The sequence below is a fragment of the Ovis canadensis genome, chromosome 2 (assembly GCF_042477335.2).
Source record: "Ovis canadensis isolate MfBH-ARS-UI-01 breed Bighorn chromosome 2, ARS-UI_OviCan_v2, whole genome shotgun sequence".
Taxonomy (NCBI): domain Eukaryota; kingdom Metazoa; phylum Chordata; class Mammalia; order Artiodactyla; family Bovidae; genus Ovis; species Ovis canadensis.
Genome location: NC_091246.1, coordinates 151,927,721 through 151,999,809, shown reverse-complemented (window position 1 = coordinate 151,999,809; position 72,089 = coordinate 151,927,721).

Sequence of the window (72,089 nt, the reverse complement as noted above, 5' to 3'; positions counted from 1 at the left end):
GACTCCTATTGATGTGGTCTCCGTACCACATGAACTCTGCGTGGCTATCTATCTTCCTCTGGGATTACTCTGTGATTCAGAACAAAAACAGAGAAAGCCAGTATGAGATTCAAAGGACAAAGATTTAGAGAAAAAATGGAGCAATAAGAGGAATAAAATTGATGAACATGAAGTTCAGATGATGACATCTCAATTATCTGAAAATGAACAATCAGCAAAATTTGGATAATTTGAGATATAAGGCAATTCCTTACTATTTACATGGTTATGTGTGTGGATGACTTTTTACATTTATGATATGTATAGTTGTGTAGGTATATGTAGTTGTGTAAACTAAATAATATACTGAGATAAGATGCACCTTATCTCTGAAATCTCTGGAACTAATGCAAAGGACTGTGATACATATTCTGAGAAAAGATTCATTTTAAACATTGACAGCTGAGTCAGTGATGCTTATGACCCCCTCACCTCATTTTCATTTTCCTCCCTACACTTTACTCAGTTTCAGTTCAGTTCAGTTGCTCAGTCGTGTCTGACTCTTTGCGACCCCGTGACTCGCAGCACGCCAGGCCTCCCTGTCCATCACCATCTCCCGGAGTTTACTCAGACTCATGTCCATCGAGTCGGTGATGCCATGCAACCATCTCAACCTCTGTCGTCCCCTTCTCCTCCTGCCCCCAATCCCTCCCAGCATCAGAGTCTTTTCCAATGAGTCAACTCTTCGCATGAGGTGGCCAAAGTACTGGAGCTTCAGCTTTAGCATCATTCCTTCCAAAGAAAATTCAGGGTTGATCTCCTTCAGAATGGACTGGTTGGATCTCCTTGCAGTCCAAGGGACTCTCAAGAGTCTTCTCCAACACCACAGTTCAAAAGCATCAATTCTTCAGCATTCAGCCTTCTTCACAGTCCAACTCTCACATCCATACACGACCACAGGAAAAACCATAGCCTTGACTAGACAGACCTTAGTCGGCAAAGGAATGTCTCGGCTTTTGAATATACTATCTATGTTGGTCATAACTTTTCTTCCAAGGAGTAAGCATCTTTTAATTTCATGGCTGCACACTTTACTGGTCCTTCATTAATTGCCCATCCAGAAGAATGGCAGGAAGGCCATGACTGCCAAACTGGGAGCCATTGATTGGGAAATCTTGTAGGTGGCTTTTGTTCAGAAGTTCTTTTGAGTTACAGCAGGAATAATGAAGTTGGAATAGTGAACATGCTATCTAATACTATAAGCTGGAGTTGATTGGTGTTTCAAATAATAATTTTTTGGAAAGACCTGGACTCGTCATAAAATTGTTATATGATGATGAATGTCATTACCTCATTGGGAATTGCAGCCTAATGTTGTTTATAAGTTACAAGAAAACAGATCAGAATCTCAATTGGATAGAGGGACATTGGGCTTCCCTGGTGGCTCAGACGGTAAAGCGTCTGCCTACTATGAGGGAGACCTGGGTTCGATCCCTGGGTTGGGAATTTCCCCTGGAGAAGGAAATCGCAACCCACTCTAGTACTCTTACCTGGAAAATCCCATGGACGGAGGAGCCTGGTAGGCTACAGTCCATGGGGTCGCAAAGAGTTGGACGTGACTTGAGCGACTTCACTTCACTTCACTTTAGTATTCTCACATATACTGAAAGATGTAGATATTTAGATAGGCCAAATTAGAAATTAATTTTAGCTATTAAAAATATTAGACAATTTATATGAAAAGCGCATTCTTTCTTTTTCCCTAGCATGAGGTGAAATTTGTATTTGGTAACTATGTAGGTTTTTTTTTAAAACATCTAAGTAACTTTTTTAAATCACCAATGTAAGATATCTTTAATTCTTCAAGTCCAAAGAAATTCTATATGTAAAGTTTACTTGCAGAAAATCCTTAAATTCTATTATTTAATTGTTGCTTCTTAGGTACACTGGAGAAATGGTATGAGAAAATGTAAAGCTTAAGAAAGTCAAAGTATCACGATTAACATTTAGGGAAATAAAACTTGTCCTATAGAGCTGATAATATTTAATGAAAAATTCCTGATTTCAGCAGCATCCCTCTGCCCACGCCCAGTCTCAAAGATAAGAATAAAATTAAATTGGAACATCACATAAACAAATCCCTCCCATATTCTAACAATCTGAAAAATAATAGAACCAGCATTGAAGAAAGAGTATTTGCATACCATCTAGTGGTAGCTTCAAAAAAAAGCAAGAGTTTTCCCCCCGATTTTTTATTTACGTAGGAATAGTGTATATGATTATACTTGTCTTGAATATAAATCTCAAAACCTGTCATTTCACTTGTTCAAAAATCAGGTGAAGAGTGCTTTTGTTCACTCCTGACACACCCACAAATAAACTGCCATCAACTAAAAGTTATGATTTCCTACTTGTCTAATGGGCTTCAGCAGTGGCTCAGAGGTAAAGAAGCCACATAAAATGTGGGAGCCGCAGGAGATGTGGGTTCAGTCTCCAGGTCGAGAAAATCCCCTGGAGGAGGTCATGGCAACCCACTCTAGTATTCTTGCCTGGAGAATCTCATGGACAGATGAGCCTGCCGGACTACAGTCCAAAGGGTCACACAGAGTTGGACACGACTGAAATAACTTAGCATGGCACAGCACTTGTCTAATATTTTAAAAGGTATCAAATACAGTGACTTTGCAGTTGCTGCACCCATTTTTGTCTGAGATTTATTTTTGTTCTTAAGCTCCACCATACCTTGAAGAGGGAATGACCTTACACTAAATTAAGTTTAAATGAAGCTCCATTTTTTAAAATAACATCAGACAACAAGATACAATAGTAAAAATTGTTAAGTTCTTTCTGAAAATTGGGATCATATTGAAAGCAAAAGCCTTCACATGAACACTTCCTCTGAAGCACATAATTGGAGACAAAGACTGAATGACCAGTTCTCCAACTTCTTGTGGGTAATTTCGTAGTACAGTCTAGTCATATGGCTGATCCCTATATTTTTGAAAAATAAGCTAACTGCTAATCACTTAAATAAAGAATGAGGGTTTGGGGGGAATATTTTTTCCCCTTAGGGTAATGTAAATCAGAAGTGTCCAGATGTTAGACTGTGGCTCATTCCCAAAGCCAGTGCTTGCTGTGGTATGCTTAGTCGCTGAGTCGTGTTTGACTCTCTGTGACCTGTAGCCTGCCAGGCTCCTCTGTCCATGGGATTCTCCAGACAAGAATACTGGAGTGGGTTGCCATTCCCTTCTCCAGGGGATCTTCCTGACCCAAGGATCAAACCCCATCTCCTGCATTACAGGTGGATTCTGTAGAGCCACCAGGGCAGGCCAATACATAATATCCTGGCAAAGAAGACAGGAGGCATGGCTTCTTGACACATGCAGAGTGTGCAGTAAGAGGAAGATGCCACTGGCAATGTGGCTGTCAGTGACCGGGCCATGTGTGTCCTGATGCCACAGAAAAGTCAAAGGGATGGGAAATTCCTAGCATGTTCTCGTGGAATGGATCACACTAAGAAAGGGAAGCTGAATTTCATGATGAAAGTAGAACAGAGCACATGAATGGAAGCCTCAGTTGGGGGCCTACATAACTGAAATGTGAATCTGCCTTAAGGCTGAGTCTGTGCTGGTAAAACATGTGGGCAGAGGTGTTTTCTGCCGCGCACCACCACCCCCCCCCCCCGCCCCACCTTTTTTTTTTTTTCCTGCACAGAGCTCTAATTAGGAGAGATGGAAATAATATAATCCTAAAATGTTCTTACAGCTCTGGGGTGTGGGTTGTGAGCAGTTGAAATTTGGGCTCCACTCATTCTAGTTTCCTTCAAAATTGGAACACATGGTATTCACTTCCTTCCCTAAATTGTTTTGGTTCAACTATTAATTTTTGGAGTCAGTAGTACCTAGAATTCTTTTTTTAACATAGAGCCAATCAAGGAAGTTAGGTTACACAAAATCAAAGGCCTATAGTTACCCTGCGTTCACCTAGGCTTTTCCCAGAAGGCAGAGCTTTAATGAGAGCTTCTATATGAGTGACTTATTTCAGAAGTGATCCCACAGAAAAAGAGCAAGAGATTGGAAAGAATAAAAACAAAAAGGGGGAGAACAGGATGGCGGAGGAGTAGGTGGACATGGAGACATCTCTCTCCATGGATGCATCAGGAATACACTTTCAGTCACAGAAGTACATGCAGACCACCAGCTGAGAGTGGACAGGAGTAACTGACCAGTGGAAAGAATATATAGAACCATGCAAAACTCGGTAGGGTGAAGGAACTAGGGGGAAAAACATTAGTGTTAGTAGGACTGGACCTGCCCTCAGTGGGTGGGGGAACTGAAGCAGGGGTCTGATCCCCACATCGGGGCAACTGTCTGAGTCAGAGAAGAAACATTTAAGGCTAAGAGTGAAACAGTTGATCTGTGGCAGCCTAAATGGAATGAGAATCAGACAATCCTTGCTGCAGCCATATATACCCCAGACAGGGACTTAGATCCCTTGGAAGGTGCAGCAGCTGGGAGCAGGAGTTCAGAGATTGTGGAGCAATCCCAGGGCAAGGGCTGCTGTTGACTGTGGAGAGACAGATCCAAGAGATGCGAGGGAGATTTTGGTGAGAAATGCCTGTAGAGGAAAGCTGGGCAGGCTTGGAAGCAAGGTGATACTGCTGAGTCATGTGTAGGGGGTGGAGCCATCATCGTAGCCTCTCTCCCCATACATGCTAGCATTGGCAGCTGAACAATAGAGAGGCTGGCCAATCAAATGCCTGATGCATTGAGTAAGACCCCACCCAGGGTGCCCCTTTAAGTGCCTGACATGCTGATCTAAAGAGCAGGACTCCAGCCAGAGGGCCCCTCTATGTGCCTGACATGTTGAACAGCAGAGTAGGATCCCAGGCAAGGGAGCCCTCTAAGTGCTTGGACAGGTGGAGCTGTGTAGAAAGACTGGCCAAAGAGGCCTTCTGATTGCCAGCTATAAGAGGCTGGAAAAAAAGACTCTGATAGGGCCATAATTCCTGTGGTGGAGGCAGTCTGGGTCCCTGCAAGCCAAGCAGCTGTGCCACCTTCATGCTTCTAACTGGGGCAGAGATGCCACAGGCAAAAAATGTCTTGTGTCTATGCATGCAGGGTCACTTCAGTAGTGTCCGACTCTTTGCAATCCTGTAGATTGTGGCCTGCCAGGCTTCTCTGTTTGGGGGTGGGCAGGGGGTTCTCCAGGCAAGAATATTGGAGTGTATTGGCCAACACTGGTCGCCATACCCTTCCAGAGCACTATGTTTCCTGCTTCCCTTGCTGCCAACTCCCCTGAGTACCTGGTGCTGCCAGAAAGCCTACAACCCACGCAGCTGCACCAGCTCCACACCTGGGCCTCACAGGGGCAAACCCATATCCTCCAGGGCAGCCTCAGGAGTAAACCCCAGTGGATGACACACAAGCAGAGGTGGAAATAGAACCACAATTGAAACCCAGGGGCAGTGTGACCAAGGAAGAAGACCCCAATCTTCCCACCAGCTGTACAAGCTGCACATCAAATCCACACGATCAACTGGGCAGACTCTGTGTCTATGGAATATATAAAAGGTCACTGAGAGCTCCCAAAAAAGAAGATGCACCAATTCTGAGAGCTGTGGACATTGGAGGCAAGAACACAGAGGAGTAGGACCAGATTAGAATCCGAGCTGCCCCCACAATGGGTCTAGAGATCAGCAGTGTTTGAGGGCATCCTAGGGAGGTGAGGTGGACTGTGACTCCAAGCGAGGGAAAGGACTCTGACAGCAGTGACTCAGGGAAAACATTTATTATTTTTATATTTTGTCTTGTTCTGTAGATTATTTTGGATTTCTTTCTTCTTGTTTTCCCCCCTCTGTTGTAATAGTCAGTTTTGTTGGCACTATGAAATCTAAATAAGCTTTTGAGCTTTTTTTTTTTCTTTTTTTCCCCCTCAGTCACATTTTTTTATTGTTGTTATAAACTCCTGCCTCTTCATTGGGCTTTTGCAGTTCTGAGGAGTTTTCCTTCTTTTTTTCCTTTTTTTCTTTCTTCCTTTTCTTTTTAACTTCTTTATAATTTTAACTTTTAATTTTTAAAAACCTATTATATTTTTCTACATTTATTCCTTTGTTTGCCTTTCCTACTGTTCTTTTCCCCTTGCAGTTAATCTTGTATATAAATCTTCTTCATCTACCTCTATTTAACTTTCCATATCTACTCTTTCTTTCTTTTTCTCTCAACATATTTGTTAGTTTTGTTTTCATTACTTTATTCCCCACTTGGCACCTTGCTTTAGTTTTGTTTTCCAGTTTGTGCTTTAGTTAGTTTTGTTCTTCATTTTTTTTTCTATTACAACATCATGATTTATTAAAACACAGCATTCTGTACAACAAAGGGCCTTAACAGTTGTCTATTCTCAGCCAAACTTCTCTACAAGTTAGTTTCCCTTAATAAAAAACATGTTATACTTTAAATTAGTAATTCAACTGATGAGGAAGCTACCATAATACCTATTTTAACATTGAACAAATCTAACCACCTATTGGACATTAATGTAAAATCCTGACATAGAATTTGATATAAAACTTCTCAAAATAAATTCATTATAACAGGTTCCCTGTGAAAATATGTAAGAATGAAAGCTAGCATAATAGCAGGTGCAGTCTTTAAATTTTATTAACCATAAAAGACACTTTTCTAAAGAGTCTAATAGAGACATTAACTGTGCAAAAGCTGATGAGATTTACAGTCTTAAATACAAGCACCAACACAGAAAGGATTTGTCAGTTCAGTTCAGTTCAGTCACTCAGTCATGTCTGACTCTTTGCGACCCCATGAATCACAGCACGCCAGGCCTCCCTGTCCATCACCAACTCCTGGAGTTCACCCAAACTCATGTCCATTGAGTCGGTGATGCCATCCAGCCATCTCATCCTCTGTTGTCCCCTTCTCCTCCTGTCCCCAATCTCTCCCAGCATCAGAGTCTTTCCCAGTGAGTCAACTCTTCGCATGAGGTAGCCAAAGTACTGGAGTTTCAGCTATAGCATCAGTCCTTCCAATGAACACCCAGGACTGAATTCCTCTAGGATGGACTGGTTGGATCTCCTTGCAGTCCAAGGGACTCTCAAGAGTCTTCTCCAACACCACAGCTCAAAAGCATCAATTCTTCGGCACTCAGCTTTCTTCACAGTCCAACTTTCATATCCATACATGACCACTGGAAAAACCATGGCCTTAACTAGATGGACGTTTGTTGGCAAAGTAATGTCTCTGCTTTTCAATATGTTATCTAGGTTGGTCATAACTTTTCTTCCAAGGAGTAAGCATCTTAATTTCATGGCTGCTATCACCACCTGCAGTGATTTTGGAGGGCCAAAAAATAAAGTCTGACACTGTTTCCACTGTTTCCCCATCTATTTCCCATGAAGTGATGGGACCAGATGCCATGATCTTAGTTTTCTGAATGGTGAGCTTTAAGCCAACTTTTTCACTCTCCTCTTTCACTTTTCAAGAGGCTTTTTAGTTCCTCTTCACTTCTGCCATAAGGGTGGTGTCATCTGCATATCTAAAAGTCTATTAATTCTACACTTAAGAGGATCATTTCTTTATGTAAACACAATCTCATTTAGGAATTACACGTGATATGTAGTTTAGGATCCGTCTACATTATGCTTGTAACTGCATGCTGCTGCTGCTGCTAAGTCGCTTAGGTCGTGTCCGACTCTGTGCGACCCTGTGGACTGCAGCCTACCAGGCTGCTCCGTCCATGGGATTTTCCAGGCAGGAGTACTGGAGTGGGTTGCCATTGCCTTCTTCTAGTTAGTTTTGTTCTTAACTGGTAAATATAATTTTTTATTTCCTTTGTGTCCTGGGTCAATCTACTGTACTTTATTTTTGTTGGACTGTTTTGACTTTGCTCATGGATGTACATATATAAGTGTATACTCCATTATTTTAATGATTATTTGCCTGATTTTGCAACCGACTTGGTCTGGGGTTCATCTTTGGTTTCTCACTTGTGGATATTTGCTTTACTCTCACTTAATGTCATAATAAACCACTTGTGGAATCTTCGTTCCTGACTAGAGATCAAGCCATGAGACTTTGGAGTGGGAGTACTGACTCCAAGACCCCAGACTACCAGAGAACTAACCATAAGGAGTATCAAATAGTGATAAATCACACAAAGAAAAACACATGAATACAAGACCCAGAATCACCCAACCACCAGAAACACCCTGTGCATGATGCCTCGTCTAAACAACAAGCAAAACAAAAATACAAACCCAGTTATCAGCAGACAGGATTAACACCTCACTCAGCCTTGCCCATCAGAGGAAAAAACAAACAAAAACTCAGCACAAATTTCATCCTATTCAAAGCTCACACAAATCACTGGACCAAACTTAGGAGGGCAGAAACCAAAAGAAAGAATTCAATCTTGAAGCCTGGGAGAAGGAGACCTCAAACACAATAAGTTAAAAAAAAAAAAAAAGAAAGAAAGAAAAGGCAGAGAAATACCACACAAATGAAAAAACAAACTAGAAACACAATAGTCCAATAAAATGAAGAGGAAATAGGCAAACTACCTGAAAACTAATTCAGAATAATGATTGTAAAGATGATCAAAAACCTTGAAAACAAAATGGAGAAAATGCAAGAATCAATTAACAAAGAACTAAAAGAATTAAAGAATAAACATACAGAGACAAACCACACAATTACTGAAATTAAAAATACTCAAGAAGGAATCAATAGCAGAATATCTGACGCAGAAGAATGAATCAATGAGCTGGATGATAAAATGGTGAATATAGCTTCTGAAGAGCAGAATAAAGTAAAAAGAATGAAAAGAACTGAGGATAGTCTCAGAGACCTCTGGGACAATATCAAACACACCAATATTTTAATTATAGGGGGTGCCAGAAGAAGAAGAGAAAAAGAAAGGGTATGAGAAAATTTTTAAAGAGATTATAGTTGAATATTTCCCCAACTTGTAAAAGAAAATAGTCAATCAAGTCCAAGAAGTAGAAAGAGTCTCATACAGAATAAACCCAAGAAGTTTAAACTTGGGTTTTAAATAAATTTGGGCTTTAATAAACTTGGGTTTTAAATAAACATGGCAAGACAGATAAAATCAAACTAACAAAGGGATCAATGCAAATAAATAGAGTAAAAGAACAGAATGGGAAAGACTAGAGATCTCTTCAAGAAAATTAGAGATACCAAGGGAACATTTCATGCAAAGATGGGCTCGATAAAGGACACAAATGGTATGGACCTAACAGAAGCAGAAGATATTAAGAAGAGATGGCAAGAATACACACAAGAACTGTACAAAAAAGATCTTCACGACAAAGATAATCACGATGGTGTGATCACTCACCTGGAGCCAGACATCCTGGAATGTGAAGTCAAGTGGGCCTTAGAAAGCACCGCTATGAACAAAGCTAGTGGAGGTGATGCAATTCCAGTTGAGCTGTTTAAAATCATGAAAGATGATGCTGTGAAAGTGCTGCACTCAATATGCCAGCAAATTTGGAAAACTCAGCAGTGGCCACAGGACTGGAAAAGGTCAGTTTGCATTCCAATTCCAAAGAAAGGCCATGCCAAAGAATGCTCAAACTACTGCACAATTGCACTCATCTCACACGCTAGTAAAGTAATGCTCAAAATTCTCCAAGCCAGGCTTCAGCAATACGTGAACCGTGAACTCCCTGCTGTTCAAGCTGCTTTTAGAAAAGGCAGAGGAACCAGAGATCAAATTGCCAACATCCACTGGGTCATGGAAAAAGCAAGAGAGTTCCAGAAAAACATCTCTTTCTGCTTTATTGACTGTGCCAAAGCCTTTGACTGTGTGGATCACAATAAACTGTGGAAAATTCTGAAAGAGATGGGAATACCAGACCACCTGGCCTGCCTCTTGAGAAACCTATATGCAGGTCAGGAAGCAGCAGTTAGAACTGGACATGAAACAACAGATTGGTTCCAAATAGGAAAAGGAGTACGTCAAGGCTCTATATTGTCACCCTGCTTATTTAACTTCTATGCAGAGTACATCATGAGAATCGCTGGGCTGGAAGAAGCACAAGCTGGAATCAAGATTGCCGGGAGAAATATCAATCACCTCAGATATGCAGATGACACCACCCTTATGGCAGAAAGTGAAGAGGTACTAAAAGCCTCTTGATGAAATTGAAAAAGAAGAGTGAAAATGTTGGCTAAAGCTCACCATTCAGAAAGCCAAGATCATGGCATCTTGTCCAATCACTTCATGGGAAATAGATGAAGAAACAGTGGAAAGAGTGTCTGACTTTATTTTGGGGGGCTCTAAAATCACTGAAGATGGTGATTGCAGCCATGAAATTAAAAGACGCTTACTCCTTGGAAGGAAAGTTATGACCAACCTAGATAGCATATTCAAAAGCAGAGGCATTACTTTGCCCAGAAATAAACCCATGCACCTATGGGTACCTACAATGGGGCAAAGACAGCCTCTTCAATAAATGGTACTGGAAAAACTGGACAGCTATGTGTAAAAGAATGAAATTAGAACACTTCTAATACCATGCACATAGATACACTCAAAATGATTTAAGATCTAAATATAAGACCAGAAACTATAAAACTCCTAGAGGAAAACATAGGCAGAACACTCAATGATATAAACCAAAGCAAGATCCCCTATGACCCTCCTCCTAGAGTAATGGAAATGAAAACAAAAATAAACAAGGGGGACTTGATTAAACTTAAAAGTTTTTGCACAGCAAAAGAAGCTATAAGCAAGGTGAAAAGACAACACTCAGAATGGGAGAAAATAATAGCGAGTGAAACAACTGACAAAGGATTAATTTCCAAAATATACAGGCAGCTCATACAACTCAATACCAGAAAAACAAACAACCCAATCAAAAAGTGGGGGAAAGACCTAAACAGACATTTCTCCAAGGAAGACATGCAGATGGCTAACACACACATGAAAAGATGCTCAACATAGCTGATTATTAGAGAAATGAAAATCAAAACCACAGTGAGATATTACCTCGCGCTGGTCAGAATGGCAATCATCAAAAAAGTCTACTAACTATAAATGCTGGAGAGGGTGTGGAGAAAAGGGAACACTCTTGCACTGTTGGTGGGAATATAAATTGATACAGCCAATATGGAAGACGATATGGAGATTTTTTAAAGAACTAGGAATAAAACCACCATATTACCCAACAATCCCACTCCTAGGCATATACCATGAGGAAATAAAAACTGAAAAAGAACATGTATCCCATTGTTCATTGCAGCGCTATTTGCAATAGCTAGAGCATGGAAGTAACCTAGAGGGCCACTGACAGATGAATGGATAAAGTTGTGGTATATATACACAATGGAATACAATTCAGCCATAAAAAGGAATGCATTTGAGTCAGTTCTGATGAGATGGATGAACTTGGAACTTATTATAGAGTGAAGTGAGTCAGAAAGAGAAAGATAAATATTGTATCCTGTATGTAGAATCTAGAAAAATGGTACAGAAGAATTTATTTTCAAGGCAGATATGGAGAAACAGACATAGAGAATAGACTTATGAACATGGGGAGAGGGCAGGAGAGGGTGAGATGTATGGAAAGAGTAACATGGAAACTTATATTCAGTTCTGTTCAGTTGAGTTCAGTTCAATTGCTCAGTCGAGTCCAACTCTTTGCAACCCCATGAATCGCAGCACGCCAGGCCTCCCTGTCCATCACCAAGTCCTGGAGTTCAGTCAAACTCACGTCCGTCAAGTCGGTGATGCCATCCAGCATCTCATCATCTATCGTCCCCTTCTCCTCCTGTCCCCAATCCCTCCCAGCATCAGAGTCCTTTCCAATGAGTCAGCTCTTTGCATGAGGTGGCCAAAGCATTGCAGTTTCAACTTCAGCATCATTCCTTCCAAGGAACACCCAGGACTGATCTGCTTTAGGATGGACTAGTTGGATCTCCCCGCAGTCCAAGGGACTCAAGAGGCTTTTCCAACACCACAGTTCAAAAGTATCAATTCTTCGGCGCTCAGCTTTCTTTACAGTCCAACTCTCACATCCATACATGACCACAGGAAAAACCATAGCCTTGACTAGATGAACCTTTGTTGGGAAAGTAATGTCTCTGCTTTTGAATATACTATCTAGGTTGGTCATAACTTTCCTTCCAAGGAGTAAGCATCTTTTAATTTCACGGCTGCAATCACCATTTGCAGTGATTTTGGGGCCCCCCAAAATAAAATCTGACACTCTTTCCACTGTTTCCTCATCTATTTGCCATGAAGTGATGGGACCAGATGCCATGGTCTTTGTTTTCTGAATGTTGAGCTATAAGCCAACCTTTTCACTCTCCTTTTTCACTTTCATCAAGAGGCTTTTTAGTACCTCTTCACTTTCTGCCATAAGGGTGGTGTCATCTGCATATCTGAGGTGATTGATATTTCTCCCGGCAATCTTGATTCCAGCTTGTGCTTCTTCCAGCCCAGCGATTCTCATTTAACTTATATACTCTGCATGGAAGTTAAATAAGCAGGGTGACAATATACAGCCTTGACGTACGCCTTTTCCTATTTGGAACCAGTCCGTTGTTCCATGTCCAGTTCTAACTGTTGCTTCCTGACCTGCATACAGATTTCTCAAGAGGCAGGTCAGGTGGTCTGGTATTCCCATCTGTTTCAGAATTTTCCACAGTTTATTGTGATCCACACAGTCAAAGGCTTTGGCATAGTCAATAAAGCAGAAATAGATATTTTTCTGGCACACTCTTGTTTTTTCCAGGATCCAGAGGATGTTGGCACAATTTGATCTCTGGTTCCTCTGCCTTTTCTAAAAGCAGCTTGAACATCAGGAAGTTCATTGTTCACATATTGCTGAAGCCTGGCTTGGAGAATTTTGAGCATTACTTTACAAGCATGTGAGATGAGTGCAATTGTGCGGTAGTTTGAGCATTCTTTGGCATGGCCTTTCTTTGGAATTGGAATGCAAACTGACCTTTTCCAGTCCTGTGGCCACTGCTGAGTTTTCCAAATTTGCTGGCATATTGAGTGCAGTACTTTCACAGCATCATCTTTCATGATTTTAAACAGCTCAACTGGAATTGCATCACCTCCACTAGCTTTGTTCATAGCGGTGCTTTCTAAGGCCCACTTGACTTCACATTCCAGGATGTCTGGCTCCAGGTGAGTGATCACACCATCGTGATTATCTTTGTCGTGAAGATCTTTTTTGTACAGTTCTTGTGTGTATTCTTGCCATCTCTTCTTAATATCTTCTGCTTCTGTTAGGTCCATACCATTTGTGTCCTTTATCGAGCCCATCTTTGCATGAAATGTTCCCTTGGTATCTCTAATTTTCTTGAAGAGATCTCTAGTCTTTCCCATTCTGTTGTTTTCCTCTATTTTTTTGCATTGATCGCTGAGGAAGGCTTTCTTATCTCTCCTTGCTATTCTTTGGAACTCTGCATTCAGCTGCTTATATCTTTCCTTTTCTCCTTTGCTTTTTGCTTCTCTTCTTTTCACAGCTCTTTGTAAGGCCTCCCCAGACAGCCATTTTGCTTTTTTGCATTTCTTTTCCATGCGGATGGTCTTGATCCCTGTCTCCTGTACAATGTCAGGAACCTCTGTCCATAGTTCATCAGGCACTCTATCTATCAGATCTAGTCCCTTAAATCTATTTCTCACTTCCACTGTATAATCATAAGGGATTTGATTTAGGTCATACCTGAATGGTCTAGTGGTTTTCCCTACTTTCTTCAATTTAAGTCTGAATTTGGCAATAAGGAGTTCATGATCTGAGCCACAGTCAGCTCTCGATATTGTTTTTGCTGATTGTATAGAGCTTCTCCATCTTTCGCTGCAAAGAATATAATCAATCTGATTTCAGTGTTGACCATCTGGTGATGTCCATGTGTAGAGTCTTCTTCTGTGTTGTTGGAAGAGGGTGTTTGCTATGACCAGTGTGTTCTCTTGGCAAAACTCTATTAGCCTTTGCCCCGCTTCATTCCGTATTCCAAGGCCAAATTTGCCTGTTGCTCCAGGTGTTTCTTGACTTCCTACTTTTGGATTCCAGTCCCCTATAATGAAAAGGACATCTTTTTTGGGTGTTAGGTCTAAATGGTCTTGTTGGTCTTCATAGTACCATTCAACTTCAGCTTCTTCAGGGTTACTGGTTGGGGCATAGACTTGGATTACTGTGATATTCAATGGTTTGCCTTGGAAACGAACAGAGATCATTCTATCGTTTTTGAGATTGCATCCAAGTACTGCAGTTCGGACTCTTCTGTTGACTAGGGATTCTCGCCCACAGTAGTTGATATAATGGTCATCTGAGTTAAATTCACCCATTCCAGTCCATTTTAGTTCGCTGATTCCTAGAATGTTGATGTTCACTCTTGCCATCTCCTGTTTGACCACTTCCAATTTGCCTTGATTCATGGACCTAACATTCCAGGTTCCTATGCAATATTACTCTTTACAGCATCGAACCTTGCATCTATCACCAGTCACATCCACAGCTGGGTATTGTTTTTCTTTGGCTCCATCCCTTCATTCTTTCTGGAGTTATTTCTCCACTGATCTCCAGTAGCATATTGGGCACCTACCAACCTGGGGAGTTCCTCTTTCAGTATCCTATCATTTTGCCTTTTCATACTGTTCATGGAATTCTCAAGGCAAGAATACTGAAGTGGTTTGCCATTCCCTTCTCCAGTGGACCACATTCTGTCAGACCTCTCCACCATGACCTGCCCATCTTGGGTGCCCCACAGGGCATGGCTTAGTTTCATTGAGTTAGACCAGGCTGTGGTCCATGTGATTATATTGACTAGTTTTCTGTAATTATGGTTTCAGTGTGTCTGCCCTGTGATGCCCTCTCGCAACACCTACCGTCTGACTTGGGTTTCTCTTACCTTGGATGTGGGGTATCTCTTCACGGCTGCTCCAGCAAAGCACAGCCACTGCTCCTTACCTTGGACGAGGGGTATCTCCTCACTGCCACCCCTCCTGACCTTGAACGTGGGGTAGCTCCCCTCAGCCCTCCTGCACCCACGCAGTCACCACTCCTTGGATGTCGGGTTGCTCATATTACAATATGTAAAATAGATAGCCAACCAGAATTTGCTGTATGGCTCAAGAAACAGGGGCTCTGTATCAACCTAGCAGGCTGGGATGAGGAGGGAGATGGGAGGGAGGTTCAAGGGGATATATGTATACCTATGGTTGATTCATGTTGGGGTTTGACAGAAAACAAGAAAATTCTGTAAAGTTTTTATCCTTCAATTAAAAAAAATAATAAAAAGAAACAAAAATGGAGAACATGGAGAGAAAGAGAGGAAAAAAAAAAAAAAACAGAAGAAGGGACAGTCATGACCAAGGAAATCAACCCTGACTATTCATTGGAAGGTCTGATGCTGATGGGAAGAGCCAACTCATTGGAAAAGATCGTGATGCTGGGAAAGATTGAAGGTAGAAGGAGAAGGGAGCAAGAGAGGATGAGATGATTGGATGGCATCACCGACTCAACGGACATGAGTTTGAGCAAATTCTGGGAGACAGTGAAGGACAAGGAAGCCAGGCATGTTACCGTCCATGGGGCTGCAGAGTCAGACATGACTCAGTGACTTAACAAAATAACAACAAAGTCATTATCAGCGTGTGAGCTTGAAATGGTCACCACTGTAAGCAACTGGCCTTCAATCCTACTGGGAGCCTCTGAAGATCTTTATGTAATCTGCTTCAGAATTGTCCACCTAAGGGACAAAAAAAGAGAGCACTTTTACCATCAGTGGACTCTGACTCTTTACAGCTTAAAAGAATAGAAGAGAAATTTAGAGCAGAGGAGACCAGAGGACTCACCTGTGCTGTGAAATGAGTGTGAGATAGATACATCTCTATGCATGAAAAGCACACACTAGAACAATTTTCCTAACTTTCCATGTTTTCTGAGACTGCCCTTAATTTTCACTCATACTTACCCATTTCTATTTCTTAGATGACTCTTCTCCATATTAGGTTATTTAGAAGATAGTGGAGGAATTAGATGACAATAGGGTTCTGCATTATTTTGTTTCCCTCCATGATCTCCTGACAAATGGTAGCTACTGAATAGTTTCACAAATGAAGAGATTAACACCTAATTCCACCATAACTTCTCTTCACAACATTGGTTACTTAACCAGAGATTTAACCTGAATCTGGTTCCCTATCAAATTATGGAAAAATAACATCTGTCCTATAGATATGAGGTTTTACTAAGGATAAAATCAGATAAAAATTTATGAAAGCACTCTTCAATTGAAAAGTACTTTTCAAATTTAAGTATGCTCTCATACCATTTCAGGCTTTTAGTATCTAATGTCCTCCTTGATGCACAATTATTTTCTGCAAATTTCAAGAAAGGGACCCTTTAAGGCTCTCTCCTAACAAATATCATTTAGCCAGGAAACTCAGGGCTTCCAGGACTTCATTACAGTCCTCTTTTTCTTCCACTGTGTTCAATAGCAATTCATTATACAATAAAAATTAAAAAGCAAACTGTGGCTTGTCCTGGTAAAGGTTGCTATTTTCTTCTAGAACAAAGCATTCAGGGGCCATTTGAGGGGTTTTCTTGGCACCCAGGCTGGATGTGTGACGGACTGAAAAAGCTGCTCAGCGCCCACAGTGCTGAACACTCCAAGTTCTAAATATGTAGCTGGAAAACTTCCCAGATTGTACATCTGCGTCTCTAATTTACACCTCAAAGATGAGGGTGAGCAAGAAAGAGGTGAGAAGCCTTAATGAACTCCATGGAGCCTGTGCATGTGCTGTGGGACACTGCTCAGCACACACCAAAACCTGGCAGCAAGGACTAGGTGGTAAACATTTGAGCACTGAGTTTCAGTCATGTCCATAACATTCTAATGGTGACCTCGCTTTCAAAGAATAAGCAAGATTCTTTTTCCCTCTTTTTTCTTATCTTCCCTCCATCCTTCCAAGATGCAACCTGGGTCTCAAATTAGACATTCACTAAATTCTCTCATTAAGTTGGTTGCCAAAACACTGGTCCCACCATGACTGGGGACTCTATTATCACATTCTGGATCTTTTCTTTTCCCCCCTAGAAGGCTAGGGGGGAGAAGACAATGGCACCCCATCCCAGTGCTCTTGCCTGGAAAATGGCATGGATGGAGGAGCCTGGTAGGCTGCAGTCCATAGGGTCGCTAAGAGTCTGACATGACAGAATGACTTCACTTTCACTTTTCACTTTCATGCATTGGAGAAGGAAATGGCAACCCACTCCAGTGTTCTTGCCTGGAGAATCCCAGGGACGGAGGAGCCTGGTGGGCTGCCATTTATGAGGTCGCACAGAATTGGACACGACTGAAGCAACTTAGCAGTAGCAGCAGCAGGAGCAGACTGCTCAGGTAGATACTACACCTTCACTGGGATCAAAAGTTCACTTTTTAATCAAACTACTAAGACATTGAAATCCACAGGATAGGCTGGCAAGAGCCTGTAAAATCTAAGTTGGTTGTAGTGAAAGAGGAACTAAGTTTGTAGAGAGTAAACTTCTTACTGTTCAATCTTAATTAATGGTGCTTCTCAGCAGGCCATCTTGCAGTCCACAGTGTTAAAATAATAATCTGCTGCTTATACTTTGGGAAAGGACTTTTGATTATGACTATAAACTCAAGATAGCCCTCAACAGGACATTCCCCAAATCACAGCATAGCAGGTTATGCCAATTTGTCCACATTAAAAAAAAAAATGCTTCTTTATTCTTTCAGGGCTTCTTAACTTGAGGTCTATGGACCCCATATAGACCATGGATAGAATTCAATGTATGAATGTGGATGGATAAAAGTTATACCTTTACTTTTGCTAGCTTCTAACTGAAATTTCTCATATCTCTCAAAAGTAAGTGTATTCTACACACTTTAGTGTTATTAGTGTTATTAGCAGAACCTGTGACTTTATCACCAACAGATACCACAGATATTTTCATAGCAGGTTACATTTTTTGCAGGTGTCTCAAATAACATTTAGTTTTTCAACTATTTAAATTAGGGTAATTATAATATTAAGACCAGCAATATATACTGTTATTTTATGCAAATGTATTTTAGAAATCTTTTTTCTCATACAGTTAATTTCCATTGCCTTTCTATTTTTTTTTCTCCTTTTGCATTTAAAAATATTAATCTGTAATAAAAATTCACTGAACTGCCAAGGTAGTCTGAATGAAAAATATGCTAACTCCTGTTAGACTTTAACTCCTGTCACACTTTTTGACCAGTTCATTCGGTATGTGCCAGGCAGATGGAGAACAGTGTGGAGATTCCTTAAAAAATTGCAAATAGAACTGCCTTATGGTCATCACACTGCTGGGCATACACACCGAGGAAACCAGAATTGAAAGAGACACGTGTACCCCAATGTTCATCACAGCACTGTTTGTAATAGCCAGGACATGGAAGCAACCTAGATGTCCATCAGCAGATGAATGGATAAGAAAGCTGTGGTACTTATACACAATGGAGTATTACTCAGCCACTAAAAAGAATACATTTGAATCTGTTCTAATGAGGTGGATGAAACTGGAGCCGATTATACAGAGTGAAGCAAGCCAGAAAGAAAAACACCAATACAGTATACTGACACATATATATGGAGTTTAGAAAGATGGTAATGATAACCCTTTATGTGAGACAACAAAAGAGACACAGATGTATAGAAGTCTTTTGGACTCTGTAGGAGAGGGAGAGGGTGGGATGATTTGAGAGAATGGCATTGAAACATGTATAATATCATATATGAAAAGAATCGCCAGTCCAGGTTCGATGGATGATACTGGATGCTTATGACTAGTGCACTGGGATGACCCAGAGGGATGGTACGGGGAGGGAGAGGGGAGAGGGGTTCAGGATGGAGAACATGTGTATACCTGTGGTGGATTCATGTTGATGTATGGCAAAACCAATACAATATTGTAAAGTAATTAACCTCCAATTAAAATAAATAAATTTATATTTTAAAAAAAGTGTAGTTGGGTATTCTTATAAGATGTTACAAAAAATGAATGAACTTTTTGGCCAACCCAATAATAAGCATTCAATTAATGTTTTTTGAATAAGTGAAATAATGAGTGAATTGTTTCTCCTTCAAACAATAAATAACTGGATACATTTATAATTTCAAATCTGAGAACATAAAATATATACATAAAATTATTAATCAATAGGTAATTGATGACAACAGGTAATCGTGTTCAGTACTCTGCTATGTGATCCCAAGTCCTTTTACATGCTAGGGAATTCATGATTATACAAGTTGAAGAAAAACAAAGTTATCTCTCTTTCCCTTTCTCTCTTTATCTGTTTCTGTCACACACACACACACACACACACACACACACAATGACATGATGGATAAGATGCTAAAATACAAAGTGTTTGGAGATGCCTCCTTGAGGGAGGAAATGACTGCTGACTTTTATGAATAAGCTTGAACGTTTGAATTCAGCAATATCAAATTCCATTCTCTTGATTGTGCTCCTACCCCAACTCCCCAAATGCACTGTCTCTTCCATCACCCATTTCACAAGCATTACTACTTCCCATCTGACCATTCCTTGCTCAGGAAATTATCTCTTCTACCATGAGGGATGCAGACTGTGAAGAGGAAAAAGGAGGTAATTCATAGAGACGGTGCTATGCAGAAGGAAAAAGAAGGAAAGGGAGCTATAGAGGAAAGGCTCGGGGGAAAGAATATATTAATATTTAGTTGGTAGTCACCTGAGAAGCAAATGCTACTGATACCTACTCTATCATCTTAACTGAATATCCCTTTGGAATATTTAGTAGAAAAGTCCTTTGGTAGAAAAGTTCTAGTCCTGACTTAGTCACTAACTATGTTTATGATTTTATAATCCATGATCACTGGTTTTAGGAAAACTCATTTACTCTCTTGGGATTCAAAATTTCTCCGCTTACAAGAGAGTTCCAGATTATCTATACAATTCTTTCTGTAACTAAACTCTAAGTTTATGTCTCTTTTCATTTTATTGTATAGTCTATGCAATGATTCTTCAGTTTTCTTTTGCTCTTTTAATATAGAGACAAACATAATATTTTCATCTGAATGTAAACAAATGAGCATTTAAAAATTACATGTACATATAATATTTGGGGCTTCCCTGGTGGCTCAGATTGTAAAGAATCTGCCTGCCATGCAGGAGACCTAGGCTCGATCCCTTGATGGGGAAAATCCCCTGGAGAAGAGAATGGCTACGCACTCCAGTATTCTTTCCTAGAGAATTCCATGGACAGAGGAGCCTGGTGAGTTACAGTCCATGGAGTCACAAAGAGTTGGACATGACTGAGTGACTAACACACATATGCAATATTATATGTTACTTAGACTGTGAATTATTTTGATATCATTATTATTTTCTAAAACAAATTCATTTGAGTAATTTCAAACCAAAGTAAAGAGGTGACATTAGGTAATATGGGAAAAAGAAAGAAACTCTGCTGAACAGTCCTGGCAACAGTAGAAAGCGCACCACTATCTCTGTTCTATAAAGACATAAAGAGAAAATACATAGATAGAGTATAAAAATTTACCAATTCCTGACATTTTAAGAATGGATTATAGTAGTTTATATCACTATTTTCCTATTTTTTAATACCATAATTCCTTGATTCCATATATATGAATATATATTTCCTAGTATCACTTTAGAAGAGAAAGATACACTGCTAACTTTGATACATCTATGTTAAGATCCCTTGGGGAAGGAAACGGCAACCCACTCCAGTATTCTTACGTGGAAAATTCCATAGACAGAGGAGCCTGGTGGGTTATAGTCTGTGGGGTCACAAAGAGTCAGACACAACTGAGCAACTGAGCACACACCCACACACATAGGTCAACTGTACATAAAAGGAATCTGAACACACTGTCATCTAGGTTATTAGCACTGATAAAATCACATACAGCTTATATTTATACTTATACACTTAAAAGCCATTTAAAATGTTCTTTAAGAGTTTTCACTCAATATATGAAGTTTTGAAACAGAAAGGACATAAGAATATACTTATATAATATAAACACCTATTACTAGAGAAAAGCTACATTTCTATGTTTTCTTATGAAGAAACAACCAAGAAACTTTCGGAATTTCAAGACACAAGATACTCACAAATAAATACAGATGTGTTATTCTGTCACTGAGCCCTATTGTTTAGGTCAAAGATCATCGTTTTGTCATTGGTACCTATTATCAAAATAATTGTTTGCCACATTCTAAATAGGGCACTTGTGTGGTCAGGAAGCAACAGTTAAAACTGGACATGGAACAACAGACTGGTTCCAAATAGGAAAAGGAGTATGTCAAGGCTCTATATTGTCACCCTGATTATTTAACTTATATGCAGTGTACATCATGAGAAACACTGGGCTGGAAGAAGCACAAGCTGGAATCAAGATTGCCAGGGGAAATATCAATAGCCTCAGATATGCAGATGACACCACCCTTATGGCAGAAAGTGAAGAGGAACTAAAAAGCCTCTTGATGAAAGAAAAAGTGGAGAGTGGAAAAGTTGGCTTAAAGCTCAACATTCAGAAAACAAAGATCATGGCATCTGGTCCCATCACTTCATGGGAAATAGATGGGAAAACAGTGGAAACAGTGTCAGACTTTATTTTGGGGGCTCCAAATCACTGCAGATGGTGATTGCAGCCATGAAATTAAAAGACACTTATTCCTTGGAAGGAAAGTTATGACCAACCTAGATAGCATATTGAAAAGCAGAGACATTACTTTGCCAACAAAGGTCCATCTAGTCAAGGCTATGGTTTTTCCAGTAGTCATTGGAATCAAGCTGAAACTCCAATACTTTGGCCAGCCCATGTGAAGAGTTGACTCATTTGAAAAGACCCTGATGCTGGGTGGGATTGGGGGTAGGAGGAGAAGGGGACAACAGAGGATGAGATGGCTGGATGGCATCACCGACTCGATGGACGTGAGTTTGAGTGAACTCTGGGAGTTGGTGATGGACAGGGAGGCCTGGCGTGCTGCGATTCATGGGGTCACAAAGAGTTGGACATGACTGAGCAACTGAACTGAACTGAATTGAAGCAGCGCAATTAAAGACCATATACATTGCCAGATATCTATAACAAGACCATAGACTTCTCAAAACCAAAATAACTTATGGTGCATTTTGCACCATGAAATATCAATCAAGTGACATATTTTCATTCCTTCAACTTTTGACTTTCAGTGATGCTACACGACTTTCAGTGATTCAATAAAGAAATTTGATGAAGAAAACTAACCTCAAATTTAACCAAAAAAGAAACAGATGGATATTGTGTCAAACATACCTCAGGATCTTACTGCCAATCTTACAGCTGTTAAATATACTAATTTCAAAACACCAGTATGAAAATGAAGTGCTTTACTCTGATGCTATTTACACTGTTCCTACCTACTGGGGGCCAGCGTGAGGAACTCCGCCCATGGCAAAGGTCATGAGGAAGGAGGCTTGGCATATGCAAAGGCGTGATCAAGCCTCAGGAAACCCTCTGTTCCCGAGCATCTAACTCCAAAACCAGAGTTTTATGTTCTCACCTACACCTCTGAGTTTACAGGGGGCTCTCCCCCATAACCGTTTCTCTCGGAGAAGGAGTAAACGTGCAGCTCCAAGGCAATAAAAATTCCTGGAAGTGACAAGAATGTTTCAGCTTATGGACTCCTCTGAAGGTTATCTAGCCCGCCTGTATAGGTTCATCCGGCCACATGTGATTGTTTACAGCCTCCCAACCTGAGAGGCATGAGATGTTTTAGACTTACTAAAGGTAAATTCTTTGGGGGAGTTGGAAATTATTAGTATAGTGAGTTGGTTAGGAATTATATTGGTGAAGCGTTTTTCATTTGTTGTGTCAATAATTGCTGCTAATTCCCTGCTCTGGGTGGGACAAGGATGTCTCAGGTCAAACCTCTCTGCTGACAGATTAGTTTGTGTGACAGGATTATCCATACTCCTGCCACTACCCACATGACTGTTTTCTACCTCTTAACCATAAATAGCACAGAGAGTTTTGGAGTATTTTGAGAGTCTTAATTAGCATAGGGCTTTTTCTTCTTGTTGAGTCAATGATTGCCACCAGGCCTCCATATCCTTAGGCACCTGGGAATATATTAATCAATGTATTTGGATTATAGAAAAGGAAATATAGTAGTTTTTAAGGTTAGCAATACTAGACTTTTTGAGTTAATGGATTTTCTCTTTTGTAATAGATCACTGTACTTTGTTATAAATCACTGTGTCCTTGCTATGTAAAAATGTAACTTTATCACTATCTTAAGACTAAATAGATCTTAAGGGGAGCATTGGTGAAAGGATTTTCATTTGCTGGGCTGATGTTTGCTGCTAAGTCTCCATGTTCCCTGCCCTTATAATGAATATAACTAGCATATAGGAGAAATAAGCATTAACCTTTAAGATTAATCATGTTAACCTTGGGTTAAATTCCTTTCTTGATTGTAACTCACTACACCCTCATCCTATAGGAATGTAACTTTATTTGGAGGGTGGTGCCTGGTTTAAGAAAAAACACCCTTGGAAAAAATAAGTTTTTTGGTTATCAGAAACAAAGGATCATAAAATGTCAGCAGGTCTCATGGCCAGAAGATGATGTAATATCCCTAAGACCTTTTTTAATACATTTATGAGAAGCACTTGATTTTGATAAAGGTCAGGACTGCTGACCCCCGCGTGACTCTGTATTCATCCCTATATGTAACAAAAGATATATAAGCAAACCCAAAAATAAAGAAATCGGATCAGTTTCTGGAAAGACTGATTCCCTCATGTCGTTCTTTTCTGCTCCCCGTTTTTCTGGCCAAATTCCCATCTGGAGTGTGGGTGCCCTTCAAGCCTACTTATTTGCCCCGGTTTTCAAGCCCACGCGAGAAGGAGCCCAAGGGGGGCACCTTTCAATATTCAAGTGGCACCGGTGGCCCAATATAGATGGTGCAAATTCCTTGTCTTGGAATTTTATTGGTATCCCACATAAACCAAGTTATTCAGCCCCTTTTTCTCTCCTACTATTTTCTGGCCAAATTCCCATCTGGTGCATGGGTACCCACCAAGCCTATTAATTTTGCCTGGGCTTCTAAGATCAGACAGGGGGGGCCTCAGTGCCTCCTCTCCTTCAGAAGAATGGGAAGACGCCTGTGACCTACGTAGGTGGTGTTTGGTATTCCATGTGAACCAAGTTATTCAGCCTCTTTTCTCTGCTAATTTTTTAATCCCTCTCTGTCTGTAATTAAATAAGTTATTTCCAAAGATGCCGACACCATCCCCACCTTCAAATTCCCTGAATCCACTGGGGCTGGACCCCAGCACCTACCATCTTGTATAATTGTCAAAGACAACAAATTACACAAGAATGCATCTATTTCTCAAATATATGATAACACTTTCATGAACAGTGAATATAAGATTTTTGTGCTGATACAAAACCGATAAATTGTACTTGAATATTCATACAAGAGATGTTTAATTAACCCATCCATAGATTTTTAATGAGTTCCATGAACAATGAATTCACTCAGTCAATTAAAAATATGTTTAGCCGAATGTGCTCTAACATAGTTTTTTTCCTGATAGTTCAGCTAGCCACCTACAAGTCCGTGTTGTTAACCATTTAGAGACGACCTAAGGCAGTGATTCTCCAAGTGTGGACCACAGCATCAGTATCACCTGAGAACTTGTGAGATAAGAAACTCTGGGAGTGTACCCTAGTAATCTCTGTTTTAACAGCCCTCCAAGTGTATCTGATGCATACTAAAATTTATAACCAGTGTTCTAAGGAAAGAATATGAAATCTGTACGAGGTTTTTTCTTCTGCTGTCTTACAATAAGATTAAAAGGATATCTGCTCCAAAGCTTGCAGAATGAGAGTATGGTAGAAATAAAATACCCTGAATAACTGAAAAACATCAGTCATTGAAATGGTGCATCAGCACAGAAAATTATAAAAAGGATATTACTTTGTAGGGAAAAGTTTTTAACTCTGATCCCCTAGTAATTCAGAAAAACTTTACTTCTGAATGTGAAGAAGCAAGCTGTAGATGAAAACTTAAATATTTCTATTGAAAAAGAGAGTAGAATTTAAGTCTGTATGCTGTGTGCTCAGTCATGTCAGATGCTTTGCAATGCTTTGCAACTCCTTGGACTGTAGCACTTCAGGCTTCTCTTTCCATGAAAATTTCCAGGCAAAAATACTGGAGTGGGTTGCCATTTCCTATTCCAGGGGAAGTCTAGTAATAATTAAATATTATAATTGGTTAATAATTGTGTGTACATTTAATATAGTATTTTCTCTAGGAAATATAGTACTAAATTATACATATGACATAATAAACATAATATTAGAACTGATTATTAGGAATTAAAAGGCATTAAGCCTATATTAAATATATGTAGGTGAGCCCTTTACTGTAAGAATTCTCAGAGTCTTTGATACTATAAACTTATTGTAAAGTTCCAAGAGATTTATAGACTCATTTGATTTTTAACTCTTGACCCCTGAGAATTATTTACATAAAATTTGGTAGAACCCTAGTTTCAGTGAATTTATTTGGTAAACTTGTTTTGATAAATAAGTAAGATATATTGTGTGTTATTATTAAGAGAGCTAGGGAGATCAGAGACAGGGGTAAAGCACCTTCTTAATCATCTCAGCTTTTTAGTCTGATTTCAAATAGAACAAGGATAACCTCATCCAAACTTTTTTTTTTTCCTTTTCCAATGGTATTTTTATAAGAGATAGCATTTTGAGCTGGGTGGAAAAGAGACTAATTCAATTTGACTTGTTAAATTTGTACTTAAACTGTGGAAACCTATCGGGAACTTCTCTGTACAACTGGTAATCTGAACAGGATGTCCTAAGCAATCTAGGGGGTTCCAAGTAGTCCAGGCAACTGACTTCACTGGCAGATGGAATATTCCACTGCCTAATCTCCATAAGTGTACAGCATGCCTATAGTCCTGTTATGCTAAATTGCTTCAGTCATGTTTGACTCTCTGCAACCCCTGGGAACTGTAGTGTGCTAGGCTCCTCTGTCCATGGGATTCTTCAGGCAAGAACGAATACTGGACTGGCTTGCCATTTTCTTCTCTGGGAGGATCTTCCTGACCAAAGGATTGAACCCTCACCTCTTATGTCTTCTGCATTGGCAGGGGACTTCTTTACCACTAGCGCCCCCTGAGAAGCACTTAGGAATCATTTATTTCCTGTAGCCTCAAGACAACATAAAGCAGGCCATGGGGGTTGGGCCTCACATCTTTATCATTTCTCTGGTGGCTCAGATGGCAAAAAAAAAATCAACCTGCAATGCAGCAGACCCGGGTTTGACCCCTGGGTCAGGATGATCCTTTGGAGAAGGAAATGGCAACCCATTCCAGTATTCTTGCCTGGAGAATTCCCTGGACCCCTGAGCCTGGCAGGCTATAGTCTATGGGGTTGCAAAGAATTGGACACAACTGAGCCACTATTGCTTTCTTTCACTTTCTGGTTCTACTGAACCATAATCATGTCTTAGTTAATAACATGTTTGTCCATTAGCTAACAATATAAACCAATTTTATTTAAATATGCAAAATATAACAGGAAAATCATAAAACATTTTCAGAATACTTATCAGTTGACAAATAAAACAGAAAAATGAAAAATAATGCATTTAACAAAATCAATACAATATTGTAAAGTAATTAGCCTCCAATTAAAATAAATAAATTTATATTAAAAATGCATTTAAAGCCTTTAATAACTATCACTGTCACCACCACATAAAGCAAATCTGGAAAGCCTATCTTTGATGATGTTTTAGGTGACATAGACTGAACTGTGCTTAATGCTAAATTAAATTTCTGTAGCCTTTGATAGCATTTCTGTAGCAAAAATTTATGAATCTTTTATTTTCATAGCATTACAATGACATCCAGTGGCTGTCTCTTTAACTAATATATATTTAGATATTTTATACTTTTTGAGAGAGGGTAGTTTAACCTTGTTCTGAAACTTGTTCTCTGGGTATTTCTAGGCTCTTATATAATAAATCTACACTTTCAACATTCACCCCAGAGGAAAGATAAAGTTTCCATAGGAACACTTGCATAGTGAGCAAATTATTAATATTCCCAGATTCTTTCTGCCTTAATAGTGAATGCACTCTAAGGGATGAATATGACAATGCAGTTTAATTTCCTCATTTTTAGGTTTCCTTGAGACCTAAAAGCTTGAGGCTGCTCTTCCCTGTGGGGATCTAGAAAGAATTTCAGAAGGGCTTTATCCTATGCTGTTTTAATTTCATTTATACTGGCCAGTTTATTATTTACTTGTGACTAGGTCTCAGTTTAGGTCCTACTTATTTTCCTTAGTCACTTACTGCTGCCACAAAAATAGTCTTAGGAAGCCTTGGGACAGCCTTTACTTATCTGCCTTCAAAGAATGTATTTTTAAATTTTTTCTGTTTAGAGACTAAAGGGGTTACCTTAGCAACTGCTGCAATGTACATATTCCACTGGGATTTTGTTAGTCTGACTTTTTATAGCAATGTAATATTAACAGAGCACAAGAATGTGGGCACACTTCTTTATAAAGCAAACTTTCAATCTAGGTCACAGATTTGGTTCTCAGAGAAATCTGAGAACTTCATGTAACTGAAACTATGACTTCACAGTCTTTTAATAATCATGAATCATTTCAAAATAATTCCACTTAAATCTTAGCTCTTTTTAAAATAAAGAAGTTGTGGTGCAGGAAGAGAATGAGATGATGGAAAGGATAAATTGAGCTTTTGTTAAAATGTAAAGTATAGAATAATAAATTAGGGGAAATTTTCTAAAACAATGGATAAGTTTCAAGCTTATCATTATGCGACTCTTTGGGAGTAGAAAAAATAATGTTTAAATAAATAAATATTCTCCAAGTTTTAAGAAAAAATCATGCAGTATTAAAGTACAAATTTGACGAATGCATTTCAATTGTTTGTTATTTGAACAGCTGATGATATATACAGTAAGAACTTACTTTTTTACTATTGTTGGAAAATGTCCTATTCTCCATAAATTAATTTAATAGTTAAAATTTGGTTTGCTTTCTGCCAGAATGATGTGCATGTGTATGTGTACCCAGTGAGGACATTACAAATATGTTACACATATTCTTACTTTGGTCTAAAGCTGTTAGTGTTTGCTGTCCCTGCTAGAACTTACAGAGTCAATAAAAATATGCTCATGAGGAAAATTATTCCCAAAGCCCGTCCCTGGTTGTTAGCTGATTTATTTATTTTTTTTAAAGTACAATTAACTTTCAGCTGACTCTTTTTGTAAGAATGATAAAAGTTCTCATAAAGGAAGTTTTTAGAAATAGGCATGATAACTGAGCATATATTTATTATACATATATATTAATGCATTATAAATGTGCATATAAATTCTAATCAGTCATATTTTTCATCCCTCATCCCATTCTACTTCCACCTCAATCTGAATAAACACTGATGACATTATGGGACATATTTGTAATGTATTCTCTTATGAAGTGATTTTACAAAAATACAAATCAAAGGCAAGAACTTTAAGTTAATTTCTTAATGATTCCTAGGCACAGCTTTCACCATCAACAATGTTCCAGACTGGAATCCAATAAACCCCTGATGAGCTGCTAGGTTGTTGGGATGACTATTTGCTCTCTATACTTAAGCATATATAATAGCTTGATTTTAAAAATATTTATTACTGTTTTTCAAAATTATTCTATTTCTTGTTACTTTTGTTATTGATTACAACTTTTCTCAGGCTCTCACCTTTGTTCTCTAATGAATTATGTTATCCTGCAATAGATTGAGAAATTAAGATAAATTTACTTAGATTTTACATAAATTTAATAAATACTTGTTAAGTAGAATTTTTTTGTAGTGCAGTGTACTGATGCGTTAACAGAATACCAAGATGTCTGATATATATCCTCTTTCTTTAGATATTTTAAGACTATATTTAAGTCTATATTTATATATTTAATGCTATCCACAGATGCATAGCACCCCCCCATTATCAACATTCTTCACTAGAGAGGTACATGTGTCACAATTGATAAACCTGTATTAGAACACCACAATCGTTAAAAAGCCACAGTTGGCATTACTCTTCACTCTTGATATTGGACCTCTATGGGTTAGACATTCATCTGTGTATAATGACATGTCTCCGCCATTACTGCATCACCCAGTGTATTTTCGCTGCCATAGAAGCGTCTGTCCTGCACTTGTTCATTCTTCCTCCACTCCTCCAACCCGTGTCAATGACTGATTTTTTTTTACTGTCTCCACAGTTTTGGCTTTTTCCAGAATGTCATATACTTGAAATCAAATCTCTTAAAACCTCTTCAGATTGGTCTCTTTCACTTAGTGATATGCATTTAAGTTCCCTCCATGTCTTTTCATAACTTGATAGCTCGGTTCTTTTTAGCACTGAATAATAATTTCACCGTCTGTATGTACCATAGGTTATTTATCCATTCACCTACAGAAAAATATCATGATTGCTTCTGGAATTTGGCAATTTTGAATAAAGCTGCTATAAACATTGGCATGTAGGCTTTTGTATGGACAGATGTCTTCAACTCCTTTGGATAAATACCAAAGAAGGTGATTGCTAGATCATATATAAAAGCATGTTTAGTTTTGTAAAAAACCACCAAACTGTCTTCCATAGTTGTTGTACTCTCCTGACTCCCAGCTGCAATGAATGAGAAAGACAAATAGTGCTAAGTCATGTTCGACTCTTGTGATTCCATGAATTAACTGTAGCCTGCCAGGCTCCTTTGTCCATGGGATTTTCCAGCCAAGAATACTGGAGTGGGTTGCCATTTCCTTCTCCAGGGGAATCTCCCGACCCAGAAAGTTCCTTTTATCTCATGTCCTCACAGCATTTGGTGCATGAGTGTGCTGGATTTCGACCACAGTGGTATCGTGTTTTAATTTGCACTTTACTGATGCCGTATGATGTGATGTTTAGATTTTTACTGTCTATATTTCTCAACATATTGAATTCAGTATTCCCCTCTCTCTTGTTCTCTCATCTCTCTGTATTGCTGCATTTCCTTCCTCAGAGTCAGAGTTGAAGACATTTGTCCATTCAAAAGCTTATACACCAATGTTTATAGCAGCTTTATTCATAATTGCCAAATTCCAGGAGCAATCATGATATCTTTCTGTAGGTGAATGGATAAATAAACTATGGTACATCCAGACAATGGAATAACTCCATTGTTTCAGCCATCTCTTCTATATATAAGAACACAAAATTGTGAGTATTTGTAACAAACTCCAAAATATAAATTTTTCAGTCAACCAGAGGATACTAACTTAAGGGCTTCCCAGGATAGTGTCTTTTTCATAAACACCAATTTTGTTAGTTATTAACTAATGGGGTGAAAAATCTCAGAATAATTTTGACACCCGTTTTCTACCTCAAATTTCAAATCTAATCAAATCTTGTGGAATCACACTTCTAATGTCTTTTATACCTGTGTGTCACATGTATTCCTTTATTTTTATTTCCAGCTGGAGAACAGATAGAGATGAGGAGACTGAACAAGGTTGATGGGGTTCAGAGCTCCAGCCATTGGTCCACAAGGCCTCACTTTGAAAAAATGCAAGCCCCTCAGAGCTCTTTTTCCTTTGTTCACATGTATTTTCCAGAAAGTGGGATGTTGTCACATTGTGACTCCAGGATAAGCTCCTTATTATTGGAGTTTTGTAAGAAAACTGAGGCTCACCAGTCATATCTATATATATATTTACAGGTATTATATAAATTAATAGGCCAATTAAGGGAATATTGCACAGAATTAGCGAGAAGTAAGTTGTCTATGCAGGCTTCCCAAGTGGCATTAGTGGTAAAGAACCTCCTGCCAATGCAAGTTGATGCAACAGACACAGGATTGGTCCCTTTGTTGGGAAGATCCCCCGGAGGAGGGCACAGCAACCTACTCCAATATTCTCGCCTGGAGAGTCCCATGGACAGAGGAGCCTGGTGGGCTACACAGTCCTCAGGGTCACGTGGAGTCAGACATGAGTGAAGCAACCTCGTGTGCACGCATGCATGAGTTGTCTATGCAGGCTTCTCCTGCTATCCGAAAGTACAGCGTTCTTAATGATGTAAAGCAAAGAAATTATCAACTTAGGACACATCTTGCTGAGATGCACAAAATAAACGGAGATAAAGCCCAGAGGCTGATATCAAGAGTTCAAAGCTATGAAGTCTGATGCTGAGATGTTAAATGTCATTTCAGAGGAAAGAGCTTGGTGGTATAACTGTTGCTGCTTGACTCTGTGCTGCCTCTATAATGGCTTGCTGCAAAACACAGCAAATAGCTGAATGCTGTTTCCACTTTTTGTCTTTTTTGTAAAAATTAAAATCCTCTTCAGGTTTCTTTTGATTTGCAAAAATAGATACTACTGCAGGTAAAATGTATTTCTGTTTTAAATTCTTCCCTGAGATTTGTGTCCTGAACTGATAAAAAGAAAGACTGATATTCATACAATAGTGTACTTTCCTCAAGCTAATCTCCATCTGTTTATCCATTTTCATCTTTCTTGGAACTTCTGCGCAACCACCTATAACTAAACAGTTGCCAGTTCACATTCCCTGTCCTTTCTCGCCTTCATGGTTTTGCTGATGCTGTTCTGTTCTCTGAAATTCATACTGGGTCAATTTACAACTGAATCTACAATTCATTTTTTCTAATTTCAGCCTTTTCTGATGTTCCCAGCTAAAATTCCTTCTGCCATCATCTATAAATGGCTTAACTTTACTCCAAGGATGAATTACTTTTTCACTAATAAATAGTTTTTTCTTAAACAATATTGCCACAGGTTTTTATAGGTATTCTTTGTTAAAGAAATAACTTTCTAGCCCTAGTTTGCTATGAGTTGGAAACAATGGAAACAGTGAGAGACTTCATCTTCTTGGTTTCCAAAATCACTGCAGATGGTGGCTGAAGCCATGAAATTAAAAGATGCTTACTCCTTGGAAGAAAAGCCATGACCAACCTAGACAGCGTATTAAAAAGCAGAGACACTACTTTGCCGACAAAGGCTCATCTAGTCAAAGCTATGGTTTTTCCAGTAGTCATGTATGGCTGTGAGAGATGGACCATAAAGAAGCTTGAGTGTCAAAGAATTGATGCTTCTGAACTGTGATATTGGAGAAGACTCTTGAGAGTCTCTTGGATTGCAAGGAGATCCAACCAGTCCATCCTAAAGAAAATCAATCCTGACTATTCACTGGAAGGACTGATACTGAAGCTGAAGCTTCAATACTTTGGCTACCTGATGCGAAGAACCAACTCATTGGAAAAGACCCTGATGATGGGAAAGATTGAAGGTGGGAGGAGAAGGGGACGACAGAGGATGACATGGTTGGATGGCATCACCGACTTGATAGACATGAGTTCAAGCAAGCTCTGGGAGTTGGTGATGGACAAGGAAGGCTGGTGTGCCTTTGTCCATGGGGTCACAAAGAGTTGGACACAACCAAGCGACTGAACTGAACTGATATACACATATGCAGAGCTTTGGTTTGCTTGGTTTTGCAAAAGTGGATCATTTTATCTTCACTTTCTTTCATACTTAAAAAATATTCTATCTTCCCTTCACAGTAACAAAAAGAGATTTGATCCCATTAAAAAAAAATTCATTCTTAACGTTATATAATATAAATGATATAAATTTCAACACATGCAAATCAATCCTGCTATGCATTCTTAAGACAATTTTATATTTCAGTTCCAGGCTTCTACTGATATTTTTTGCTTAGAATGTTTATCAAATATGGAAGGAGTCCTTTAAGTTCTCATTTCAAAATCACTGTCCTTTTAAGTAGGTAGATAAAGAGAGAGATTTAATGTCGACAAAATTGTCCTCTCCTATTGGTCACCGCTTACTTTGAAATCTGTTTTAATTGTCATTTAATTATAATAATCTCCTGAGTACTTTTTCAGATAAGGTAGATCAGATAGTGTAAGATGACTGAATCAGTTTCCATCCCCATCATTTTACCTTTTCTAGAATATCATTAACCTGAGAAAACTCAGAAGGGTATGGAAATCAGAGGCCTGTGATCAAGCTATCTTTTTGCCAAAACTCGAATTGGTGCTTTCCCTTAACTTATGGAACATCATTTCCATCATTAAAGTACAATTGTTCTTAATGAAACTTTTTTTAGCAGTGTACGGAGACAATGCATTTATGTGTTTATATATTGTACACATCTTTTACAGTGTACCAGCACAATCTCTTTCTGTTTAGGTTCATGATTTTTTTTTTTTTTTTGTCTTCTGTATTGTCAAATGGATGTTCCTGGCTAGCTTCATTTTTCCAATGTTAAGAAAAAGGAAGCATCATTATTATTTTTTATTGTTATTAATTAAAATGCTGTGGCTCTTCACAACTTGTTTATATGGAAACAGTATAGATCTTGCCTCTTCAGTATCTTCAGTTCAGTTCAGTTCATTTGCTCAGTTGTTTCCAACTCTTTGCAACCCCATGAACTGCAGCATGTGAGGCTTCCCTGTTCATCACCAGCTCCCAGAGCTTGCTCAAACACGTCCATCGAGTTGGTGACGCCATCCAACCATCTCATCCTCTGTTGTCCCCTTCTCCTCCTGCTTTTAATCTTTCCCAGCATCAGGGTCCTTTCAAATGAGTCAGTTCTTCACATCAGGTAGCCAAAGTATTGGAACTTCAATACTCTGTACCATTAATTTACTTAATACCATGGGCTTCCCTGGTGGCTCAGAGGTTAAAGCGTCTGCCTGCAATGTGGCAGACCCGGCTTCGATCCCTGAGTTGGGAAGATCCCCTGGGGAAGGAAATGGCAACCCACTCCAGTATTCTTGCCTGGAGAATCCCATGGAGGGAGGAGCCTGGTGAGCTAGAGTCCATGGGGTCACAAAGAGTTGGACACGACTGAGCTGCTTCACTTTCTTATTGATTTAATATTGTTTACATTGTTACTTAAGACTTCCCTGTAGCTCAAACGGTAAAGAATCTGCCTGCCATGCAGGAAACCAGGGTTCGATTCCTGGGTTGAGAAGTTCCTCTGGAGAAGGGAATGGCAATCCACTCCATCATTCTTGCCTGGAAAATTCCATGGACAGAAAAGCCTGGTGGGCTATAGTCCGCGGGGCCGCAGAGAGTCGGTCACGACTGAGCGACTAATACACACACACACATACATTGTTACTTAGGACGCTGCATCATCCGTTATACGGACCCTGAATGCTGTGCTTAGTTGCACAATCCTGTCTGGCTCTTTGGACTGTCTGATCCATGGACTATAGCCCACTTAGCTCCTCTGTCCAAATGGATTCTCCAGGCAAAAATACTGGAGCAGGTTGCCATGCCCTCCTCCAGAGGATCTTCTGAACCCAGGGATCAAACCCAGGTCTCCCACATTGCCAGCAGATTCTTTATGATCTGAGCTACCAGGGAAGCTTGTTGACCTTGTATACTAGCTTTTAGTATTTAGTTGTTAACTGAGCATCATTGATAATTTTCTAGGGTATGCAGGACAATGGGAAAAATAATTTTTGTTCATGTTAAATTTCCCATTTGGGATTTCATAACATAAATTACACATCTTCCACCTATGTTCTCTCTGTATAGGTTATAATCACTGCATTCCTAAAATGTGATTTTATTCAGTGCTTTCCCCATATGGCCATAAGCAGATGACAGGCGAAGGCCTATAGGCGGACCAAAAAGAGCATTCTACTTGCTCAAGGAATAGCCATCCTTTTCTGGTATAGCTTAGGGCCAAACCAGGACAGCACGATGTCACCAACTGTTGAATGCAAGACATGAAACAATTGCTTTGAAAGCCCCTAGAAAAGATAGGTGCGGTGTCCTCCAGGGGGCTACCCATCATGTAAGCCAGAGCCATTCTAACAGATGGAGAGACTGTCAACAGACTTTAAATATAAGGATATGGATCAGCTGCGGGGAAGGCGATGGCACCCCACTCCAGCACTCTTGCCTGGAAAATCCCATGGACAGAGGAGCCTGGTAGGCTGTGGTCCATGGGGTCGCTAAGAGTCGGACATGACTGAGCAACTTCACTTTCACTTTTCACTTTCATGCATTGGAGAAGGAAATGGCAACCCACTCCAGTGTTCTTGCCTGGAGAATCCCAGGGACAGGGAAGCTTGGTGAGCTGCCGTCTATGGGGTCGCACAGAGTCGGACACCACTGAAGCGACTTGGCAGCAGCAGCATAGATCAGCTGAGAGTGAAAGGATAGAAAAAGACTGGCCAGGAAATAATAAAAGGAAGTGGTATCGCTATATTTAATATCAATGAAGAACATAAGGCAAGGAGAGTTGCCAGAAACAAAGAACATTTCATAATGATGTAAAAGTTAACTCAGTGAGGAAATGTAACAATAATACATATGTATTCAGCTAACAAAATATCTTCAAAGAATATTTGCAAAATGTGCAGATATAGATTTACCACTGAATATATCCACTATGTTTTAAAAATAATGTGTTAACTTTGAAATTTTAAATATTTTGAGAATCAGTGTTTGCTACTCACCTTCCTCCCAATCTGATTTTCCAAACCCTTAAGTGAGAACTTCTGGCATAAAAGAATACATCCACTTTCAGTCACTTTGAGGCTGTGGGCTGTAATTCATATAATTGCCACCAGATGGCAGTGGTTACCCGTTTTACAGTGCACATTGCCCAATTAAATTCTTTTCAGATGGCAATATCAAAATAAAGGTATGGAGAAAGTTATTTGCTTCCTCTTTAAAACCATAACCTAGTTATAGTGTTATAAAATAATTATTTTATCTAAGAAATATTTTAAGACAACAAATGTTGATTTTGAGGAATCAAGAAGAAATGCAGTTCTTGCCTTCAAGGAGATTATGAACTTGTGGGACATACTATGTATTCACAAGAGAATGACAATACTATCTATTCAGGAATACAAAACAGAGGCACTGGATTTCATGTGCTCACATCACATGGACATGTAACCTGACTAAGATGAAGGAAGGCTTTCTTGAAGACATGGTTCTACGTAACATAAAATTATCACCATCTGATAAGATGGAAGAAAACTAAATAATGATCAAAGTTAGCTGGCAAATAAGTGAAAATAAAGCATTCTAAAAAAAGAAATAGCATGTGCAAAACTCAATGTTTCTGAGATACCTTTTTTTTTTTTTTTGTACTTTGGTTGAATTCAGAGGCCTAAAAAGCCAAATAATTTGATTTATATAGAAATATAACCTGAAGGAATATTTTAAAGAAACATAACACCCACCTCCCAGGCCCATATTGTTTTGCAGGTGACTTTTACCAAACATTGAAGGAGTAAATAATTCTTCCTTCAAATGAGAGAGGGGTGGGGGAGGAAAGACAATAGAATAGCTAGCTCATTTTAGTTAACTTACTTATTTGGGGCTCCAAACTCACTGCAGATGGTGACTGCAACCATGAAAGTAAAAGATGCTTGCTCCTTGGAAGAAAAGCTATGACCAACCTAGACAGCATATTAAAAAGCAGAGACATTACTTTGTCAACAAAGGTCCATTTGAAGTTATGGTTTATCCAGTAGTCATGTACGGATGTGAGAGTTGGACTATAAAGAAAGCTGAGGGCTGAAGAATTGATGCTTTGAACTATGGTGTTGAAGAAGACTTTTGAGAGTCCCTTGGACTGCAAGGAGATCCAACCAGTCAATCGTGAAGGAAATCAGTCCTGAATATTCATTGGAAGGACTGATGCTGAAGCTGAAACTCCAATACTTTGGACACCTGATGTGAAGAGCTGACTCTTGGAAAAGACCCTGATGTTAGGAAAGATTGAAGGGGAGAGGAGAAAGGGACAACAGAGTATGAGATGGTTGGATGGCATCACCTACTTGATGGACATGAGCCTGAGTAAGCTCCAGGAATTGGTGATAGACAGGGAAGCCTGGTGTGCTGCAGTCCATATGGTCTCAAAGAGTCGGACATGACTGAGTGACTGAACTGAACTAATTTTATGAGACTGGAAAAATCCTATTACATAATTAAGTATAAGAAAAGAAAAGAGTTTATAGATTTAGGACTCCTGATTTCCAGTCAGGCAAGTAAAGAGTTTATAAGTCACCACTTCATCCTAACAGGTAAAAAATTGAACTAGTAAAAACATCAACACCTGTTAGATTCATCAGAGAGGTGAGGCCACAGGACAAACCACTACCCCCCAAATTAGAGAGACAGAGAATCACAATTTCCTGGAGTAGAAATCCACTATCAGAAACTTCCCAGGGAAGCCTGAACAAATTGCTAAAAGTTCAGTGTAGACAAGCCTAAGAGACAAAAACTCCAGGGGACCCAGTCAGAGGGACTCAGCAACATTTTTATGAGTTTTAACTCATGAAGCTGTAACTGGTTCACTGTGAGAACATATGAGATCAGAGAAAACCCCCTTTTGGGGTTTCCAGCAAGAGGAGGGGAGAAATAACCACTTGGGAAATATAGGAGAGGGATCTATCCTTAACCAGGCTTACTCTCAGAAGAAACCTTTACCTATTTAGGTTTTACAAGAGACTAAACTACCTGGAGGAAAGAAAATAGAACTCCAGTACCCTCTGGTCATTCTGTGCTAAGACGAAACAAATAAACTGAGAAGCACTTGTGAAGTTCACAGCCCAGGAGCACAGGCTTACTAAAAGACTGTGATCTAAGCACAGGGCCAGAGAATGCCTCCCCTCCTCCCACAGCTTACACCAGTAAAAGCCTATTTGCCATAGTTCTACTTACCTGATTCAATATGTCTGCCTTTCAACAAAAAATTATAAAGACATACCAAAAGGCAAAACACAGTTCAAAGAGGAAGAAGCATCAGAACCAGACATGCAGGGATGTTGGAATTACCAGAATTTAAAACAAGTATGATTAATGTGCTAAGACCTCTAATGGAATAAGCAGTCAACAGGCAAAAACAGATGAGTAATGGAAGCAGGGAGATGGAAATTTTTAGAAAGGGAAAGAAAGGTTAGAGATCAAAAACACTGTAACAGAAAGGAATGAAGAAGGCCTTTGATGGACTCATTAGTAGACTGGACACGGCTGAGGAAAGAATCCCTGAGCTTGAGAATATGTCAAAGAATCCCCAAACTGAAAAGCAAAGAGAAGAAAAGAAAAGTTGGAACAGAATATCCAAAAAATGTGGGACAACTACAAAAGATGTAATATACATGAAATGGGAATACCAGAAGGAGAAGAAATTTCAAGGGAGAGGAAAAAAATATTTGAAACAAATATATTTCTCTCCCAACTCCTCAGTCTAGGACTCAAATCCTAGTCTTTATTCTCTACTATTCTAATCAACAGCATATCTTTAATTGATAAATCCTGCAACTATTTTAAATGTTTTCCCAAAAGTATTTCAAAGGTAGAGTCACCTTCATGTAACATTTATTCAAAAGTATCTCATGTGGTGTGGAAAAAAAAAAAAAACCTTTCTAAAATGCAAAATGAAATTTGTGGCCATCTTATCCAGGGAATAGATATTAAGTGACTATTGATTATTTGTTTCATTAGTTGTCTTTATGAAAAGAATAAAATTATTTAACTTGGGCTTCTCTTACACATTGGCCAGAATATGTGATTTTTAAACTTTCTGTGTTTGTAAAAATGTTAAACATAACACAGCATAACAAATAGAATTGAGAAGGGGTCAGGGAGGGAAAAAAAAGTTAATTAATTTGAACAGAAAATAAAGTTATTCAGAGCAGTATAAATTTGACAGAAAGCAGATGAGGAGACTCTGACCATAGTATTCAGGAACACATTCTTCCTATACCTTCTTCCTAGAGCCAGACATCCTGGAATGTGAAGTCAAGTGGGCCTTAAGAAGCATTACTGTGAACAAAGCTAGTGGAGGTGATGGAATTCCAATTGAGCTGTTTCAAAGCCTGAAAGATGATGCTGTGAAAGTGCTGCACTCAATACGCCAGCAAATTTGGAAAACTCAGCAGTGGCCGCAGGACTGGAAAAGGTCAGTTTTCATCCCAATCCCAAAGGAAGGCAATGCCAAAGAATGCTCAAACTACCTCACAGTTGCACTCAGCTCACACACTAGTAAAGTAATGCTCAAAACTCTCCAAGCCAGGCTTCAGCAGTACACGAACCGTGAAATTTCTGATGTTCAAGATGGATTTAGAAAAGGCAAAGGAACCAGAGATAAAATTGCCAACATCCACTGGATCATCAAAAAAGCAAAAGTTCCAGAAAAAACATCTGCTTTATTGACTATGCCAAAGCGTTTGACTGTGTGGCTCACAAAAAACTGTGGAAAAAACTTCAAGAGATGGGAATACCAGTCTACCTTACCTGTCTCCTGAGAAATCTGTACACAGATCAAGAAGCAACAGTTAGAACTGGACATGGAACAACAGACTGGTTCCAAACAGGAAAAGGAGTATGTCAAGACTGTATATTGTCACTCTGCTTATTTAACTTATACGGAGGTACATCATGTGAAATGCCAGGCTGAATGAAGTACAAGCTGGCATCAAGATTGCTGGGAGAAATATCAATAACCTCAGATGCAGATGACACCACCCTTATGGCAGAAAGTGAAGAGGAACTAAAAAGCCTCTTGATGAAAGTGAAAAAGGAGAGTGAAAAGTTGGCTTAAAACTCAATATTCAGAAAACTAAGATCATGGCATCCAGTCTCATCACTTCATGGCAAATAGACAGTGAAACAATAGAAACAGTGACAGATTTTTTGGGGCACTCCAAAATCACTGCAGGTGGTGACTGCAGTCATGAAACTAAAGACACTTTCTCCTTGCAAGAAAAGTTATGACCAACCTAGACAGCATATTAAAAAGCAGAGAGATTACTTTGCCAACAAAGGTCTGTCTAGTCAAAGCTATGGTTTTTCCAGTAGTCATGTATGGATGTGAGAGTTGGACTATGAAGAACGCTGAGCTCTAAAGAATTGATGCTTTTGAACTGCGGTGTTGGAGAAGACTTTTGAGAGTCCCTTGGACTTCAAGGTTATCAAACCAGTCCATCCTAAAGGAGATCAGTTTTGAATATTCATTTAAAGGACTGATTGATGTTCAAGCTGAAACTCCAATACTTCAGCCACCTGATGTGAAGAACTGACTCATTAGAAAAGACCTTGATGCTCGGAAAGATTGAAGGCTGGAGGTAAAGGGGATGACAGAGGATGAGATGGTTGGATGGCATCACCGACTCAATGGACGTGAGTTTGAGCAAGCTCCAGGAGCTGGTGATGGACAGGGAAGCCTGGTATGCTGCAGTCCATGGGGTTGCCAAGAGTCGGAGTCGACTGAGCGGCTGAACTGAACTGATAACCACATCACCTTTGCAAAGATTCTCCCTCACAGCTAGTCTTGTACAAGTCACTCCATGAACACCCAGTCCCCACACCATATCTGATGGGTTAAGGGTATATTTGGAAATTCTAGTGTATTTTATCCATGTTTCTTCGCCTGCCATATAGAATTATCTATCCATGACTACCCCTTCCAAATTTCTGTTGCTTTGCTACTACCAGACTAGCTTTTCCTCTGTTAATACATTTTGCCTCAGTGTACTGACTAAAAATGCATGATACTGCTTGCAAAGCAGGAGACCCATGTTCAATCTGTGGGTCGGGAAGATCCTCTGGAGAAGGAAATGGCAACCCACTCAAGTATTCCTGCCTGGGAATTCCCATGGATGTAGGAGAATGGAAGGCTATAGTCCATGGGGTCAGAAGAGCTGGACACAATTTACTGACTAAACCACCACCACCACCAGAATATAGGTACTGTGAGGACTGCAATTGTATCCTGATACATAGTACATATCTAATATACAATCATTTGTTTGCTTGTTGGAGAGAGAGAAAGAAGGAAACTGTCAAAATGTTATGTATAATGGCCACATCAGTTTACATACCCATCAGCTATTGTGCTGCTCAAAACTTGGAAAATAAATTCTAATTTTTTTGACAGTATGAAAGTAATCTCTTTTTCTCTAATTGCTAATGAGCAAGTGCATCACTTCAAACACCTGCTAACTACCCAGGTATAATTTCTGCAGTTACTATTTCTACTTCTCCCCCATTTTTTTCTAATGAGTTTCCTATAATTTTCTAGTTGACTTGAGAATATGTTTATACCAACTATTAATACTCCTCTGATTTGAATCATTGCAAATATCTTCTCTCAATCTATGTGTGTTTATAGTGAAAAGAGATCATTGTTTTCAATGTCATCAAATCCACAAATTTTTCCATTATATTTTCTGTTTTCAGGTACTGTATAAGACATCTTAATCCACATAGCGTTAGAAAGCTGTTCCAAATATGATTTTAACAGCTTTAAAGTTTACTTTTAAATTTAGGTCTTTAATCCATTTGGAAATTTTAAATGATGTAAATTAGACATCCCAAACTAATTTTCTCCATAAAGTAAGAAAGTTTTCCATCATTACCTGTAAGAAAATATAGCCTTTCTTCACTGATCTGTTATGGCATATCTCTCATATGCTGATTTTCAATATCTGTAAAGGTCTACTCATGGAATTTCTTTCCACTGGTCTGTTTACCAGGTCTTTCCCAAGCACATCATTGCACATGCTTATGTAAGCTTTAGATACATCCAATATGAAGTACAACTCCTTTCAATTTGCTTTTGCTTTTCAAAAGTGATTGTTAGCTATTCTTGGTCATTTGCATTTCTATATAAACATATACTTTAGAATAAGTTTATGGAGCTCTTTCAATATCCACCAAAAGTTGTGTTTTTTACACAGATTGACTAAAAGCATTAATTCTGTTAAAAATATAGTGTATTTCTCTTTTTATTCAAGGTTACTTTTATATTTCTTTGGTAGTCAGAAAAATGTTGCCTCCTCAACCATATCCATATCCTAATCTCTTGAACATGCACATCTGTTGCATTATATGGCAAAGGGAATTTGAATGAGATTGAAGTTCCAGACTTGAGATGGAGAGATTATCCTGAATTACCTGGGTGGTATTGTTGCTTCAGTCACATTCGACACTTTTCAGCCCCGTACACTATAGTATGCCAGGCTCCCCTGTCCATAGGATTCTCCAGGCAAGAATCCTGGAGTGGGTTGCCATTTCCCTCTCCAGGCCGTCTTCCTGACCCAGGGGTTGAATCCGCATCTCCTGCACTGGCAGGCAGAGTCTTTGCTGCTGAGCCACCAGCTGAGCATGAACTAATCACATGAGTTTTCTTTTTCATGTGTTGTTCTTTTCTTATCACGTTGTTCCTTTTAAAAATTATTAACTAAAGTTCACAGTTTATTTTTTATCTAATATCTCATTTTTTGCCACATTATATTTATTTGCCATGTCTTCTTAGGTTCCTCTTGGCTGTGACAGTTTCTCTGAATTTCGTTATTTTTATGACCCAAAAGTTTTGAGGAGTATTGGTCAGGTACACTGTAGGCTGCTCAGTGTTGGAATTTGTCTGATGTTTTTCTCATGGTTAGCTTGAGATTACAGTTTTTGCAACACCATTGATTGTAGCCTTACAGGCTCCTCTGTACATGGGATTTCAGGCAAGAGCACTGAAGTGGATTGCCACTTCCTTCTCCAGGGGATCTACCTGACCCAGGGATCCAACCTACATCTCCTGCAGCTCCTGCCTTGCACGTGGCTTCTTTACCCCTGAGCCACAGAGAAGTTCCATTATAGATAGGAATGGAGCCTGTAAGATTAAAGGCACAATGAACTGCCCATCAGTATTGTACCTAGTTGATAACATTGTTTCTCAGAGTGGTACAGGTTTATAATTCTGCTGCTGCTGCTAAGTCGCTTCAGTCGTGTCCGACTCTGTGCGACCCCATAGAAGGCAGCCCACCGGGCTCCACCGTCCCTGGGATTCTCCAGGCAAGAACACTGGAGTGGGTTGCCATTTCCTTCAATGCGTGAAAGTGAAAAGTGAAAGTGAAGTCGCTCAGTTGTATCCGACTCTTAACAACTCCATGGACGGCAGCCTACCAGGCTCCTCCGTCCATGGGATTTGCCAGGCAAGAGTACTGGGGTGGGGTGCCACTGCCTTCTCCATTATAATTCTACTGATATACAAAGGTAATAAGATTGAAAAACAAAAAAGAAAAAGAAAATGAAGTGGCTCAGTCGCGTCCGACTCTTTGCGACCCCCATAAGAGTGCTGGAGTGGATTGCCATTTTCTTCTCCAGGGGATCTTCCCAACCCAGGAATTGAACCCAGGTCTCCCGCTTTACCGTCTGAGCCACCAGGGAACCATGGAGGGAGGATCCTGGTAGGCTACGGTCCATGGGGTCGCAAAGAGTTGGACACAACTGAGTGACTTCACTTCACTGATGTTTAGATCTAAAAATTCTTTTTTCATTACTTTGAATTTATTTTCTTCCTCCTTTTCAATTTTTCTGATTTAAATGCTAAGCTCATGTCTATTTTTTCTTGTTTTGAGTATATATATTAACGTGTATGTATATATTTAGAACTAGAACTTCCATTTTAAAAAATACTACTTTAACAATGACATAGGAATACTGCATTGAAATGTAAGTAATTATTTCCTTTATGACTTCTTTCCTATCCCAAGAATAGACTTAATTTTTTAAAATTACTAAATACATTTTTTGTATTGATTTTGAGTTTTACTATTTAATTCTTATTATTTTATTTTAGGGCAGTTTTAGAGTTGCAACAAAATTGAAACAATGGTTCAAAGATTTTCCATTCACCCCTGCCCTGCATATGCACACTGTTCTCCATTATCAGCATCACTCACCAGAACAGTGCATTCTGGATGAACCGACGCTGACACACCATAATCATACAAAGTTCATAGTCTGCTTTCAGGCTCACTCTCGGGTATTGTACAGTCTATGATTTTGGACAAAATGTCCTGACATATATTCATCATTATAGTACTACACAGAGTATTTTCATTGTCAGAAACGTTCTCTGTGCTCTCACTATTCTCCCCTCTCCCTGGCAAGACTGGCCTTTTTATTATCTTTATAATTTTTGCCATTTCTTATAGTTGGAATTATACAGTGCATTGCCTTTTCAGATTGGCTTCTTTCACCCAGTAATATACAGTTAGCATCCTCCATGTCTTTTCATGGCTTGGTAGCTCATTTCTTTTTAACACTGAATAACATTCCATTGTCTGGATGTACCAAAACTTACATTAATTCGTGTTAATCCATTCACCTACTAAACGATATCTAGGCTGCTTTTTAGCTGAGTTCAGTCCCTTAGTTGTGTCTGACTCTTTACTATCCCACAGACGGCAGCATGCCAGGCTTCCCTGTCTATCACCAACTCCCAGTGCGTGCTCAAACTCATATCCCTCAAGTCAGGGATGCCACTGGAGAAGGCAATGGCACCCTACTCCAGTATTTTTGCCTGGAAAATTCTATGGATGGAGGAGCCTGGTAGGCTGCAGTCCATGGGGTTACTAAGAGTCGGACACCGCTGAGAGATTGCACTTTCACTTTTCACTTTCATACATTGGAGAAGGAAATGGCAACCCACTCCAGTGTTCATGCCTGGAGAATCCCACAGATGGGGGAGCCTGGTGGGCTGCCATCTATGGGGCTGCACAGAGTTGGACACGACTGAAGCGACTTAGAAGCAGCAGCAGCAGTGATGCCATCAAACCATCTCATCCTCTGTTGTCCCCTTCTCCTCCTTCCTTCATTCTTTCACAGCATCAGGGTCTTTTCCAAAGAGTCAGTTCACATCAGGTGGCCAAAGTATTGGAGTTTCAGCTTCAGCATCAGTCCTTCCAATGAATATTCAGGACTGATTTCCTTTAGGATGACTGGTTTGATCTCCTTGCAGTCCAAGGGACTCTCAAGAGTCTTCTTCAACACCACAGTTCAAAAGCTTCAGTTCTTTGGTGCTCAGCTTTCTCTATAGTCCAAATCACATCCATACATCACTACTGGAAAAACCATAGCTTCGACTAGATGGACCTTTGTTGACAAAATGTCTCTGCTTTTTAATATGCTGTCTAAGAGGAGAAGGGGATGGCAGAGGATGAGGTGGCTGGATGGCATCACCAACTCGATGGACAAGAGTTTGGGTAAACTTCAGGAGTTGGTGATGGACAGGGAGGCTTGGAGTGCTGCGATTCATGGGGTCATAAAGAATCGGACATGACTGAGTGACTGAGCTGAACTGAACTGAGGTTGATCATAACTATTTTCCAAGGAGCAAGTGTTCTCTAATTTTGTGGCTGCAGTCACCATCTGCTGTGATTTTGAAGCCCAAGAAAATAAATCTCTCACTGTTTCCATTGTTTCCACATTTACTTGCCATAGGGTAATGACACTGGATTCCATGATCTTAGTTTTCGGTATGTTGAGTTTTAAGTCAACTTTTTCACTCTCCTCTTTTACTTTCATCAGGAGACTCTTTAGTTCCTCTTCACTTTCTGCCATTAGGGTGGTATCATCTCCATCAGTTCAGTTCAGTTCAGTTCATTCGCTCAGTCACGTCCAACTCTTTACGACACCATGAATAGCAGCACGACAGGCCTCCCTGTCTATCATTAACACCCAGAGTTCACTCAAACTCACATCCATCAAGTTGGTGATGCCATCCAGCCATCTCATTTTCTGTCGTCCCCTTCTCCTCCTGCCCTCAATCCCTCCCAGCATCAGAGTCTTTTCCAATGAGTCAACTCTTCACATGAGGTGGCCAGATTATTGTAGTTTCAGCCACAGCATCAGTCCTTTCAGTGAACACCCAGGACTGATTTCCTTTAGAATGGACTGGTTGGATCTCCTTGCAGTCCAAGGGACTCTCAACAGTCTTCTCCAACACTGCAGTTCAAAAGCATCAATTCTTTAGTGCCTTGCTTTCTTCACAGTCCAACTCGCACATCCATACAGGACTACTGGAAAAACCATAGCCTTGACTAGACGGACCTTTGTTGGCAAAGTAATGTCTCTGCTTTTCAATATGCTATCTAGGTTGGTCATAACTTTCCCACCAAGGAGTAAGCGTCTTTTAATTTCATGGCTGCAATCACCATCTGCAGTGATTTTGGGGCCCAAAAAATAAAGTCTGACACTGTTTCCACTGTTTCCCCATCTATTTCCCATGAAGTGACGGGACTGGATGCCATGATCTTTGTTTTCTGAACGTTGAGTTTTAAGCCAACATTTTCACTCTCCTCTTTCACTTTCATCAAGAGGCTTTTTAGTTCCTCTTCAGTTTCAGCCATAAGGGTGGTATCATCTGCATATCTGAGGTGATTGATATTTCTCCCGGCAATCTTGATTCCAGCTTGTGCTTATTCCAGCCCAGCGTTTCTCATGATGTACTCTGCATATAAGTTAAACAGCAAGGTGACAATATACAGCCTTTTCCTATTTGGAACCAGTCTGTTATTCCATGTCCAGTTCTAACTGTTGCTTCCTGATCTGCATATAGGTTTCTCAAGAGGCAGGTCAGGTGGTCTGGTATTCCCATCTCTTTCAGAATTTTCCACAGTTTTTTGTGATCCACACAGTCAAAGGCTTTGGCATAGTCAATATAGCAGAAATAGATGTTTTTCTGGAACTCCTTTTTCCATGATCCAGTGGATGTTGGCAATTTGATCTCTGGTTCCTCTGCCTTTTCTAAAACCAGCTTGAACATCTGAAGTTCGCGGTTCACGTATTGCTGAAGCCTGGCTTAGAGAATTTTGAGCATTACTTTAGTAGCGTACGAGATGAGTACAATTGTGTGGTAGTTTGAGCATTCTTTGGCATTGCCTTTCTTTGAGATTGAAATGAAAACTGACCTTTTCCAGTCCTGTGCCACTGCTGAGTTTCCCAAATTTGCTGGCATATTGAGGGCAGCACTTTCACAGCATCATCTTTCAGGATTTGAAATAGCTCAGCTGGAATTCCATCACCTCCACTAGCTTTGTTCATACTGATGCTTTCTAAGGCCTACTTGACTTCACATTCCAGGATGTCTGGCTCTAGATTAGTGATCACACCATCGTGATTATCTGGGTCGTGAAGATCTTTTTTGTATTGTTCTTCTGTGTATTCTTGCTACCTCTTCTTAATATCTTCTGCTTCTGTTAGGTCCATGCCATTTGTGTCCTTTATCGAGCCCATCTTTACATGAAATGTTCTCTTGGTATCTCTAATTTTCTTGAAGAGATCTCTAGTCTTTCCCATTCTGTTGTTTTCCTCTATTTCTTTGCATCGATCACTGAGGAAGGCTTTCTTATCTCTCCTTGCTATTCTTTGGAACTCTGCATTCAGATGCTCATATCTTTCCTTTTCTCCTTTGCTTTCTGCTTCTCTTCTTTTCACAGCTATTTGTTAAGCCTCCCCAGACAGCCATTTTGCTTCTTTTGCATTTCTTTTCCATGGGCATATTCTTGATCCCTGTCTCCTGTACAATGTCACAGACCTCATTCCATAGTTTATCAGGCACTCTATCTATCAGATCTAGTCCCTTAAATCTATTTCTGACTTCTACTGTATAATCATAAGGGATTTGATTTAGGTCATACCTGAATGGTCTAGTGGTTTTCCCTACTTTCTTCAATTTAAGTCTGAATTTGGCAATAAGGAGTTCATGATCTGAGCCACAGTCAGCTCCCAGCCTTGCTTTTGCTGACTGTATAGAGCTTCTCCACCGTTGGCTGCAAAGAATATAATCAATCTGATTTCAGTGTTGACCATCTGGTGATGTCCATGTGTAGAGTCTTCTCTTATGTTGTTGGAAGTGGGTGTTTGCTATGACAGGTGCGTTCTCTTGGCAAAACTCTATTAGTCTTTGCCCTGCTTCATTCTGTATTCCAAGGCCAAATTTGCCTGTTACCCCAGGTGTTTATTGACTTCCTACTTTTGCATTCCAGTTCCCTAAAATGAAAAGGATATCTTTTTGGGGTGTTAGTTCTAAAAGGTCTTGTAGTTGTTCACAGAACCATTCAACTTCAGCTTCTTCAGCATTACTGGTCAGGGCATAGACTTGGATTACCATAATATTAAATAGTTTGCCTTGGAAACGAACAGAGATCATTCTATCGTTTTTGAGATTGCATCCAAGTACTGCATTTTGGACTCCTTTATAAACCATGATGGCTACTCCATTTCTTCTAAGGGATTCCTGCCCACAGTAGTAGATATAATGGTCATCTGAGTTAAATTCACCCATTCCAGTCCATTTTGGTTCGCTGATTCCTAGAATGTCAGCGTTCACTCTTGCCATCTCCTGTTTGACCACTTCCAACTTGCCTTGATTCATGGACCTGACATTCCAGGTTCCTATGCAATATTGCTCTTTACAGTATCAGACCTTGCTTCTATCACCAATCACATCTACAACTGGGTATTGTTTTTGCTTTGGCTCCATCCCTTCATTTTTCCTGGAGTTATTTCTATACTGATCTCTAGTAGCATATTGGGCACCTACTGACCTGAGGAGTTCCTCTTTCAGTATCCTATCATTTTGCCTTTTCATACTGTTCATACCACACCCTACATCAGGGGCGGCGGTGGAGAGGTACTATCCCAGGTCCAAGGAGCAGCAGTTGCGTGGGCAGGAGGAGAGGAGTAACTCCGAGAGGAGTTACTCCACATTCAAGGTCAGGAGGGACAGCCATTAGGAGATACCCCTCGTCCAAGGTAAGAAGCAGCGGTTGTGCTTTGCTGGAGCAGCTGTGAAGAGATGCTCCATATCCAAGGTAAGAGAAACCCAAGTAAGATGGTAGGTGTTGTGAGAGGGCATCAGAGGGCAGACACACTGAAACCACAATCACAGACAAGTAGCCAATCTGATCACACGGACCACAGCCTTGCCTAACTCAGTGAAACTAAGCCATGCCATGTGGGGCCACCCAAGACTGATGGGTCATGGCAGAGAGGTCTGACAGAATGTGGTCCACTGGTTAAGGGAATGGCAAACCACTTCAGTATTCTTGCCTTGAGAACCCCATGAACAGCTACACAATAGAAAATCTCAAAGCTGCAATCTAGATTTTGTTCTGTGGCAACATATTATTCTACAACTTGGATTATTACAGTCATTTACCTCTTTTTGTTTCAGTGTTAATCTTTTCAATGTGTTGCTCAGGGAGTCAGAGAGCTGGCACCTTTGGCTCATTATTTTTTCGGGCTGTCCATGTAATTAATAAACTCCCTACATGTTCAAGCTGGTTTTAGTAAAGGTAGAGGAACCAGAGATCAAATTGCCAACATCCGCTGGATCATGGTAAAAACAAGAGAGTTCCAGAAAAACATCTATTTCTGCTTTATTGACTATGCCAAAGCCTTTGACTGTGTGGATCACAATAAACTGTGTAAAATTCTGAGAGAGATGAGAATAGCAGACCACCTGACCTGCCTCTTGAGAAATCTGTATGCAGGTCAGGAAGCAACAGTTAGAACTGGACATGGAACAACAGATTGGCTGTATATTGTCACCCTGCTTGTTTAACTTATATGCAGAGTACATCATGAGAAATACTGGGCTGAAAGAAGCACAAGCTGGAATCAAGATTGCCGGGAGAAATATTAATAACCTCAGATATGCAGATGACACCACCCTTATGGCAGAAAGTAAAGAGAAACTAAAAAGCTTCTTGATGAAAGTGAAAGAAGAGAGTGAAAAAGTTGGCTTAAAGCTCAACATTCAGAAAACGAAGATCATGGCATCTGGTCCCATCACTTCATGGGAAATAGATGGGGAAACAGTGGAAACAGTGTCAGACTTTATTTTTGGGGGCTCCAAAATCACTGCAGATGGTGATTGCAGCCATGAAATTAAAAGACACTTACTCCTCCGAAGGAAAGTTATGACCAACCTAGATAGCATATTGAAAAGCAGAGACATTACTTTGCCAACAGAGGTCTGTCTAGTCAAGGCTATGGTTTTTCCAGTAGTCATGTATGGATGTGTGAGTTGGACTGTGAAGAAAGCTGAGCACTGAAGAATTGATGCTTTTGAACCGTGGTGTTGGAGAAGACTGTTGAGAACCCTTGGACTGCAAGGAGATCCAACCAGTCCATTCTAAAGGAGATCAGTCCTGGGTGTTCTTTGGAAGGACTGATGCTAAAGTTCAAACTTCAGTACTTTGGCCACCTCATGTGAAGAGTTGACTCATTGGAAAAGACTCTGATGCTGGGAAGGATTGTGGGCAGGAGGAAAAGGGGACGACAGAGGATGAGATGGCTGGATGGCATCACTGACTCAATGGACGTGAGTTTGAGTGAACTCCGGGAGTTAGTGATGGACAGGGAGGCCTGGCGTGTTGCAATTCATGGGGTCGCAAAGAGTCAGACACGACTGAGCAACTGAACTGAATTGAACATCTAAAAGTGACTCATTGTATCTGTACTAGCTGAAACTGTCAGACTTCCCCTTGTTTTGTATATGTGAACCTTTATGATGTTGTCTCAAATGTAATATTTTGTGTAAATCTATTTTTGTCAAAATTGGTATTATTCCAAATGAATATACAACCAGATATAAATTCTATGACATTCATTTGTGTTTTTTATTAGAAATGCCTATCATCTAGAATTGATATCCTTGTATTATAGAGAGTTTCAATCCATGGACATTGTGCCTCTCTCCATTTGTATAGGCCTTCTTTAATTTCTTTTAATTGTAATTGTTGCTTTGAATGTAGAGGTCTCGAATTATTTAATCAAGTTTTCCCACAGTACTTTGTGTTTTTGATGTTATTTCATTTTTTTTCACTTTCCATCTGCTTATTTCTGTTATTTAGAAACATAATAGACAGTTCTTTATTTGCTTTGTATTCAGCTACTGGGCTACATCATGGCTTCCCTGGTGACTCAGTGGTAAAGAATCTACCTTCTAATGCAGGAGATGTGGGTTCCATCCTTGGGTCGGGAAGATCACCTGGAGAAGGAAATGGCAACCCACTCCAGTATTCTTGCTGAGAAATCCCATGGACAGTGGAGACAGGCAGCCTGTAGTTCATGGGGTCACAAGAGGTGGACACAGCTTAGTGATGAAAGAACAAGCAAAAACTGCTACATCTAGCTACCTTGCTAAGAATCGGTATATTCAGTGTACACAATCATGCCACTGATAGCTTAATTTCTTGCTTTGCAAACTAATGTTTTATGTCCTTGATATTTTATATTACTAGGATTCTGATATTATGTTTTCTACAAGCAGTGATAGCATACATCTATGTCCTGTCCTTGATTTCCAGGAAAAAACCTTTCAGTAATTCAACAGTAATTATGATATATGCTGTGTCTTTTAAAAAATACACCCTTGTTAGATTAAGAAAGTTTCTTTCTATATCTAAAATATTTCCCACATTCAACTGAATTTCAAATAATTATTGAATATCTACTAATAAGGATTTATTGTTATGGGATGTGTGTGATAAATGTATATTTAGATTTTATAAAATTCCTTATATTTTAGTGACATTCTGGAACATATGCAGATGAAATGATGTGATGCTAAGGATTTGCACTGAAATAATATGGGTGAGGGAAGTGGCTGGATTGCGGTTGAGGCAGGACTGCCCACAGGTTCATGTTAGTTGGGGTTCATTTTACTATTCTACTTCAATATGTTAAAAATCTTCTGTAACAAAAAAGGCCAAAACGAATATTTTTTTTGAAATGAAATGTTAACACATATTACTCAAGAAAAATATTTTAACTTTAATTCAATGCGCCTGAATTTCTCCATTCACATCTATTGGTGGTAGCTGATATTTCTTTACCTTATCTAAGGAACTCTAGAAATAGTTTTATTTCCCATGGCAAACCAACACCACCAGAAATAGAAAATACAACTATTTGTTAGCTCTAAATCAATTTAACCCTTCTCTTATAGAAACTGAACACTTCACTGACTATCTCATAATATAAAATTTAAAATACTAACCTGTTTTAATGATGGTAGGAACCCATTAAAGTGAATCTGTGTATGTGCGTATGTGATACAAAATATATATGTGTAAGATTTAAGCATAATGATTGTGAATTTATAATATGTTAAGTTTAACATGTCAAACTTTTAAAGTTTTATTGTCTTCATTTATTAAAATGTTATAAAAACTTCAATTAATTATAAAGATTGAATGAGACGCTGTGCCTGAAGTTTTAACATCAGTTTTGGCACATCATATGTGCCCAATGAAATTGATCTTTAATTTACTATTGAGTGTATTCCAAGCATGGCTTTAAATCTGAACATGAGAAAAAGGTTTTTCTTTTGTTGAATATGAAGAATTCTAATAACATGTAGCTTTCTCCAGAATGAGTAATGTTTGAATATAGACAGTATAATTAGTCATGGTAAAGTGTCTCTTTTCAGGTATAGGAAATGCATATTTAGTTGTGTTTCAAAATCTCAGACAGTCCCTCAATGAATCTCAGCTTAAGCTATAAAGGCTTGGGAGGATCTGGGGAACCGAACTCAGAAATTTAGCCCCTTTTTTCTCTTTAGAGAAATGTGAAGCCTGGTTAGGAGTAGAGTTGAAGAGGAGACAAAACCAGCAGAGACACATTAACTTTTCTGTTACTGCCCACAGTATGGACAAAAAACAGAAGTGGCGCGGGTGTATAGATATTTTAAAAATATATATTATCTTCAAGTTTATTCAAATATATTTGGAGATATATTCATGTTCAATAATGTTCAACCACTAAGTTGTGTCTGACTCTTTGCGACCCCATGCACTGCAGCCCACTAGGCTTCCCTGCCCTTCACCATCTCCCAGAGCTCGCTCAAACTCACGTTCATTGAGTCGGTGATGCCATCTAACCATCCCACCCTCTGTTGCACATCCTTCTACTGCCATTTTAGAGGCAGCAGTCCATGTTCAATATAAATAATCTTTTTTTCTATATGCATCAGGTTTAATTGATTCTCTTAATTCTACATTAAGGTAGAATTTGAATTCATTCAGCCCCAAATGGGTTTGGGAATATGGTAAAGTGTTTGAGGATAATAACTCTTCAGAGATTTCAATTTTAACATCACCTAGTCCCAACACCTGCCATGGTAAGTGAGGAAACGGTAGTACAGAGAGGTTAGAGCTTCTTGCAAGGCTGCATATCATTAACCACTAACAGAATCATTAGAAAAGAAAAATCACCACTATTTAAAAAATCATACTTAGAAAAATTGAAAGCTGGATTTAGTCTTGGAAATTGTCTTGACATCTCTTCTCATTTTATAGGTAAAATAACTAAGGTCCAGGGATTCCAGGGAGGTGGCTCAAATGGTAAAGAATCCACCTGCAACGCGGGAGACGTGGATGTGATCCCTGGATGTGATCCCTGGGTTGGGAAGATCCCCTGGAGGAGAGCATGGCTATCCGCTCCAGTATTCTTGCCTGGAGAATCCCCATGGACAGAGGAGCCTGCAGGGTACAGTCCATAGTGTTGCAAAGAGCTGGACAGGACTGAAGTGACTTTCACTTTCACTTTTCAGCCGACCTGGGATCTGGAACCACACCTGTGACGGCCAGTTAGTTCCCTCTTCCATCCATGCCGCGTTGCCCCGACTTCCTCAGGTGTATCTGTGACGCACTACTTTTAGCTGGGAAATATAATTTTTCAGGGGGGAATATAATTTATATGGTGTAGTACGTGACATAACTGTATATTCACATTTGTTTTATTAGTATTATTGTTTTAGAGAATTAAATAGTAAACAGTATTTTATAAAGATATTTTAACTAAAGAACCACTTCTAAACTTACTTCTTTGATTGGCAAGTATATTCTCCCTTTTTGTCCAACCTTTTAAAAATATTTCTGTTCTTCACCTTACTCTTCCTTTGAGAAATTCCCCTTTATATGGTTACCATGGAAATTGCTCTCTTCCCCTTCAATTTTTCCAGTCATTTGAAGCAATTTATTTTATGGAATATATACTGAGTATCTTCAATACTTCAGGGAAAAACCCACCTTATGTGTTAACAGTGAATTTCTATTTTCCTGTTTCCTGTTATATTTAATACATTTTCCTCAACTAAAAGCTTACCACACCCAGAGAATCTTGATTTTAGCTGTATGTCCTTCATTACACACAATCTCCGATAGATGTCGCCATACACCATATATTTTATACGAGAACCTTACTGCCTTTTAGTCAACAAATAGATTTTTTGACAAAAGTATGTTGCATTATGGCTCATCAGATACGACACTCTGTGGTTCGACAGATAATAAGGTCTAAGCTGATGTTGTAGAAAATTTGCAATGACATTAACAAAACAAATGACTAACATTGCAATCCTCGCTGTCTAAGTAACATATACACTGCCTTTTATCCTGATACTGTACAAGGCAGCCAAATTAAAGAAATAAAGGAAGTTAAAAAACTGTTTAAAACAGGGATGCTCAGTATTTGACTTCCAATGGGCATGTGCCTCTTTTATAAGAAATCTCACTGGATTGTTTCAAAATTAGATTCTGAAAGCAAAGTGCTGGTCACATCCTTTTGTGGTGACTGGTGTGTGTTCTATAGCTTTCACTCATGTTATAGATTTAAGAGAATGATTTCTACATGAAATTGTGGAAGATATGTTGAAGATCTCATTTAGACACTTCATGCTACGATTGAGAAACTAATGTTAAAGATGGCAAATGACTTGGCCAAAGCCGCAGTGGAGAGTATTGCCAGAACTAAGATTTCTGTCTCATTAGTGCTTTTCTATTTTTCTTACAATTGAAGAGCTAAGCTAACTAGCTTTATTAAGAAGCTAGAGCAGATAGGAAGGAAGATGTGCACAGAAAGCCTTGTACAACAATGATGTTGGCAAACAAAACCATAAAAATATCTACCGTTATGGAACACTTTATATGATAGTTGTATTGGATAATCTTTGTATTTTGTGCTCCTATTTTTCTACTTTAAGAATGAAGTTATGTGGTGGTAGTTACAAAGCATTGTTGCTATGGTAATGAGAGAAATTACGAACATTCAGAGAAACAGAATAACAATAATGATAATGGCATTGTGTGTACATGCTAAGTCACTTCAGTCGTGTCCAACTCTTCATGACCCCATGGACTGTAGCCCACCAGACTCCTTTGTCCATGGGATTCTCCAGGCAAGAATACCCTCTCCAGGAGGTTTGCCATGCCCTCCTCTTGGGGATCTTCCCAACCCAGGGATTGGACCCATGTCTCCTGTGTCTCCTGCATGGCAGGCAGGTTCTTTACCACTAGCGCCAACCAGGAAGCCCCTAGTAATATTTATTGAACAGGCTGTGGCTTAGCAATAAAGAGTCTAACTGCAATGGAAGAGGCCCAGGAGACATGGATTCAAACCCTGAGTTGGGAAGATCCCCTGGAGGAGGAAATAGCAACCCACTCCAGTATTCTTGCAGAGATAATCTCATGGATAGAGGAAGCCTGGCGGGCTACAGCCCAATGGGGTTGCAAAGAGTTGGATACAACTGAGTATGCATGCAGTATTTATTGAATACCTACTATAGGCCAGGCAAAAATAATGAGTAACATTTATTGAGCACATACTATATGCCAGAGGTTGTGCTAGATCTTTATATAGTCACATATATCTGTTATCCTTAAAGCTGCTCTGAAAAACAATACTATTAGTATTATTATATAGTGAGTATTAAACTGGGAGAAAAAAGAGAGTTAAGAAGGCAAGTAAATTGTGTAAAGGTAGGTAGCCACTAAGGGCTGGAGCTAACATTTTAATCCAAACTCTAGGATGGCACTAGGCTTTCAAGAAATGTGGGGTGGTGGGTATATATTTATACATATATACAGATACACATGCTTCCCTTGTGGCTCTGCCTGCTATGCAGGAGACCTGGGTTTGATCCCTGGGTTGGGAAGATACCCGGAGAAGGGAAAGGCTACCTACTCCAGTATTCTGGCCTGGAGAATCCCATGGACTGTATAGCTCATGGGGTTGTAAACAGTCAGACAAGACTGAGCAGCTTTCATTACCAGTACTACTACACATACACATATACACACATAGAAAATGTATACGTATACATATATTCACATGTATAAACACATACACACACATACTAGAAAATAAAATTTAATATGTAAGTTAATAATTCTAGAACCAGGGAGTGGTTTGTAGGAAAAGAAGTACAAATTATCAACTAAGCATGTTAACCCAGAATTTCTGTCTTGGTTCTAGACATGAAACACTTTTAAAAAACAAAGTACAGGAAGTAAAGAAAAGAATGATTCCTCCCTAAGAAATAAACTTGTAAAAGCCTTTCACCCCTCAGTGGAGGATAACAATGAACATGGGAGGGGAAACAGGAAAGGAGGGAGAGCTATCTCAAAGTCCATCTTTTACTCTGCTATCACAAAAGTGAGGATTCTAGAGCCTCTGGGCAAAAGTCAAAGTTGATTAAAAGTATAAAGGTTAACAAAAAGTGACAAAGTGCTTATTTTATGTCAGCCATCTCAGTATCCTAGATTAAGTCAACTATACCACAAATCACCCCACAGCACAAATGGTTAATGTCACTTAAAGCTGCGTTTTGGAAAATCAGTCCTTTTCAGTATTATGTTCCTTGAGCAATTTAGTTAATGCCCTTTTTAGGACTCCATTTCCTCATCCATAAAGTGAGGTTGAGGGATAAAATTTTCTCTAGTGTCTCTTCCAAAAGTAGAATTTTAGATGGTATTGTTACAGCTGTTATTTAATGTAATGAAATTATGGCAATTGAAAGATTGATTTAAGCCACTGTCCTCCATTTGTTTAAATCCCAAAGCAACTGGTTCCTACTCCCTTTGAAGTATTGATTTGCAGGATTTGTAAATGTTGTGAGGATGTGTCATTGTTTGGACTCGGTCATCAGGAACTACCACAGCACTGAAACAAAGGAGCGGATTAGGACAATTCAAAAGCACAGCAAAAGTTTTTGACAAACTTGCATTCAAATGCTAATATGTAGCCTCAGAATACACTAAAGAAAAACTTTAGAACTCTGTACTTGGCTTACTTCTGAGTTCTGCTACTTATTCATTTTAATCGCATCAACATTTTGTGCTTCCTTTTCCTCCTGATTAAAATGTTAATATTGAAAGTATCTAGTCCATAGAACTGTTGTTGAAATTGTTGTTGACCATCTAGTTTTGTAAAGATTTAGAACAATGCCATGTGATCATCCTTCACATTATTTTAAATATTTTTATCAATATTACTGCTGGCTAACTCATACTGTTTTTATCTGGATATGAAGTGGCTATTTTTAAAACTCATCTTTGATATCCAATAACAATGATCTCATTTTGCCCTAGTATGTTTGTTTTCTCTTTTTTCTTTTTCTTTGTTTCTCCTGGAGTCATAATCTCTAGCAATTGAAACTTTAAAAGATCTTATGGAAGCACATGCAAGAGAATGATGCTACACTTGATTAGATTTATTCTGTATTTTTAGATAGTACTTTATTTGTACTTTATGCTGCTAATACATATTCATTTTAATATAGTTCATTTGCTAAAGCCCATTATTCCTGTACTATGCCAAATTAATCTAAATGTTTTAATATTTTTCTAGAAACACATTTCCTCACAGAAGTGGGTGTTATGGAAATCTCTGTCCCTCTTTCTATTATTGTAAAGTGACTGTGCATCTCCAGTTTTTCTTCTCCCCTCTCTCCTATCTTTCTTCCTCTCCTGCTTCTCTTCTCCTCTGTTTTTTTATTTGTTGTTGTTATTGTTCCTATCAACACTTATCACTATGTTTGGGTCAAAGGCACTGGTATAATCTGGGCCATCTCATCAAAGGACAAACCAGGTAGCTGTTTCTATTTAATTTATGGAGTTACCCCCTCCCCCCACCAAAAAAAAATGATCTCTATCCCCACCCAAGTAAATCTCTTTCCCTCCTCCTAAAGAAATTCCAGGATTAGAAATCCATTTCTCTGTGTAAATCAATAACCTCTCCAAGCAATCTCTTTCAAAATGAAGATACTCAAGGGAGTGTTCATCATTAAGCTTTTAACACCTCTGTGTGAAGGATTTTCATCAGCTTTTTCCCACTGTGAAAGGACAGCTTGACCCTGCAAGCCAGATTTGGGTTGTGTGGCACCTAGGCTGGAAAGAAAAGTCGGATTGGGGGGGGGGGGGTCAGCTTTAGAAATGGAGATGAGGACAGATTTGCATATAGTTCAAATGCTTCTAGAGCAGCCTCCAGAGAAGCACTCTTAGGCATATGGAGCATGCCTTTTCTAACCAATGTGTACTAAGTGAAAGTCACAGTGTTATTCACTCAATTGTGTCCCACTCTTTGAGATCTCTTGGACTGTAGACGGCCAGGCTCCTCTCTCCGTGGGATTGTCCAGGCAAGAATACTGGAGTGGATTGCCATTCTCTTCTCCAGAGAATCTTCCCAAGCGGGAATGAACCCACATCTCCCACAGTGCAGGCAGATTCTTTACCATCTGAGCCACTAGGGAAGGCCAAAGCATCCTAAGGTGCAAACTAAAGAAAAAGTTAGAGAGTACAGTTTGTCCCCACCAGCTGCTCCAATAGTTCCCTCAGGGCAAATAAATTAGGGTGGCAAAAACTGGTGGTGACTGATGTACTGGGGCCAGATATAAAGACAGTAGGTGAGTGACGAGTCCCAGCTTTGAGTACCATAATGGGGATGGTGACTGGGTGAACAAACAGGAATCCAGGTTCCTGGAGCTAAATCTTCAGGAGATACTCAAGAGAGGAAAGTTTTAGCCACAAATGTATAGACAGTTTTTGGAAACCAACAGCAGAGCAGGTACAAGACAAACATAAGCTACTCTGAATGCTGAGTGCCCACGCTGCAAGGGAACACTTAAAGAAATAGCAACAACTGTCTCTTTCCACCTCTGCTCTATTCTAACATGACTGTATTCCTTTCCTGAATGCTACAAAACTCACCCTGTTTTCAGATTTTCACAAAAACAAGGTAGGAATACTAGCACTATCTTTTCTAGGAGACAACTTATCTATCTATTGTCTCCGTGCTTTTGCTCCAAGGAATCCAAAGTGCACAAACAACAGGGCACTCTGTTTTCCCTTTGATCTGCATCAACCATACAAATCACCATTCTCTCAACTTCTCAGGACGTAAAACCAAGCCAAGCCAATGGGAGGCTGGAGGACTGTACATCTGCCTTTTTTTCCATTGTGCTCTTGGTTGGTTTTCCTGAGAACTTTCAGATAAGGCTGTTAGATGCAGACACATGCCTATGTTCTCTTAGCTGTTGCATGCAGAGAAATAAAATTGGTTAAAATAAGGAACACCAGGCAAACTTGATTTTCATCTGGTGAAAATATTCTCAAACCAACAAAACAAAAATTTTGTTTTTCACATTTGTTCTAAATTCAAACATTTTAATCCCTTCTTTGTTGTTGTTTAGTCACTAAGTGAAAGTGTTAGTCACTCAGTCATGTCCAACTCTTTTGTGACCCCATGAACTGTAGCCCACCAGGCTCCTCTTTCCATGGGATTCTCCAGGTAAGAATACTGGAGTGGGTAGCCGTTGCCATCTCCAGCGTATCCTCCTGACCCAAGGGATTGAACCCAGGTCTCCCACATTGCAGGCAGATTCGTTACCATCTGAGCCACCAGGGAAGCCTTGGTCACTAAGTCATGTCTAAATTTTCTGTGACCCCATGGACTGTAGCCCAGGCTTCCCAAGTGGCTCAGTGGTAAAGAATATGGCTGCCAGTGCAGGAGGTTCAGGAGATGTAAGTTTGATCTCTAGGTGAGAAGATCCCCTAGAGAAGGAAATGGCGACCCACTCCAGAATTCTTGCCTGGAAAATCCCATGGACAGAGGAGCCTGGTAGTCCTATGAGGTCGCAAGGAGGCAGACATGACTTAGTGACTGAATACACATGTATGGACTGTAGCCCACCAGACTCCTTGGTCCACGGGATTTCCCAGGAAAGAATACTGGAGTGGGTTGCCATTTCCTACTCCACAGGATCTTCCTGACCCAGGGATCGAACCCAGGTCTCCTGTATTGGCAGGCAGGTTCTTTACCACTGAGCCACCAGGGAAGTCCATCCCCTTCTTTAGGATGTTACAATTTGAAGCAAGGTTAAAATCTTACCTCCAAGAGTCACCATTTGTCTCCTAATGACATTTGTGCACAAACTCTGTAGAAGCCATGCTAAGGGCTTTTGCAAGTATTGTAGGAGTTCTTTTCATATATACTATCCATTTCTGAGTATTCATAGGAGGCTTTTCAGAAAAAAATTAGCTCATCATTTGAGATTTCAGCATCACTTGTGAGCCCAGTTATGTTTTGTTTTCTTTTTTTGGTCTCTCTATTGTGTGTAGATGAGTACTTTATATCATGGACCTAATCTTGCCCCATTTACCTTGAGTGTGTAATGTCCAAGAGTTTGGCTCTCTGGGCAAATGAAACCCCCCATTGAAACAGTGAAAGTTGAAGTCCAATCAACCTGTGCTGTCAAAGAATAAAAACACTGGAGAAAGATTGTATCCTGTAAGATTTTTTGAAATGCTACTTGAGCATAAGTCATGCAATAGCATCAAGTCATGTTCAAACATGCATTCCTTAATTCTGACTTTGGAAAAGTGTGTGTGTGTGTACGCTGAGTTGCTTCAGTCGTGTCTGACTCTTTGCGACCCTATGGACCGTGGACCACCAGGCTCCTCTGTCCATGGGATTCTCCAGGGATGGATACTGGAGTGGGTTGCCATGCCCTCCTCCGGAGGATCTTCCTGACCCAGGAACTGAACCCACATGTCTTGTGTCTCCTGCACCGGCAGGCAGGTTCTTTACCAGTAGCACCACCTGGGAAGCCCTAGCAAGAAGAGTATAAAAATATTTCAAATTAAAGGTAGTCTCATTTTCCTGCTAGATTGGGCAAAATTTGAGCAAGAGAATCATTGGCAAGAGATGTTTTTAGATCGTCTCCTACTTTGGGGCCTCTTTAAATAAAAAAAAAGTTTAGGGGCAATAAATTTTTTAAAATCTAATCACTAAGTCTAATTCATGTGGTTCAAAAATAAGAACAAAAATTTTTTCTACATTTTTCTTTGGAGATTCACAAAGACTCTCATTCAAGCAGAAAGAAAATGGATAGTATTTGTGTATCACCAGATAGTTTGCCAATGACTTACATGCTGTTTCTCTCAACTCTCTGAAGTTGGCAGGGTAGGATAGGTATAGCACTGTTTTCTCCAGCTTATAGCAGGAAATAAAACAGAGGTTCAAGGAGATGACATGACAGGCGCAAGGACATGTAGCTAGTAATTGGCATGGTCAGACTTGAACGCTGGTGTCTTGAGTGTCTCCCAAGATCTGGTGAGTATGTAAATGCTGTTTCATTTAAAGAAAAAGCTGTCTCGCATTGAGCTGCTTTCTATAGCTAAGTTGCTGACTTTCAAATGTGACAACAGTGTCATGATTTTATCCTCTGGCTGGAAGACCAAAAGTATTTTATTCTACATAATGTAGAAGAGAGAGTACCTGGGAATTATGGTATTCCACAGTCATGGCACAGAGCTTGCCATGACCTTTCAGTGAACTTGAGCCTGTGCAGCAGGTTAGGGAGCCGCAGAGTGGTCAGGTGACCACATTACCATCTGCAGTTCTGGACTGGTCATCTGGCCAGTGCTGACCTTTTGGAACATGATCCAGTGAAACTCAAACCCTGAGAGTGGCTAGCAGGCAAAATCTGCTCCTCAATGTCAGTTTCACTTCTGAGTCGTTTAATTGTCCACTACAACTTGTAGAGGGCCCATTAGGCTCAGGTCATGAACCTCCCATTTAGTATTAATGGATAATCAAATCCTATTTGATTGTAAATGCTTTGGTCTTAACTGTATTTCCTTCATAATTATGAATACCTAACACTTGCTAGTCACATAAACATTAACAGAACATAAAGTTTATATGAATATTTTTGAAGCTGTTCCATCAAAAAATGTAATTTTATTATTTATATCCCAAAACTAAATAATAATGATATATATTGCAATGATATTGCAGTATATTGATACAGTAGGTTTTTATAATTTATTCTTTGGAAATATTTTATGAAACAAAGTGTATATTGTTTTTCTTGCATGAAACAGATGTCTTTTCATCTCAAATATTCTGAAAGTTTTCCAGACCTTTACACAATGGTAATGTATTCATGCATTCTTGCCAGGTGCTATATAGTGCTAAGTACAAGGACCACAAAGATGAATAAGGCCCTGTTCACGAGAAGCTTGCAATTTAGCTGGGATAAAAGACCTATAAAGGTATAATTATAAGACACTTTACTGACAAAGCTCCATCTAGTCAAAGTTACGGTTTTTCCAGTAGTCTTGTATGGATGTGAGAGTTGGACCATAAAGAAAGCTGAACACCAAAGAATAGATACTTTTGAACTATGGTGTTGGGGAAGACTCTTGAGAGTCCCTTGGACTGCAAGGAGATCCAACCAGTCCATCCTAAAGGAAATCAGTCCTGAATATTCATTGGAAGGACTGATGTTGAAGCTGAAACTCCAATACTCTGGCCACCTGATGCAAAGAACTGGCTCATTGTAAAAGACCTTGATGCTGTGAAAGATTGAAGGCAGGAGGAGAAGGGGACAAGAGAGGATGAGATGATTGAGTCTCATCAACAACTCAATGGACATGAGTTTGAGCAAGCTTCAGGAGTTGGTGATGGACAGGGAAGCCTGGCGTGCTGCAGTCCATGGGGTCAGAAAGAGTCAGATATGACTGAATGACTGAACTGAACTGAACTGAACTGATAAGACAATATAAAAAAGAAACAGACTTTGGGGTATTTACGATAATATGGTATATGAGATTGATACCTTCAACAGTAAAGAAATTAAGGAAAGCTTAAAATAGTTGAATTTGAGCTGCTAATGAAAATCCAGGAAGAAATTACTAGAAGGTAAACCTCAGGTGTAAGGTTAAGCTATTGTTATATATATAGGAATGAGCCTCATATAATCGATAACTGAAGCCATGGACATTTATGACAGAAAGAAAGGAAGTTCAAGAGGAGGCCATTAAGGAGAACCTTCATTTAAGGTATATAAGGAGTTAGAGTAATAAAATGCAAATCCTGACAGCACACTATCATTGCCACTAAGGGAGGGAAGAGATTAAAATGTAGGGAAATATAGTGAAGTTACTGTGATATTTGAATGGTTAATAGTAATAACATTAACCAAAGACCATGTAGGTTGGAAAATCCATTGGTTTTGATTTGAAGCTGAGTCTCTGGGGTACAAAGTACTGTCCAATATGAATTTCCTTTGGGTCCAGAAGCAATAGTTAATTCAGTTCAGACCTAACCCCAGATCTAAAACAAAGATGGGATGTAAAAGTTATAACTACCTCCCTTTACATGAGGTATCTGGGTAAGAGAAAACTAAAGTCTCCTTAAAAAAGCTTCTTTGTAAATTTAAGATGTGTCATTTTTCTAAATGGCCCATATCTATAAGACTAAGGCTATTGGAAGCTAAAACCCTTATCTAAATAGCCAGCAATTATTTAATTATGCGACAGTCCATAAGTTATATATATATCTGCACATAACATGTTCTTTAAAAACGTGCCACATAACTCTAAGGTAATTCTACAAAGAGGCTATTACTCTGTTGTGTCACAGGATATTATGTTATTAATAATACACAGATGAAAGAAAATTGTCCAGTTAATGTGGTTAGCTAGAGACACAAATTGAGAGTTAAGATTCATTGGTTCTATTTTGAGCTCAACCACTAACTCTGAGCTTTCATAAGTCACATATTCTTCAAAATAACATTGATCCCACACCAGCACACAGGATTTTAAAACCAGATGATTTTAAAATTCTTTGAGGGCTTCTGAAGCAGCAGCATTATTTTTTTTCAATTAGCAAAGGATATTAAAAGTTTTCAAAAGTATATGTCAAGTGTGTTCTATTATGTACCCACGCTGCAGAGAAGGGCTTTGAAATATTTTACATTTAGACAGAGGAATTTTTAAAACATAAATTTACTAAATGAGCCATGAATTAAGATATCATGAACATGATCTAATTTGTACAAGGGCTAGGGTTTGAAGATATTTAAGCAACAATTATATTAAAAGGTAATAAATATGAATATGTTTTAAAAGAAATGTGCATATTAGATTCAAACTTTTGTAAAATATGAAACTTGTTACTTCAATTTTGAGACAACTTATAGTATTAGACTGATGTCCCTATTTTCAAATTTAATCAGGAACGCAGTATATAGCAGTTGAATGACTGGCAAATTCCCTATGAAGGCTGCCAATTAGAGTCTTGTACGAGTGGGCCAAGGCTCCAGGAGTTTTCGTTTTACTTCTGTTTCTCTGTTGGAGTTCCTTTCAAGCTGTCGGAGCTTGGAAAAGAACCTGAGCTCTAGTTTTTTTAAACACCTTTCATTTTCCTATATGTAGTCAAGTTTTGAAAATTTAAACATGATAAAACTCCATGGGACATGACATGATTCAGTTAATGTTTTGACTGGGTAATAATCTAAACTTAATACTAATAAGAAATTAAAATAGAAAAAATGATTATTACTAGGAAAAATATTACAGTGTGAGATATGGATAACCAGAGAATGTCATCTCTCCTTATTTGCCTTAGGGTATCTTAAAATTGCTTCAGAGGAAAGGGATGATAATCTATTCTGTGACTCATATTAGGGAGTGTTACCAACACAGTGTACATAAAATTAAAATTATATATTACATAACATATAACAGGTACATCTATAGTTACATCTATATAACTATATATAGATGCTTTATATAATCATAATCATAATTAATAACAATATATAATGTTTTATATAATCATATATAAAATCATATATAAAATTTATATAATCATATATAAAATTGAATAAATAGATAGGTTACATTGTCTTTTCTCTTGAACTAAAAATGATTTACATATTATTAGGTTTTAGAGTCTATCAAGAAAGTTTGGTGAGAAAAGACAAGCAATATGAACATAATATCATCTACAAGATTATTATGGCAACAATGCTAGCACTGTTCATATTAGTGATACCTTGGATATAGCCTGTATCCATCTATATGAGATGGGTTAAACAATGGCATAGACTGGAGTATTATTCAATTTTAAAGGGAATTCTCATAATATGGAAGTAAGGTAAAGACTGGTATATATAATATGTGACTTTTTATGTACTAAAAGGGTTAAACTCTTAAATCACATTAATATTTTCTTTCATTTGCATAAATGAGAAGGATAAGAAACAAACTAATAAAATCAGTCATTTAAGGGAGTAGATAGGGATTGGACAGTAGTGAGAATAACTTATTTTTGAGCCATGTGAATATATTACCTTTTAATAAAAATACAGAGAAGAACTTAACAAATGCTTGTTGAATGAATAAATGGTTGAATGAATTAAATTTAAAAACACAAAGTAAATTAGCTATGCTGACAAATTAAAAATAGCTTATTTAATTTCCATAGCTATCACCACTGTACTCTGAATCATTACTTCCTTAAAACATATTGGACCAAGTTCACATTAAAATACACTATGCATTCAGAGTTTTACCTTGTTCTGAAGCATCTTTAATGCCTGTACTTTATTTGTATTCTTTAAATAGAACTGAAGCTACTGCAGAGGGGAGATAATCACTTGTGTTTATTTTTATTCTTTCTCCATCATTTCATCTGAGGCCATGATGATAACTAACATTCAATAAATCATCACCCTCTATAAATTCCACTAATGTGTCATATAAGTGATGCTTATTATAGGACATAAAATATAGATCTCTTTTATCTTCATTCAAATTAATTTAGTCATATCATTTTACAATGATATGAGTCTTGGTGATATGTCATATATTCAGAAATAGTGGCTTTTGGATGTGTTCCAGGTTACAATAAATCCCTAAGTTCCTTTGGATGACCAATTCAAATATGTGGAGATAATTAATAGTACTTGGGTGTGTCTTAGAGTTCTCATATATCTGTTATGGATTTTCTTTAAGAGTTATATGCTTTAATTTTCCTTCCTTTCTCTTCATGAGACTTCAAGTGCTTCCCTGTCACCTAGAAGCCTCACTTCACTGCTCATCATGACCCAAAACACCTAAGCAAAACACAAAAAACTTCACTACCTTTTGCCAATTACTGAAATTCCTTACTTATATCAAATGTAGCATTAATTTTATGAAAAGTTTCTGCTGGGTTTCTCTTTAAGTTCTTTGCTCTGCCACTTGTCCCAGGGGCTTTCTCTCAAGGGGTCTTAGGATCCAGATTCATGGGAACACCTCATCATAAGGTTTTGTTTTAATTTTATCATTGGGAAATTTCCTTTTTTTATTCACTTACTTTAAACGTTCTGGCTACTGCTTTAGAATTAAGAAGGATGCACACAGTACTTGCTTTTAATAACAGTAATGTTAAGCAAGTAATAGGCACTCAATAATGAATAAATAATAAGGTTTAAATATTTCAATTTATATATGAAGGCTAATTGTATATAATATACTTAGTGATTAACAAAATTATTATTGGAAGTGTTATCTTCACTTATTTAAGCTAAAGCCTTGATAGAAATATGTTGAGAAAATGAATAATGTCTTCAGTAATGTGTTAAATATATGGAGATGGGAAGCTGTTTGGGAGAAGTACCTGAAAAGAGCACATTTGCAGACATTTGGAGAATAAAATTCTCAAATGCTTTACGAGAGAGACAAGATTTTGACAAATTTTATAAGAATTTGACAAATTTTATAAAGATATGACAACAGAAAATATAAAATGACCTTTATATAGGGTTTTCTGTAGGTTCATCTGGCCTTTTAAATGAATCAGATGGAAACCCGCATTGGAGCTGACAAACAGAAGTGTGATACAGAGGGAACACATGAGAATCATATATAAAATAGAAAATATAAAACTGAGGCCACAGGTGTTTCATTAAGCTCACAGTGAATTAGCTCCAAACCCTACAAATTGGAGACTTCACATACAAACCCTATTTTCATCTTCTTTTTACAAAGCACTGGGCAGCCTGGGAAGCTTCCCTCCTGACAACAACTACAGGTAGTTAAAGGTTATCTATTTTACATGGGCGGAGGAGGGTGAGGCGCGTCCCTGGTGACTCAGTGGTAAAGAATCTACCTGCCAGTGCAGGAGCCACGGGTTTTATCTTGGGTCTCAAAGATCCTCTGGAGAAGGAAATGGCAACCCACTCCAGTATTCTTCCTGGAAAATCCCATGGACAGAGAAGTCTACGGGGCTATAGTCTATGGGGTCTCAAGAGTTGGACATGACTTAGCAACTAAAACAAAAATAAACACATTTTATGATGGGGTGTGTTTGCTAGAGTTCCTCTTAATTCCTATTTGGCCAATTTAAAAAATTTATGTTACTTGTGTGTGCCCTATAGACACTTGAGTTTACCAGTCCTGATGTGAAAGACTTTATTTTTTCATCAACTAGATTGTACCAATATCCCTTTCTGTGTGAATCTATATGATTTCTGAGTCATGATAATAAGCAGTTTCGAAACCAAGATAAATATCATTACCACCAGGAGAGCTTGTTAAAAATGTGGATTCCAGTCATTTCCCTTCAGTAGATTTTGTGGGGAGTATGAGAAAGACATAATTTAACAAGTGTCCAGATGATTCTAATGAGTCTACTCCTTGACACTTTAGAAATTACTGAATAGGGTAGAACAGCAGGTACGTTTAGTCAGTTCTTGAGTGTGAGAAACTGAGCCTAAGCTGTTTCTAATTTATTCACAAATGTGACTGTAATAGCTTTGGCTCCTTGCCAGTGGTCTTGGGAATCTTGAGTTATCCCATTGGGTACTCTGATAATGGATGTTATATGAATACTAAATATAAGTTTAAAAAACCTTTATTATCATTTTGAAAAATACCTATCCTCTATGCACTTAAAGACAAATATCAGAGGAGAGGCATATCATTGTAATTAACCACCACTGTGTATTAAGTCCCTGTCATTAAGAATTTTCAAGATGGAGGAGATCTAGTCTCAGTTTATCAAGTGAGGAATTAAGGCCCAAGGAATTAAAGAACTGATTCAGGGTCACCCAATTTCATAGTGGTAAGGTTGGTCTGGAACTCTAAGCTTCCAGTCTTTTGTTATTTGTTACACCACAGTATATACCAGGTACATAGGATAAATGATGACAGGTATGTTCTAGGGAGGACCAGGGTTGTTTAGGGAGAACTGAGTTCAGTTGCAGTGGTGTGCATGACAAGCGCTTTAATGCCTTCTTCTACCTTCCACCCCTTTCAGGCATAAGAAGAACCCAGGTTTGCAACTTAGCCAACTTTTATTAACTGAAAATATGAACTTAAAACTTGTATATGTTAGACAATAAAACATATAACATATTAGTTTTCTCTATAAGGCATTATTTGAATACATGAGCAAATCTTGAAAATAATTAGGACTAATTTACTAATACAGAGGTAACAGTGTTACTAAAATACAAATATATTTAGAGGTTAAAACTGGCAGATTACTCTAACATACTTGGGCCACCTGATGCGAAGAACTGCCTCATTGGAAAAGACCTTAATGTTGGGGAAAGCTGAAGGCAGAAGGATAAGGGGACGACAGAGGATGAGATGGTTGGATGGCATCACCGACTCGATGGACATGAGTTTGAGCAAGCTCAGGGAGTTGGTGATGGACAAGGAAGCCTGGTGTGCTGCAGTCCATGGGGTTGCAAAGAGTTGGACACGACTGAGTGACTGAACTGAACTGAACTGTAACATTCCCTATGAGCCACCAGATGTCACTCTTATAGGCATTATGCATCAGTTTATAGTAAGATTATTAGAGATTTTAGCTTCAAATCATGCTAACAATTTTGTGTTCATGATCATTGAGTATATTTTGCAAAATATTTTCATATTTTTATAAAGTACATTCTATTATTGCTTTATAACTCTTGATATATAGAAAGAAACTAAAATCACAAAATAAAAAAGATTGTCCTCAGTCTATATACATATGAACCTGTGTAAAATCATTTGAGAAAGATAAAACTCCTGTGAAAGTCCATTCCATCCCCCAAAACTGATAACTTAAAAAATTATGTCTTATTTCAGAACTAGAGCTCTAATGCAGTACGTTATTTTACAATGATTAATTCAATTAAAATTTTAAAGTTGGTCATAATTTGCAGGAGTGTAAGTGTTCACTAAAATGAATAAATATGAACAGGACATGAAAGACTCTATTAAGTTGAAAATCTACTGGAGACACAAAAGCTAAACTAAGGTAAACTTTTAAATATATGGAAATGGGAGGAAGGTGCATCATTTAAGTCTGGGCATCCATCATAAGAGCCTTTATAAGTTACATAATGAAAAATTAGAGTTTTTTTTTTTTTTTTAAGAAAAACAAGGTAGGGAAGAAAAAGAACATTAAAAAAGATACTGTTGTGCCATTCACATTACATTCGAGCAGGCAACTGTATGACTGAAGACTAGGAAGTCTGCTGAGCAGTAGTAAGTCCTGAGTCTGGGAAGGTAACCTAGGTCTCGTTGATGAGAGACTTTGAAAGGATTTTAAAAGGACATACTGGTCTTTAATTTTCAAATCATAGGGATCTACCTTATTAACAATTTTTGATAGAGGGAATCATGTGATCTAATTATTATTTTGCAGTGTCTGGCCATACATGCACACATTTGGAGGCGTGAGAGATCAGAGTTAGGGAAGTCATTGTTACAATAATGAATGTCCTGGGTGGGAAAAAAGGGAATATAGAGAAAGTGTATCCCAATAAGAGTTATAGAGGCTATGCAACCATTATGCAAATTTTTAAAACTTTTGTCACCATTCATTTTGGGAGGGAGTTTCAGTAAGTTTGCTAGAAAGATGGGACTGGGGACTTTTTTTAATTAAAAAAGTCTAGGTATTTAAAGGGCTTAAATCCTCTAAAGACATATGTGATTATTATTGCTACTGTTTTATTAATGAAATATCTGCAGTTTTAGAACATCGAAAACTATCCTATAGAGATAGTATTAGAGCACTGTGATTCTAATAAAGTGACACCAAAGGCTACAGATCAATTACAGCCAGCATCCAAATGTAAACATCAAAGCTGACTGATGCAGATTCTTAGGGAAGAAGTGAAATACCTTTCTTCCTCAAAACCTATCCAGCTGTCCTTCCACAATGCCTGAAATACCCACTTCCCACCCCATTGAAGATTTGGTTTCTTAATTAAGGTATTACATTTCTAGGACTGCATTCATCTGTGCAACAAACATTGATTGCTGACTGTGTGTCAGGACTCTGTGGGTTCCTGGGAATACAAAGACAAATGAAATGAGATCCCTGTATTCAAGGACCCCACAGCTTTATGAGATAGACAAGTAAATAAATAATTTTCATACCACAAGAAGTAGACTCCTGTTTCTTTGGGAACACAAAGGAAGAACATACTAACTTTGGAGGAATGAGGCAACTAGGAAAAGATGCCAGAAAAAGTGATGCTTGAGATATCTTGAAAAATGAAGGAAATCCTCAAAATTAGGATAAGCCTAGTGAGCTGGCACCATATGAAGTAAGGGGACCATAATAAGCTATGAAAGCAGCTCACTAGCTTATTGGTGAGATAAAAAGACTGACTATCCATTAGTTTCCCTGAGACAATCCTAGTTTTGACTTTATGCCCCCCTTTCACTTTTAAAAAAGTGCTCATTTTTATAATACCTTTACTTGTATGACAAAATATACAAATAAGGCCATGGCAAAGGCAGCTGTGATTGTCACCAATTGTCATCAAGGCTGGTAGGGCAGGTAGATCCAAGAAGTATGATGCTGTTATAATGACAGAATTGGCAAAGAACCAGTGGCTAGGAAAGCCAAAAGACATGGAATAAGGATCAAGGTACTGAAAATAACCACTCACCTGAAACATGAAGGAAGTGTTGGCATATTTTTCTAATGATATACAGAGAAAAAAGAAAGATTTGTAAGTAATAAAATGCAGTGTTTAAGTTTGGAGAGGGCCTTAGATACCTTCCTAGGATTATAAAATAATAGCTAATATTCACTCAGTGTCTACTTTGCCCAAGGTATTGTACAACCACTTGATAAGAAATAACTTCATTAATACTTACAATGAACACATGAGGCATATGGTAATCATTAGGATGCTTCACTGAATATTTCAGATTCCTCAACTTCTGGACACAGAATAAGGTTTTCTTTTATTATCTCCTGGGATCGAATAGGATCATAAGACCAGTTATGGCCAAAAACTTTTATGCAGAATTATAGTTGTTACTTGGGGATTTAGTGTTGAATCCCATGTGTAAGACTCCAGAGCTCTCTTTTCCCTCCATCTCAGCAGTCAGGAATCTATGTGGTGGTCAGTGGTCAGTTTATCAACCTAGGCCACGCAGTGCAGAGGAAAGCAACATGGAGCAGAGCTTCCAGCTGAACCTGAGAAACACTAACTTGAGCAAAAGATGTCTTCAATGGTTTTAATCTCTCAAAATTAGAAGTTGATTTGTAATAGCAGCTCAGTATAACCTCTCTGGATTAGTAAAAGAAAGGTATTTTGCGTGTATTCATATTACAGATGAAGTAACCAATGCTCATAAGGTGAAATAACTTTCCTAAATTTAGAGATAGTGAGTGGATTAGCCAAGATTAGCACTCAGCAGGAGGCTTCCCAGGCAAAGACTCTAACTGCCAATGCAGAAATCACAGAAGACAAGGATTCGATCCCTGAGTCAGGAAGATCGCTTGGAGGAGGAAATGGCACCCTACTCCAGTATTCTTGCCTGGAGAATCCCATAGGCAGAGAAGCCTGGCAGGCTACAGACCATGGGGTCACAAAGAGTCACATATGACTGAGCATCTGAGCAAACACACACATAGCACTCAGCAAGTCCAGAGAGATGAAAGCCTGTGGACCATATTACTATAGAGTATTGAATCTAAAAGACTTTAGTTTTAATCTTGTTTATTGCAAAAGATTTATAATTCTGATCAC